At 41.5% G+C, this 72,089-nt stretch overlaps 1 protein-coding gene across 2 annotated transcripts; it reads right to left on the bottom strand.

The window, feature by feature from the left end:
- Positions 1-33,783: 33,783 nt before the first annotated feature.
- Positions 33,784-63,752, bottom strand: ZNF382 (zinc finger protein 382). 2 transcript variants are annotated; one of them, XM_063111865.1, is made up of 5 exons: positions 63,496-63,752; positions 61,585-61,658; positions 59,154-59,280; positions 58,876-58,968; positions 33,784-35,779 (listed from the first exon to the last, which is right to left on the bottom strand). In XM_063111865.1, the coding sequence occupies exons 1-5, from the start codon at positions 63,674-63,676 to the stop codon at positions 34,359-34,361; spliced, it is 1,896 nt and encodes a 631-aa protein (XP_062967935.1). In that variant the 5' UTR covers positions 63,677-63,752; the 3' UTR covers positions 33,784-34,358. The 2 variants fall into 2 exon arrangements, with proteins under 2 accessions (XP_062967935.1, XP_062967937.1); XM_063111867.1 differs by lacking the exon at positions 63,496-63,752 and having other exon boundaries at positions 59,154-59,305; positions 61,585-61,660.
- Between the last annotated feature and the right edge of the window lie 8,337 nt (positions 63,753-72,089).

The raw sequence follows: 72,089 nt of genomic DNA, 5'->3' as shown, positions 1-72,089 counted from the left end.
GTGTCTGCAGGAGGGACAGGCTGCCACCCTCCTCTCTACCCCACCCCCATAAAACCAAACCCCTGGGCTGCAGCCACTCACTTGTTTTGGCAGGAGCTTGGATGTTTTGGGCTTTCTCGCCTGGAGCTTCAAGGCCGCCTTCTCCATTTGCAAGAACCCGAATCTTGCCCTTCAGCTGGGCCTGCTGGTACTTGACGTCTTCATAGTTGTTCCTGTGGCCAGAGGTGGTGGAGAATTTAAAGAAAGGAACAGAAAGGACGACTTTTGTAATCAATGCACTGACTTTGCCACACAGCCAGAGGACTATGGTATGGGAAGGGGACACCTGGAATCGAGAGTCACAAGTGCCAGTCCAAAGAGAGGACATGAATTGCCTGAGGCCACACATGAGTCACTGGCACATGGGACCAGAGCTTGGCTCTGCACATGTCCAAACCTGTGCGCCCACCTCATCGTGCTCACTTGTACCCTCCCACCTCCCACCGCATCACCCATGCTGAGGCCCCAGACCTGCCACCCACCATCCCCCTCCTACTTGCTGTCCTCCAGCTGAAGGAAGAGAACATCTCGCTCACTCTTGAGATTGCGGTAGGACTGCAAATACACAAAGGTGAAGTCAGGATTCAGCAGGGAGAAGATAGAGTTGGGGCACACAAACACCGACACCTACAGCAACCATTCAGCAGTGATCTTTCCTCCCCCTGAATCACACTTGACACCTTTTTCAAGGCATTTCCAAGCCCATGTTCTCAGCTGGTTTTCCTAAGACCTCAGTAAGGGCAGAAGAGGCAGGGAAAGAGATCTGATTTACAGCTGGCTGACAGAGGCCCAGAGACATCGGGTCATGTTGCCATTGTTATGACTGTCATCACCATCATTTGACTCTGTATTGCGTGCATCACCAGGCACCGTGCTAACAATCCATCGAATCCTCACAACCACCATAGGAGGGAGTTGCTATTACTATCTCCATTTTGTAGATGAAATACAAGGTATGAGAGGTTAAGTGCTAAGATCACGTACAGCTGAGATGTGAACATCCAGTTCTATCTAATTCTCTAAGCCCATTTTTCCCCTGGGGGTGGAGGCACAAACGTGAGGGCAGGTGGCTGGACTCACCCTCTCGGCCTCCTTCTCTTGTGTGGAGAAGGTGGTCAGACTCCCCTGCAGCTGTCGAATCTGTCTTTCTCGGGAGTCCAGAAAGCTCACCAGATGTTGACACTCCCCTGCAATGACAGAGGTCAAGATGGAACACAAAGGACTCCCCCGAAGGCCTGCCAAGGCACCAGGTTGAAGGAGGAAGGGTGCCCAGATCCACACCTGCTTTCTGCTGGGCTTCCTTGTGAGCATCGGTCAGGGCTCTGTTTAACTGTGCCTTTTCGTACATTAAGGGTTCAGTGGTCTGAATCTGAGTCTTTGGGAGAAAAGCCAAATAGGTGGTGAGAGACGGACGGGAAGGTTCTCTAAGGGACGTGAGGGATGCCATAGAGTCCACTCACCTGCAGTTGTTCCCACAGGGAGTTCAGCTGCTGACACCTACTCTCCTGCTGTAGGAAGAGGAAAGAAACATCTGTTACCAGGGAGGCAGAGATGCAACAGCAAGGGATGGGCCCTAGGAATGTCACCAATGGCCCAGGACAGACCCACCAGGGAGACCAGATCCTCAGGGACCCTGTGGGGTTGAGGGTGGGATGCAGGGATTGAGCCTTCTCCATGTCAGGAGTGGGCAAGACAAGCCTGCAGCCTCTCCATCTGAGTCTTTCCCCAAACCCATCAGACATAGAAGGAGCAAACAAAGAAATCATGTTCCTCTTTCCAGTTCATCCAGAGTTTCCTGGTGCTGTTTTTTCCATGTGGAGAATCACAGGAAAGTGACTGAGGTTGTCCCCCTCAGCTCCATTCCCCAGACTGGGAAGTGGTGGGGCCAGGAATGGATTTTCAAGGAAAAGCTCTCAGACCCTATGGGGACGCAAATTGACAAACTCTCCTTGAACTCCCAAGGAAAGAGAATTTGGGTCTTTGTTGGTTTTCACTCACAGCTACAGAGCTGAACATCTGAATCCTGATTCTCTTTACATGACAACCACAGAAACCTCTAGAAATGGAGGCTGAGAAAGGAAAGACCACCCTTCTCCCAGCTTGTGATTCACAAGGGTGCATGTATTCACCATGAACCACAAACTACAGGACAGGGACTGATCTTAATAGCAGGGATCCAGGAATGAAAAGGACAGGCAAGATCCCTGTCTCCCTGATGTCTCATTTGTGCCTAGAAATTTTTCACTCTTAGGGCTGAAAGGGACCTTTGACACTCTCTAATTCTATCTCAGGACACTCAAGCCCAGGCAGGAGAGGTCACTTGTCCAAAACCAAAAACAAAGAAAAGCAGGAACTAAGTCAGGGTGGGAACACAGGGCTCCTGACAACAGTCAGCCTAGTGTTTCCAGCAGGGGGACGGCCCAGAGCACATGTGGCAGGGACTCAAGCAGGGGTGTCTGGAGAAAAGAGAGTGGACAGCCAGGTCAGCAACAGAGCCATGCTGCATGGTCTGGGGTCTCTCCTGCTGAGAACTAGGCCCCCGAGCACCCCATTCTCCCTTGGCACAGGAACCCCCCAGCCCCTTTTCTTCAGAGCCCCAAGGGGAAATTGGAGCCCAGGATTGGCAGTGTGGAACCAGGGGACCCCACTGGACTCTACCAACTCCTGGACGACACTCATCAGCTAACTCTTTACTGTGTAGCTGGAGTCCAGGGCTGCCTCCAGAACTAGGCACCGACTCTGTGGCGCATAAAGAGAGGAGGAGTTGGAGGAGGGTTGGGGGAGAGGAAGAGAGAGCGATCATTAGGGGTGGGAGTGGCGGCTGTTTCAGTTGGCTGCGGGGCCCCCACCTCCCAGCATGGGAGGTAGTTGGGGGGCTGGCCTGTAGGGCACTTACCTCCAGCTCCTTAATGTAAGTTGAAGTCATCAAGGCCTCCCCACCGATGGATGATGGGGGCTAGAAGAGATGAGAGCACACGTGGAGACATTCCATCCCCCTCAATGGCTAAGCCCTCTGCTGCCCTTCCTAACCTGGACCAGGCCCTCATCCTGTAGCCCCTCTGTGCCCACTTCTCAAGTCCCACTTCCCCATCGTCCCTCCCCTCCCGAGCAGCTCTTATCCTGCGCTTTTCTTTTCTTTTTTTTTTTTAGGTGGTGGCCGGTACAGGGATTGAGCCCTGGGCCTTGGTGTTATCAAAATCATCCTGTGCTTCCTGCAGCAGGATCCAATGAGACAGCCAAGCTCGTGGCCCATCTTTGTGTGCACAGCTTCAAGGGAGAGCTCAGAGAAGAGTCCTACGTCATATCCCTAGCAGAGGGAGACATAGGATTCAAACCCAGACTTCTTACCCAGTCCCTGACCTTTCTTCCATGATCATTACCATTACCTCCTACTGCTCCTTGAGCCCCCTGTTCCCAGGAGCCTGACCAGCCAAGACTCACCTCCTGAGGTGACTGGCAATCCCCAGAAGTGGTGGGCTGGGGCCTACTGCCAGTTTTCATGGTTTTTTTCTTGTAGAGTACTAGCTGTGCTCTTTTTCCATTGGTACTCTCAACTGTGAAAAGGAAAAGCAGTAATATTCAGGAAATGTGTAAGCCCCTATATTTGTCACCTGTTTTACAGTTTTTACAAAGTCTTCTTACTCGTACCATCTGATTTAATGCCACCAGCAACCCTATAAGGTGTTTTAATGATCACTAAATGGCTGAAGAAATGGACTGATAGCATGATTAGAAAAAGGCAATAATGGAATTTAACTTCAGTCTTCTGGGGCTTTGTCATGAATCAGCAGCTGCCGAGGGGCCAAATACAAATCAGATATTGGGGTGCTCCCTCACAGAGCTTTGAGAGCTGCACCCCAGTACTTCTCAAACATTTATGTCAATGTATCCTAATGGCAGAAGTCATGAGGGCACACCCCTAGGGATCTGGGGACCTAACAAAAAGAGGACAACCCAAGCCTCATTTCAGAGAAGTCCATTATGATCTTACAAATCCAGGCGAATGTCACCCCTAAGTACATTAAGAGGTTTTTTCTCTCTCAAAAGAATCAAGCAAATGTGACACTTCAGAAACAGACCCCCTGTGAGTCCTGTGGCACCCCAGATAGACATGATCTGGGCAAGATTCAAGCTGTGAAGTTCAGTTACCCAGGATTTATCCCACAGAAGATAAGCACATCTCCCTCCAGAGAGTAGTGACTGGACGGCGCTCTGGTCCCAGAATCCTAGGGGATTCTAATGTGAGATACAGACTCAGAAATATATTGTTAAGTGTCTCTAGAGAGTAGAAACCTGGGAGAAAATCAAACCAAACATGTTCTCCCAATTGTCACCCAGAGATATTGTCAACATTTTGAGCTCACTGGTGAAGTGCAGCCTTTTCAGGTAGGCAATGTCTAAGTAAAGGGGGCAAGGGAGCCAGAAACCTCCCAGGCAGTAATGACAGTTCCTGAGGGATTGTGACACTTCCCAGGGGGATTGGGACAGTTTGGAGTGGGATTGTGAGGTGACTACATTCCACTCCTTCCTACCAATGCCAGAGTCACTGCAACACTGTGGGGTAGGGGAGCACAGAGCCAGGACCGAGGTCCTTGGGGACGGGAACCCATGGGACCCAGGGATCCCAGGAAGGTCTGGTTTGGGGCAGCAGGAGGCCAGGGCTGAGCCCAGGTGAGGAGCCCTGGAAGTAACTTTACAGGCCAAAGTCACCCGGGGACAGCTGGCATGGGCAGGGTCTGGGCTGCTGAGGGGCAGGGATGGCTGAGAAGACTTTGGTGGGGGGAGTGAAGAGGCACAGAGGGGCAAGCCCCGTGTGCCTCAGAAGTGACACCGAGTCCTGCCCCTGTCCCACTATAGGAGGGGCCTCGGGCTGGCTCCGGGGCTGCGACCCAGCATGTTCTACCTTCTTCTTGGCCCTAGCCAATTTCTCCTGTCGGATTTCCTCTGACATCTCGAGACAGGGAAAAGGAAAGGGGAAGCGCCGACTCATCACCGTCCAAGCACTAGAGAATCACTCCCTTCAGCTAAGGCCGGATAAGCGACTGAGACAGAGCAGCTGGGAGCTGGCCCGTGCTAGGCAACAGTGAAGTGGGCGTGGCCTCAGTGCTCACAGCCCATTGGTGGATGAGAAAGATGGAAGGAATGGGGGCGTGGCCAGAACACAGGGAAGGGTGGAGTCACAATGAAAGCTGGCCCCGCCCACCCCAGGGAGGGAGACCCCTGGGGAAAAGGGGCGGGGCTCTCACTTGGTCTCCATGCAGCTTCTGTGTGACCCTTCATGGTGGTCGTCACAGAATCTGAGGCACCTGACAGAGCAGAGAGTCTGTTCTCCAGCCCCCGCCCTGGACCCTCCTGTGCCAGTTCACCCCTGACCTGGGGCCTCAGGCCCCAGGGCTCAGGAGGTGGGTGAGGAATGGACAGCAGAGAAAAGTGTGTCACTTCACAGTCCCTTTCCAGACTCCTCACAGTTCTGCCTCAGACATTCTCATCCCAGAAACCACCTCCAAAGACCACCATCCAGTCTTCCAGATGCTTCTCCACTCACCCCCTTCCTCAAGTGTGTCTTCACTGATCCCGGGAGCATAGTTGTCCCCTCCCAGCTGGGTTCCATCAAGGTCACTCCTGCTTGCCAGAAGCTGCTCCTCTCACACCCCACAGCACACCCTTGTACCCAGCATGCGCTCTGGGTCCCATCAGCCTTCTCAAGACCAAACTGGGGGGGCTAAACCTATAAAACTCTCAGAAGAAGACATAACTATAAATCTTCATGATCTTAGATTAGGCAATGGTTTTCTAGGCATGACATCAAAAGCACAAGCAATGAAAGAAAAAATGGATAAACTGAACATCATCAAAATTAAAAAGTTTTGTGGTTCAAGGAATGCCATAAAGTGAAAAGAAACATGAAAGAAAGAAAGTGAAAAGAAAACCACAGAATTGGAGAAAAATTTTACAAATCTTATAGCTTAGAAGGAGCTTTTATCCAGAATATATTAAAAAGTGATTAGAATTTGATAATAAAAAGATAAATATCCCATTTTGCAGGGGGGAGAAAATCTGAATACACAGTTTTCTAAAGAAAATATAGGAATGGCCAATAAGCACATGAAAAGATGTTTGACATCAGTAGACAGCAGAGAAGTGCAAATCAAATCCACAATGAGATATCCCTTCACATCCACTACCACGGCTATAGTCACAAAGATGCATAAATACGGTGTTGTAAGGATATGGAGAAATTAAAACCCTCACACACGGCTGGGAAAACTGTACAATGGTTCAACCACTTTGGAAACAGCCTGAAAGTTCCTCAAATGATTCAGTGCGGAGTTACCATATGATCCAGGCATTCCACTTCTAGGTATATGTCAAGAGAAATGAAAGTATGCATCCACACAAAACCTTGAATGCAAATGGTCATAGCAGCATTAGTCACAATAGTCCAAAGGTAGAACTAGCCAAGTGTCCATGCAGTGATGAATGAATAAACAAAATGTGGGATATATATGGAAATGCACATGATTCAGTCATCAAAAGCATTGGAGTACTGACATGCTACAGCTCTGCATGAACCTTGAAAACATTATGCTAAGTGAAAGAGGCCCGTCACAAAGGACCTCATAATGTATGCTCCCCTTTTTATTAAATATCCAAAATGAGGAGATCTGTAGGAAAGTAAAGCAGATTAATGGTTGCCTAGGGTTGGAGGGTGTTGCTTTGCCTCCCACGGATTTGTCACACCTTTTCCCCTGGGTGACAGAGCCGCCAAAGATTACTCAAAGCCCATCTGTTTTTGAGCAGTAAGAAGCCCCCGGAAAGGGGTTAATATCCCAAAACTTCCTCAAGCACGAGGAGTCATTTCTTCCATTTGGGAAATTAACCACGAATTGGGGTTCTCTTCCTGCATTTATTCTCTAGACCAAGAAGTTACAGGAAGAGACATCGGTGGGGTTTTGCTAAGTACAGTTTAACAAGTTTTACAATAGAAGCTGGTAACATTCAGTAAAAACAAGTCAGATGACATTCTGTTAGGTAATTAAGTGATCCACTAACAGAAGCTTGATTTAGCCGATATTCCTTTTCCCTCTAGCAGCTTTTTAGTAACTTTACATATCAATTAGTAACTTGTCTGTCTTAGAACCAGCAGCCTTGCTATGTTACAATTCTTATCTTGCAACAGAGACTCAATGCCCTGGGGGAAATTTCCTGTCCTTTGCAAGGTCAATATTTGAAACTGCAAGCCTTTGGAAAACCAGGCCGTGAGGTACATTTGCTTTATGAATCGTCTACAGAGGAGTGGAATAATTGGGGATGATGGCTAAGGGCTTTCGTTTTGGAGTCATGAAAGAGTTCTACAATTGCTGCGATGATTGCAAAACTCTGAGTGTGCTCAAATCCATCGAGTCACACACTGTAAGTGGGTGAGTTGTGTGGCATGGACATTATATGTCAATAAAAACTGTTCAAAAAAAAAATAATGTGGGGGCCGGCCTGTGGCTCACTTGGGAGAGTGTGGTGCTGATAACACCAAGGCCATGGGTTCGGATCATTATATAGGGATGACCGGTTAGTTCACTTGGGAGAGCGTGGTGCTGACAACACCAAGTCAAGGGTTAAGATCCCCTTACTGGTCATCTTTAAAAAACAAACCAAAACCAAAAACATATGTGCCATGACTTCAGCTTGTCCTCAGGATATAGATGTTGCAAAAGCCAAATGCTCAACACGTGACCAGGAAAAAGCCAGATAAAGCATAAAAATCCTATTTTGAAGGCATAACTGAGCTGTGGAAACGAGAATTAGATGAACTTGAATTTCACAGCCGGTCGTGTCCCGGGAGGCCCGGCGTTCCGTGTCGCCAGATTCAAACGAAAACGGAGGGAGATTGGAATTCTGGCGCCAAGCCCTGTGATTGGGCGGGAGGCGCGGCGGCGGCCAATGGGAAGGCGCGGGGGGCGGGGCGGGGCCAGGCCGGCGTCTTTCCCGCGCTCCCGCGGTGTTGGCATTTTGAGCCCCGTCGTCAGAAGGCGGCGCCCGCCACGCTCGGGGAAACGCGTGGACCCGAAGGGCAGGCGGGTGGGCACGAGCCCCGAGGTCGTCTCCGCGCCGGCCGCGCCCGCCTGGCTCCGGCCCCTCCCGGCGCCCTGGGCTTCCGCTGCAGTCCCCCGCCCGAGCCCCGTGTGCGGCTCCGACGGCGTCCTGGACCTCTCGCCCTGCCAGGCAGGGTGCCCTGCGATGGCCGAGACGAGCCCGGGTGGCCGGAAGGTGAGTGCGGCCGCTGCCCGCAGCCCCCAGCCCCGCCTGCGCCCTGGGGAGGGGCCTCCGTGTCCCTCCGGTACCCGCGCCGTTGTCGGGCTCCCCCGGTCACCGAAACCGCAGCTGCGTCCCTCAGAACTTTCCCTCTGGTTTTGTTCACGCTTCTGCAGGGACATGTACCTCAGCTTGTCAGAGGAAGCTCCTCCTTCTGGTTTTCCTGTTCGTTGTCATTTTGTTTCCACTCCTCAGCAGCATTCCTGCGCTTTATGGGAAGCCAGGGTTTTGCTTTTGTCTGGAACCTTCTCTTGCTGGAATGGAAGGTGGAGCTCTGCAGATCCCACGCTGGGGTACACTCCGGGCCCCTGCAAAGCCGGCCTGTCTGTCGCTGTGGCAGTAAAGCGCTGTCTCTGGCGTCTGATGAGGGGCTTGCCACCTGGGGAGGTAGTTATGTGACCTGGGGCTTGGCCGGGACCCAGCTGCTGGCGTGCAGGTATGACGTGGCACACAGCCACACTTCCGTGGGCACTGACCCTGTGGTTTTCCACTGCAGGTGTGTCTGTGACCAGCAGAGATCCTTTGTCCTGGGAATCCAGTGGATCGTATTAGAACACTAGGTACAGTGGAGCACGAGGAAATCAGGCACAGTGGTGCGGTGTGTTCACTGCACAAGGGCACCCGGCAGGGGTCTACTCATGGCACCAGTGCACATCTCCGCAGGAGGCTATGCCCATCCGAGGAGAGCACCATTCCCTAACTGTCCCCTAGAGAGACCCACCGTCCTTCACTTGCCCAGAGAGTTGTTCCACAGAAGAACATGGGCTGTGGGTCCCATCAGACCCAGACGCTTTCCCCTCAGACTCCTCTCCAGGACTGAGCCAGGACTTAGCCGAAGCTGCCCGGGGGCTTTCTGATCCCCTGTGAGTATGTCGGTGCCCCGCCCCGCCCTCTACCACGGAAGTCACTGCTGTCCCCAGCTCTTTTCTCCATCCCAACAGCAGCCGACATCACCACCCCGGCCCTCTTCAGGGGCTTCTCCCAGCAGGCCTATTCTGCCGAGAACCTCCAGGTCATTTCTCAATCCCTCCCCTCCCTTTCCTCCTGCCCTACAATCTTCAAAGAAGTGACATCTTGGCTTGTATGAGGTCAACTCTTCTCCCCACCCGTTGTCCCCTCGCTCCCCCAGCCTCCTCAGATGCTTTACCCCTCTACAGCACCAGCCACCTCCAGTGTCACATGCACATTCCCAGCAGCAGAAAGGAGGAAGGCCAGTGACAGGCACGCCCTATCCCTGGAAGGACAATTTTCACATCTGCACACACCGTTTCTGACTAAGTTCTTACTCAGAGGACCACACCCAGTTCCAAGGGAAGCTGGGAAATAGCATCTTATTCTGTGGGGGTGAGGGGGGGGGCTATGACCAAGCAGAGCAGGGAGTGCCAACTGGGGGACAACAGGTAGGCTCTGAATTGCGGCTAGCTGGTCAGTCCAGCAGATGCCTTTTTCTGCCACTCAGCGGCCATCTCCCAATTCTGGCCAGGGTGATGGGACCAGCGAGTAGTCTCTGCACCTCAACATTCAGAAGCGGAAGGAGCAGAGGGACATGCTGGACAGGGAGATCTCTCGATTCATAGCTGAGGAAGTTCCCTTGGGTTCTTCGGTGTGGTTAACATTTACCTAGTGCCCAGTGACTGAAACCCAGTCGCGCTACCTTTGCGTCAAAACAGGACTGTGCCGTCAGATTCAGGTGCCACAGCAGCCTCTCTGGTCAGCCTTGGGTGGGCCTAGAACTTAGGAACTGGGAAGCTGTTGGGAAGGGAGGCTGTCGCTGTCCCCATCTCTCTCCGGAGCCATGCTCTGCCTCTGCTCTCATCTGCACACAGACTCCGTTCTCTCTGCAGATGGGGAATCTGGCTTTTCCACAGCTCCTGGGGTTCCCCATGCCCCTCGTTCCCACAACACAGCCAAGATTGTGCAGCCTTTGAATGTGCATTTCAAACTTGTATTAGTCTGTTTCTGTTGCTTTTGACAAAATACACGGAACTGGGTAATTTATAAGAAAAATGAAATTTGTTGCTTATGGTTTCTGAGACTGGGAAGTCCAAAGTCCAAGGAACACATATGGTGCTGGTGACAGTGACCCCTCACATTGCAAGATGGCAGAAGCAGAGAGAGCAGAGAGACTCTCCATGTTCCCCTTTTAAAGCCCTTAAAACCACACCCCTGACCACCATTATTCATCCATTCACTATGGCACAGTCCTACAATCTAATCACCTCTTCAAGGCCGCACCTTTCAATTACCATAATTGGATTTCCCACCCTCAGAAGTTACAGTGGGGATTAAGTTTTGGGGGACATTCAGCCCAAGAAAACACTTGAGGGACTCTGCCTGGCTGCTTGGATCATGTGCCCATCCCTGAGTCCCTTAGCTGTGGCCAGGGTCACATAGAACCAATGTGGCTGTGGACCTCTCCCTAAGGGGACAGGGTGCATTTGCCAGGAGCAAGGAGCTGGGCAGATCCCCTGCCCTGCTGGGATCTTCATGAGGACTGGGTCTATTTTTCCATCGCTATATCCCCAGTGCCTGGCACCTAGTAGGCCCTTACTGAACGTTTGTTGAACAGATGCATCATTACTGGGTTTTTTCTTTGTTTGTTTGCGGCTGGCCGGTACAGGGATCTGAACCCTTGACCTTGAAGTTGTAAGCACCATGCTCTTATCAAGTGAGCTAACTGGCCAACCCAAGATACCTAATTACTATCTTAGCCTGGGGTCCTCATCAGCTTTCTTAACAGTCTGTGTTTCCCTCTCTCTCCATCCCTCACCCCAGGAGCTACAGTGTGGATGAACTGGGGGACCACATTTCCCAGCTCCATGAGTATAATGACATCAAGGGCATGAGGCAGATGCTGATGGGCAAACTAGGTGAGCAGCAGGACTCCAGAGGAGCAGCCAGGCCTTGGAGAGTGTCCTCTGCCCTAGGAGTGTTGGATTTTGTTCCTGGGCCTCCTAACTTGTCAACCCTGCTGCCCTTCTCAGCTGCCTGCTCCTGGAATGCCCCAGCCCCTCTGCTCACAGCAAAGTGGCTGTACAGCTCTTATCTGAGTTCCTGGGGTTTCTCCTCAGGTACTGAGCCTGCTTTGAAGCTGCAGGTGGGTTTAAGCAGGGCTCACCCACCTGCTCAGCTGAGAACTAAATGTCCCCTGTCTTCTGGGGCCACTCAGAGTGATTGTGATATCATCCTTGCCTCAAGTGGCTGACTTGCTAAAGAATCAGAAAGTGGAAGGGTGACCCTTTGTAACTTAAAGGGGTACTTGTTCCTCCTTGAACAAAATCTCACTATCCGGACAGCTTTAGCCAAAGTACAGACACCTGTGTGTCTGGGCTGGGCCCACCTGGGAAGTAGGGAAATGTGTGGATGGCTTCGTTCCATCTTCAGTCCACCAGCTGGCTTGGAGTGGTGGGCACTCTGAGGTCCTGCAGCCAAGGGCCACTGGGACACTGTGCAGAGCTGTGGCTGTCTGCATTACTGCTGCCTGAGTTTCAGCACATGTTGCAGAGGTGCCTGTCAGCATCCAGGATTCCACAGCAGTGAGGGCGTCTCTGTGTTTCATTAGAAAATGGGACCCATGGGCCGGCCCGTGGCTCACTCAGGAGAGTGTGGTGCTGATAACACCAAGGCCACGGGTTCAGATCCCATATAGGGATGGCTGTGTATCTCACTTCGGAGAGCGTGGTGCTGACAGCACCAAGTCAAGGGTTAAGATCCCCTTACTGGTCATCTTTTTAAAATAAAAAAAGAAAGATAAAAAAAAAAAAAAAGAAAATGGGACCAAGAGGAGGGGAAGGAGAAAAATGGGAGAGAAATACAGACAGATGAAGAGACGAGGGTGATGAGGGTTCAACAAGAAAGGAATGCGAGGGAAGTGTAGCCTAGTGGTTAGGAGCATAGGCCCTTGTTAGCTGGCTTGAGACCCAGAACAGCTGCCTATCCTTTCTTGTTTACTCAGTGAATCCTTACTGATCACCTACTCTGTGCCGGGTTCTCTCCAGGGTACTGAGGACGCTTTGGCGAACCAGACAGTTGAAGGTCTCTGTTCTCCTGTGGCTTATGCTTTGGTGTTGGGGGCGGGGGGGAATGAGCAATAAATAAATGAACACAATAAATTAGGTATAAAATGTGTGAAGTGCTATGGGAAGAGGGTGTGTCACAGGCATCTGGAGAGGAGACACCAGGAATACTGGTAGACATCCTACAGTAAGCAGAATAGGCCCCGGAACAAAGAATTATCTTTCTTTCTTTCTTTTTTTTTTTTCTTGCAGCTGGCAGGTATGAGGATCCAGACCCTTGACCTTGGTATTGTAACACTGCGCTTAAAACTTCAGTTTCCAATGTCATTAGGGTGATGTCAGCAAGAACAAGTCCAACGGGGCTCCATTGTGATGTGGCGGCTTAGTGCAGGGGTTTTAACCTGGGGTCCAGGAGCTGGCTTCAGGGGGACTTCACAGGCTGAGAACGCTGTAGAACAAGGGCCACAGACCAAGAGAGCTGGTTGATATCAATAAAAAAGTCATGTTAATAGGTACTGGTGCACCTGACACCTGTTACGATGGCTGATATTAAAGAAAGAAAGAAAGAAAGAAAGTCAGAAAGCCTGGCTGGTTAGCTCAGTTGGTTGGAGTGCGGTATTATAACACCAAGGTCAGGGGTCTGGGTCCCCGTACCAGCCAGCTGCCAAAAATAAAAAATAAAAATAAAGGCAGAAAGTAACAGACATTGGTGACGATGTGGAGCAACTGGAACCCCAGTGCATTGCTGGTGGGATTGCTGCGTGGTGTAGCTGTTGTGGAAAGCAGCATGGCGGTTCCAGAGAAAATTAAAAATAGAATTACCATATGCCCCAGCAATTTCACTGCTGGGTGTGTACCCAAAAGAATTGAAAGCAGGGACTCGAACAGAGCACACCCATGTTCACAGCAGCACGATTCACAACAGCCAGAAAGTGGGAACAACCCAAGTGTCTACGGAGGGATGAATGGACAAACACAGCGTGGTCCATCCACACGCCGGACATTCCTCAGCCTTAACAATTAAGGAAATTCAGACACGCTACAATGTGGATGAATCTTGAGGGAGGACATTGGTCTCAGTGAAGTAAGTCAGACACAAAAGGGCAAACACCGTGTGATTCCACTCATAGGAGGTCCCTAGCTCATCAGATCCACAGAGACAGAAAGTAGAATGGGGGTGCCGGGGCCTGGGGAGGGGGGTGGGGAGTGATTGTTTAATGGGGACAGAGTTCCAGTTTGGGAAGATGAGAAAGTTCTGGAGAGGACCGTGGTGATGGTTGCACAGCAATGTGAATGTGCTTAATGCCACTGAGCTGTGCACTTAAACATGGTTAAGATGGTAAATTTTGTTGTGTATTTTATCACAATTTTAGAAGAAAAAAAAAAAATACGAGTAGTGCAGGCTCCCAAAGATCTGGCAAAATACACAAAGGTGAAAAACATCAGCTTCATCCTGAGAACTTCTGGGTGCCTGGATGTGCCCCTCTGAGAAACGGAGACAACAGCAGCCCCGCCGTGTGTACCTGATAGCGCCCAGCAAGTGGCAAGTGGTCTACCGTTGCCACCATTTACCCAGCCAGCACAGGGGTCTGGGATGCCCCGCAAGGCACGGACAGCGTGGCAACTGCTGGCATGTGTTTGAGGCCAGGGAGCCTAGCTGCTTTCAGAAGCTCTTGGTTGTCTTGGGCACAAAATTGAAAAGAATAAACCCAGACTGTGTTGGCTTCTGTTTTAGTCAGTTTTCTGTTGCTATAACAGAAATACCTGACACTGGGTAATTTATAAAGAACAGAGATGTATTTGGCTTATGATTCTTGGACACCTACATCTGGCACTGGCCTCAGGCTGCTTCTACTCATGGCAGGAGGTGGCAGGTACAAGCAGATCACATGGCAAGAGGAAGCAAGAGAGAGAGAGAGAGAGAGAGAGAGAGAGAGGAGGTGCCAGCGTCTATTAAACAACCAGCTTTTTTGGGAACTAATAGAGTGAGAACTCACCCATTAATCCTCCCTCCCCCAGGGAGAGCATTAATCCATTCATGAGGGATCCGCACCCATGACTCAATCAATTTCCAGCACTGCCACATTGGGGAACAGCTTCCTGCATGAGTTTTGGAGGGGACAACACATCCCAACTCCATCAGCTTTGATGCGCGAATTCTCCATCTGATGGTCGTTGACTGCTAAATTGGCCCTGTTTCCTTTCTTGCTCTTAAGTTTTAGACTTTCTTGATTCTAAAGTGATTCACGATTGTTGTGGGAAGAGGAAAAAAGTCCAAAGAAGAAAGAAAACTTTAAAGAGAAGGAAAAACACAAAGGCTTGCCAGTCATTTTTTTTTTTTTTTAGGGGTTCTAAACCGTTGACATTGGTGTTACCAGCACTACGCTCTCCCAAGCGAGCTAGTTGCCAGGCCCTTTTAGCCGTTGACGTTCATGTACTGCCAACAGATGTTTGTTGAGCAGGTGCTGGGTGCTGTCCTGGGCTGGACAGGCAGATGCCGTGGGGAGTGAGCCGGTTCCAGCCCCTGCCCTGGCCGCCCTCCTGGGCAAAGCCGAGGCTACAGGCCATGGACGTCGGGGCGGGTAGACACATAGGAACTGTAGGAACCACAAGGAGTTACCTGGCCCAGGCTGGCACATCAAGGAAGACTTCCTGGAGGAGGCAATGCCTCAGGTGAGTCCTGGAGGTGGAGCTGGGAGAGTAAAGAAAAATGACAGGATAACCAGGTAGAGGTGACCAGCATGGGGACAGGTGTCGTTGAGATGGGCAAGTAGGGAGGGTGTGGATACCTGCGGGAAGGGCATTGTAGGACACTGAGTCTCAAGCAGGGGTGATTTTCTACCCCAGTGACATTTGGTGATGTCTGGGGACATTTCTGGTTGTCAAGACTGGGGGGTGCTCCTGGCATGGAGTAGGTGGGGGCCAGGGACACTGCTCAGCACCTGCAGTGCCCAGGACAACCCCACCACAGAGTGACCCAGCCCCAAATGCCCACAGTGCTGAGGCTGAGAAACTGTGGTCTAGATACATCCATTCTCATTAGAAACCCTAGAGATGCAGACCCAGCAAGTGCAAAGGTCCTGGGGCAGGTTTCTGAAGACACAGAAGCCAGAGAGCCAATGAATTGCCGGAAGCCTCCAGCCCCTAACGCCTCCGATGGGCCCTGCTCCCACCCTGTTCATTTCTTCGTGAACAGCCCCTGTCCTGGGCCTCCTGCAGGTGTACCAGTTGTGACCCAACTTCCTCCAGCTGATAATCAAACAGAGTCATGGCTTAGCAGGCTCCGAAGGCTTCAAGATGCACAGCTTCATGCTTCTGTCCCCCAACTCATCCCCTGATGTGGCTGAGGTATGCCAGCTGTGTCAGGGAGTAGATTCCAGGGACCTGTTCTTTCTTTAGTCCCACCAGGCAAATAAGGGAACTGGGGCTCAGCTACCAGAAGCGTGGAGAAGATGGTATAGGATTGTGGGAGGTGTGTGGGCATCCGAGTCAGCGGATCGAACCCTGGACCGTGGTGTAAACAGCACCACCTCAAACCAACTGGGCTAACCGGCCAGCCCTAGATTCCACCATTCTTGCTGTGTGACCCTGTGTGAGTGACTTGACCTCTCTGGGCCTCAATTTCCCCGTCGGTAAAATGCATTAATGCCAAGCATGCTCCTATTGAATAGTTTCCTGGCCATAAGCCACAGGCTTTAGGGTGAACTATTGATGCATGAGTGGGTGCTTTTATCACAGCATGATTGCTTTGGAACATTTTGTTTTTTATTTTTCTATAGAGATGAAATAAAAATTGTTTTGATTAAAAGATAAATCATCATGTAAAAGGTTAAGTAAAAAATATAAATAAAGCAAGATTCTTGTGATTGTTGTCCACACTTGCACTAGACATCTGTGGTCTGTCTCTTCCTTTTCACCGAATCCACACCACCTATTCAGGTCCAACGATCCTGATCCTGCTGGTCTCCGGTACTTGCTCACTCGCTCAGTGGCCCTGGCAGCTGCAGGGTTAATTTGCTGCAGGAGCAGTCACTATCTGCCTCGCTCACTCCTTCTGGAACTTTGGCATCTGCAGGGTTAATTTATGGTGAGATCAGCAGTGCTAGGGTCTGCCACTTCCGTGATCACTCCCTCAGCCCCAGCCAGTTCTACTGGTGTGATGGCTGTGGTGGCAGCAGCCGCACTGCACATAACTATGGGACCCACAAGAAGATGAGCTGGCTGTTGGGGCTGCTTGGGCAGGGGTCCTGTGCATGGTTGGTCTGGTTGGTGTGGGGGTGTTGACGGCTGCTAGCAAAGTCTGCTGCACTTCAGGTGGCTATGGCAGGGGATCCACACACGGCCAGGCTGACTGGCGTAGCAGTGTGGGCAGGGATCCCGTGCATATTTGGCCTGGTCAGAGCTGTAGCACCAGTTTGCATGGCTTCTGGCAACAGCAGTGCTGCCACGCTGCAAGCAACAGCAGCATGGAATGGGGTGAAATTCACAGTGGGAAGGTCGGTGATGGTCCTGGTTCCTGATGATGTCACTGGTGAGTACAGTGCTGGTAGAGAAGGGCCTGTTCTGGTCTTCTGTGGGAGAAACATGTCCTAGGTTTTCTAGTCTGCCATCTTCCCACAATCCTCTGATGTTGAGTTTTAAGAGTTCTTTATGTTTTGGATAAAAGTTCCTTATCAGATATGAGGTACTTCAGAAAGTTCATGGAAAGGTTTTATGGTTTCTTTTAATTCTATTTTTCCATGAACTTTAAAAAATACCCTCATATATGATTTGCAAGAATTTTCTCTTATTTCGTGTGTTTCTATTTCACTTTCTTCATGGTATCCTTTGACGCACAAAGCTTTACATTTTAATGATGTTGTAGTAGATTGAATTGTGTCTCCCCAAAGTTTAAGGTATTGGAAACTTGGCCTCTACTGTGACAGTGTTGAGAGGGTAGAAATCCTATTACAATAATTGAAAGGTGGGGCCTCAAAGAGGTGACTAGATTGAAGGACCATGCCTCAGTGATTGGATTCATAATGGTCAGGGGCGTGGCTCTGAGATCTTTAAAAGAAGAGCACATAAGGGTCTCTCTTTCTGCTCCATTTTCTGCCATGTGAGACCCCTGCATTGCTGTAAAGCCACCACCAAAGAAGACTCTCACCAGATGTGTACCCTGGACTTTGAATTTCTCAGCCTCTGAAACTGTAAGCAATAAATTTCATTTTCTTATAAATTATCCAGTTCCAGGTCTTTTGTTATAAGCAACAGAAATGGACCAATACAGATGTCCAATTTATCTGGATTTTTTTTTTCCTTTTGTTGCTTGTGCTTTTGGTGTCATATCTAGGAAATCACTGCCTAACCCAAGGTCATGAAGATTTTCTTCTGTTTTCTTCTAGGAATTTTATATAGTTTTAGCTCAGATATTTAAGTCTCTCCTACATTTTATTCTTTATTTTTAGTTGAAAGTAAAAAATTATATTTATGGTGTACAACATGATGTTTTGATGAATGTATCTTTTGAACTTATTCCTCCTGTTTAACTGAAATTTTGTGTCCTTTGATCAAAATCTCCTGAATCCTCCCATCCCCAGTCTCTGGTAAGCACCATTTTACTGTTTCTATGAATCTGATTTTTTTAGATCCCACATATAAGTGGGATCATGAGGTATTTGTGCTTCTGTGCCTGACTTGTTTCACTTAACATAATGTTCTCCGGGTTCATTCATGTTGTCACAAATGATGGGATTTCTTTCTTTAAGGCTGAATAGTATTCTATTGTGTACATATATACCACATTTTCTTTATTCATTTAACCACTGATGGACACTTAGGTTAATTCCATATTAGGTTACTATGAATAGTGCTACAATGAACATGTGGAGTGCAGTTATCTCTTTAACATACTGCTTTCATATTCTTATGCATTCTTTGCTAAGTTTTGTAAATGATGTGATTTAAAGTTCCAAATTCATTTTTTTTCACATATGTATATCCAGTTTTGCCAGCATTATTTGTTGAAAATGCTATTATTTCCTATTGAATTGTCTTTGCACCCTTGTAAAAAATCATGACCATAAATGTGATTTTATTTTTGAATTCTCAATCCTGCTCCATTGATCTATATCAGTGTATTTCAAAAACTTCATGGAAAGATTTGTATTAACTTTTGATTCTATTTTTTCCGTGAACTTTTGGATTACCCTCGTATGTCTATCCTTATGCCAGTATTACACTGTTTTGATTATAGTAGCTTTGTAATAAATTTTGAAATTGGAACTGAGAGTTCTATAACTTCATTCTTCTTTTTCAAGATTGTTTTGGCTGTTCTGGTCCCTTTAAGTTTCCATTTGAATTTTGGGATCAACTTGTCAATTTCTACAGAGAAGCCAGCTTGAATTTTGGCAGGGATTTTATTGAATCTGTAGATCAATTTTTGAGAAATTGTTATCTTAACACTGTTAATTTTTCCAGTGCATGAGCAGGGTTGTTTTCAATTATTTACATCTTCTTTGAATTTTCTCAACACTGTTTTGTAGTTTTCAGAGTATAAACTTTGTACTAAATTTACTCCAATATATTTTATTCTTTTGATTCTATGATATATGGAATTGTTTTCTTAATTTCCTTTTCTGTTTATTGCTACCATATAGAAATATAACAATTTTTTGTACACCGATCTCATATCCTGCAACCATATTGAACTTGTTTTTTAGTTCTAATTTTTGTGTGTGCATTCCTTATCATTTTTAATATACCAGATCATGTCTTCTACAAGTAGAGATCAGTTTTACTTCTTCTTTTTCAATCTGGATGCCTTTTATTTCATTTTCTTGCCTAATTGCCCCATCTAGTACCTACAGTACAATGTTGGATAGATATGGTTGGAGTGGACATTCTTGTCTTATTCCTGATCTTAGGTCAAAAGCATTCAGTTTTTCACCAATAAGTATGATGTAGGTATAAGTTTTCCATAGATTTACTTTTTTGTCATGTTGAGGATGGCCTTCTATTCCTAGTTCGTTGAGTATTTTTATCATGAAGTGGTGTTGGGTTTTTTAAAATGCTTTTTCTGTGTCTATTGAGGTGATTATATGGCTTTTGTCCTTTACTGGTACGGTGTATTGCATTAATTGATTTTCAGATGATAACACAATCATTTGGTCATGGTGCACAATCCTGTTTATATGTTGCTGGATTTGACTTGCTAGTATTTTGATGAGGATTTTTTCATGTTTTCATTAGGAATATTGGTCTGTGGTTTTCTTGTGATGTTTTTGATTTTGGTGTTAGTGTAAAACTGGCCTCATGGAATAAGTTGGGAAGTATTCTCTTATGTTCTATTTTTTGGGAGCATTTTTGAAGAATTCAGTATTAGTTTTCTTGAAATGATTAGTAGAATTCACCAGTAAAGCCATCTGGCTTGGCCTTTTCTTTTTTGGACAGTTTTAAGTTACTAATTCAATATCTTTATGTGTTCAACTTTTTCCTTCAAATTGTCTATTTCTTGTAAAGTTAGTTTTGATCATTCTAGAAATTTGCCCATTTCATCTAAGTTATCTGGTTGGCATACGGTGGTTCATAGTATTCCATTATGATATTTTATTTAAAAATTTGTGGTAAAACATACATAATATTTCCCATTTTATCCATTTATAAGTGTACAATTCAATGGCATTAATGTTAACACTACCCAAAACTCTGTATCACTGAACAATAATGTTCCCAGAGTTCCGGTCAAGGTGGTGGAATAGACGGTCCCCAGTGTCACTCTCTCCCACAAATCAACGAATTTACAACTATAAAAATGTAACATCAGCCAAGCTGGGGCCGTGGAGGCTCAGGTGAAGAGGAGGAGAGTCCTCTGGAACTCATGAAAGTGGGAGAAACCACAATGAGGGAAAGAAAAAACTGCTCTCAGCTTTTTGGGCCATGGCCGCTTTAATGCTGGAGCACATGGAGCAGGAGCTGGCAGAAGCCACGGCTATGCCCTTTAGATGGAGTTACTTGGAGGCAGAAGGGGAGAAGAGGGCTTTGGTGGCCCCCAGGACAGCAAGACCACTAATAGGATTCCCATGGACCCACGCAGGAGCAAGGAGCCAGAACAGCTGAAAAAGGGGAGCCATTCAGAGGCCGATGAGTCATTGCAAGGGACTAGCACAGGGCCCATCCCATGGGAAGTGGTTGGAGCACAGGTGGCAGGGGAGATGGGGAGAACACTGGGACACAGCAAGGACAGCCAATCTGCCCCCCCAATGAATGCAGGACCACTCAGAAGAGACTGGTCGGGAATGCAGAATTGCATGGGGTGCAGTTCGATGAAAAAACTCAGGCCCAGATCAGAGTTTCTACACAACCCAGGTACACCAAGTATCTAGAGAGCTGGAAGTACCTATAAGATCAACCATTAAACCCTGAGCTGCACAAAAAGTCTTCCCTAGGGAAACAGCAGCAAAGCAGCAATTTATCTCAACCACACAGCTCAAGTACTGGTTCCCACAGGAAGTTCCCCGTGTTAGAAGTAAGCAAAGGACAAAAACTTAGTTCCGGCCCAGGCACACTAGCAATGCCATGGGGCCCACCAAGGGACATGAGGCATGGAGCCAGGGGCAGGACCCCCACCCACAACCACTCATACCACCAGCACCTCGGGGCCCCACCCAGGAACCAGAGGATTGGAGCTGGGGACTGGACACCCCTACCACAGCCAAGCACACAGCACCAGTGCCTTGGGGACCACCCGGGGACCCGAGGCATGGAGAATGGGACCGGACCCCCCCTCCCACAACCAGGAATACTGTGCCAGTGTCTTGGGGCCCACCAGGGGACCTGGGGCATGGAGGAAAGGACTGGACACGCCTCCCACAATGAAGCTCACCACACCAGCACCTCAGGGCCTACCCAGGGACCTGGGGTAAGAGCTGGGAGCTAACCCACCCTCCCACAACCAGATACACCATGACAACACATAAGGGCCCTGCCCAGGGTCCTGAGGCATGAAGAAGGGGATCGGACCTCCCTCCCCGATCCAGGCACACCTTGCCAGCACCTTGGGGCCCACCCGGGGGCCTGGGGCATGGATAAGGGGACCAGACCCCCCTCCCACAACCAGGTACACTGTGCCAGTGCCTCAGGGCCCACCTGGGGACCCAGGGTAAGGAGCTGGGGACTGGATCTCCCTCACACAATGAGGCACGCCAGGACAGCCCATCAGGGCCTGCCCAGGAGCCCGAGGCATGGAGAAGGGGACCAAACCTCCCTCCCACAACAAGGCACACCTTGCCAGCACCTCAGGTCCCATCTAGGGACCCAGGGAATGGAGAAGGGGATCGGACTCCCCTCCCACAACCAGGCACACCATGCCAGTGCTTCAGGGCCCACCCTGGGACCCTGGGTGTGGAGTGGGGACCAGATCCCCTTCCCAATACCAAGCACCCTGCGCCAGTGCCCTGGGGCCTGCCCAGGCACCCAGGGTAGGAGTAGGGGACCGGACTCACCTCCCACAAGAAGGCACACCACGCCAGTGCCTTGGGGCCCACACAGGCACCTAGGGTGTGGAGAAGTGTACCAGATCCCTCTCCCACAACTAAGCATACCATGCCAGCACATTAGGGCACCAGGGCTCTCCCCAGGGGCCTGAGGCATGGAGAAGGGGACTGGACCACCCTCCCACAACCAGGCACCCTGTGCCAGTGCATTGGGCCTGCCCTGGGACCTAGGGCATGGAGAAGGGACCGGACCCCCCTCACACAACCAGGCACACCATGCCAGCACCTTGGGGCCCATGGTGGGACCTGGGGCATGGAGAAGGGGACCAGACCCCCCTCCCACAACTAGGCACAACGTGCCAGCACATCAGGGCCCTGTGGAGTTTAAGTGCTATAGATAGCTAATCATCCAACACAGAACTGAAGAAAAAAACGAAACTCCCACAGATAAGAGACAAAGTTGTGATATTAAGCAGTAAAGGTCTACCACCACCAAAGAACACCTATAAAACTTAGAAGAGTTGGAAGCCCCCAAGACTTCTGGGCCAGGGTGAGGGGAGCTCAAGGGCCTCAGCTATGCCCCCCCCACAGCATACCTGCATCTATCCCAGTGAGGACTGAGCCTCCACAGAAGGCCCCTGGGCTCCCGAGCTGGAGGGGTGAGGGCCTCAACTATACCCCCCTGATGTCCGTATCAGCCTGGAGACAACCGCATCACTGCTGAAAGCTCCCCAGGCTCCCGAGCCATTGTGGGAGGGAGCCCAAGGGCCTCAGCCACTGCCCACCCTCCCAACATCCACATCCAGCCTACTGCTGTGTAACAAACTACCACACATTAGCACTTTAGGGCAACAACAGTTATCTCACCATTTCTGAGGTTTGGGAGCCCGAGTACAGCCTTGCTGGGTCCTCTACTTCAAAGTATCTCTTAAGGCTGAATTCAAGGTGGGGTCAGGGCTTACCTGAAGACATGACTGGGGAAGGACACACTTCCAATATCATATGGTCATTTTTAGGACATCGTGCCCTGCAGGTTATTAGACTGAGGACCTCATTTTCTTCCTGGCAGTTGGCCAGGAGCCAACCTCAGTTCATTTCCATGTGGATTTCTCCAATATGGAGTCTTGATTCATCAAAGCTAGCAAGGGAGAGAGTCAATAGTATCTCCTATCAAGAAGAAAGTTATAAGCTTTTGTAACTTAATAGTGGAAGTGACTTTTCATAACCTTTGCCATATTCTATTGGTTAGAAGCAAGTTGTTAAGTCAGTTCACATTCACAGGGAAGAGATTACATAAGAGCATGAATGCCAGAAGTCAGAGATCACTGAGGGACATATTAAGTGTTCCTGCCACAGGGAACTATGACCATTTAATTTAGCAACTGTACAGTGGGAAGAGGAGAATACCCATATATCTTGGGGGCTACTATACAAAGGGTCTGAGTTGACTTTGATACCCAGAGACCTAAAGCATCATCATGGCCCATATGTTAGAACAGAGATTGTGGGAGTCAGGAAATAAATGAGTTACTGACCAAAGGCAAGCTTACAGTGGTTCTGCTTGGGTTTACACACTATATGGTTGTCATTTTATGGATAATTGAGAGTTGGAGTAACTCCACATATTGGGTCATTGGCCTATAGCATAAGAACTATCATAGTGGAAAAGGCCAGCTGGAAGTCTCTGAGCTTATCCCTTGTTCCTTCCCTCAAGAATGGGACCCTGAAGATCTAAAAGATGTAAGTTGGTGGTTGGTATTATATCTTACTGTCATCTGTCTATTTTATATACCACTCTGGAGAAAGGTTGTGGACCACTGAAAGCTCTACCAAGTAGTAGCCTCTGAAAGTTGTATTTTTGCTACAGCAGATTAGTATGGGCTTAGGTATATGGCATACATTTATTGATTTAAATGACTATGTTCTTTTCTATTCCAATCAGGAAAGGCAATGAGAAATAGTCTGTAAGGAAGAGGCGAAATATTTATGATTTCACCACCTCTGTCAAAATGTAGCATGAAGAGTTCTGGACCATCTAAACATCCTGCAGACCATCACAGTAATCAATTACATTGATTGCATCAATTTGATGGGACAGCAAGGGTAAATGATGTCATGCACATTAGAAGCCTTGTTAAGTCACATGTTCTCCAGAAAGTGAGAGAAAAACCTCACAAATATGCAGAAACCTGTCACTTCAGTAAAGTTTTTAAGGCCCAGTTTTCCCGGGTGTGCTGAGAGATCCTCTCCAAAGTAAAAAATAAGCTGCTGTATTATGTATCATCTACTATAAAGAAGAAGGCACAATTTCAGGTAGAACTTCATTGTGATCTGAAAGCAACACATTCAGCACCTTAGAATACCCATAGGCAGAGTGACAAAGAAAGATTTGAGTGGAACCTAGAACAGAAAAGGGCTCTGTAGCAGGTCCTGGCTGAGGTACAAACAGCCCTTCTACTTGAGCCATCTGATCTGGAATACTGTGTAACGTTGGAGATATGATTGATGGAATATGATGGAGTGTGGAGTTCATGGTAAGTCACAGTAAGAGAAACAAAATGCAGAATCCCGGGGTTCTGGAGCAAGGATATGCTATCTACAGCTGATGATTACACACTTTTTGAAATTAAGCTCCTGGCATGCTCCTGGGTCCTGTAGGGACAGATTGCTTGGCCATGTGACACCAAATCACCATGCATCCTGAATTGCCCACTATGAGCTAGGTCCTATCAGAACCACAAAGTAATAAAGTTGGATGAGTTCAGCAGCAATCTTTGAAAACTGGAGATGGTACATTCAGAATTGAGCATGAGAAGAAGTAGAGGGCACACACAGCTACATGAGTATGTCACCCATCACAGTATCACCAGTGTCCCTCTCTCGGGTCATTCCTAGAGACATATGGGAGAGCCCCATACAACCAGCTATGGAAGGAAGCAAAAGGCTAAGCTTGGTTTAGAGTTTGTTGGTGCCATATGTAAGTGCAAACTGAAATAGAAAGCAGCAACATTACATAGCAGCTTCACACAGGGGTGGCCTTGAAAGGCACTGGTGAGGGAAAATCTTCTCGATGGGTGGAACTTCAGGTATTGCATTTGGTTATTCACTTTGTGTGGAAGCAGAAGTGGCCCAAGAGAAGAATAACTATACTCCTGGGTAGGGGCAAATGGTCTAGTCAGGAGCCTGGAAGGAGAAAAGTTGGAAGATTGTTATATCAGTCTATGTTTAACCAGAGACACAGGAATATATATTATGTACTGTTAATATAATATGTGATAATTATAATAATTAATAATTAATTAATAATACTATTATAGTAATATATTATTATTTACTATATATAATATATACAAATATTTATTGCAAAGAATTGGCTTACATGATTATGGGGGTTGGCTAGACAAGTGCAAAATCTGTAGAGCAGGGCATTAGGAAGGACAGGCTGGAATTCTCAGGCATGAACTGAAGCTTCTATCTACAAGCAGAATTTCTTCTTCAGGAAAGCCTCAGTTCTGCTCTTAAGGCTATTCAACTGATTTAATGAGACCCACCCATATCATCTAGGAAAATCCCTTTCTTAAAGTTAACTAATTATGGACTTTAGTCACATCTACAAAATATCTTCACAATAATACCTAGATTAGTGTTTGATGGAATAGTTATAGTCTAACCATGTTGCCATATAAAACTGACCATAACAGTCTGCCCTTTATCAACTTGGCACCCGTACACATCTCTATTACTCTTCAAATAAAGACAATAATAAAATCATACTTCCACCTAATATGAAACTTTATCCTTTATACAAATGAAAGCTAACTTTTTCCCCAGGAGGAGACGAAAGTCCTTGGGTAATATTCACCCTTCTTCTTTTATATTCTATAACTTAAATACTGTGATGTAAAGTTAATTATGTTCGATGGTAAACGGATAAGAGAGGGAAAAAACAAAAATACTTGATTAATTATATACAAACATATATGAGGGTATTTCAAAAGGTTCATGGAAAAACAGAAATAAAAGATAATAATCTTTCCACGAACTTTTTGAAGACCTCTTGTATAAAATTACTATATTTTATATATAAAGAAAATTACTCATACTATTACAGTCCTTGTTTCTGCAACTGTTCATGTGGTCATAGCTGATGTTTCTAACTACCTTCTTTCATTAGCCATTCCACATCCTCTTTGCCCTCAGGAAGCACCTCAGCTAATTGTGGTTTTTTGCCTGGTGGGATGATCCAAATATTCATGAAGTGTCAGGACCATTAGCAGTCCTACCTGAATTGTGTTATAGTTTTCCATTAACATTAATCACAGGACATGACAGTATTGAGAGAACCTAAGGGATCTCTTGTATTCCAGATATAATCTTCCTTACATTCATTGTGTGGTAGCAACCCAATTTCTCCTTGGTATTCAAGACCAATCACTCATTCAGTGAAAAAGTAATCTCCTTCTTTGCCTATCAGTTCATAGGCACGAAGAGTCCAAAGTGTCCAGGTAGCAGTTTCAACTTCCAATTTAATGAAATTACTGTAGTGTCTCCTGGTAGAAGAATTCCTCCCTTTGGAACTAAGGCCTCTAGACCAGTAGAACTTAAGGTTGCAGAAATTTTGCTAGTGGACTATACTAGGGGTAATAATGAGTGAAACCACTCCCATTTCCACTACTTGATTCCCGACCTAGGAGAAACAGCACCACATATTGGATGCTGAGTTAGAGCATATACAGCATCCTGGCAGACACTGCCTCAGCCCCACAAGATATTGCTACCTGACTGGCACTGTAACTGAGCCTTCAAAAGGCCATTCCAATGTTCTGTCAAGACAGCTCTTTCAGGATAATGGAGGACATGGTAAGACCATGAACATGGGCTCAACGCCAGAACTCATTTACTATGAAGTGAGTCCTCTGATAAAAAGCAAATGCTATATGGAATACCACAATGGTGCATAAGGCATTCTGTAAGTCCATAGATGGTAATTTTGGCAAAAGCATTTCATGCAGAGAATTCAAAGCTATATCACCCCAGGGAATGGTGCCATACTGGGGAATCAGTGTTAGTGCTGCTGGCAGACAAGGCCCTTGGCAGTGGCTGTAGTCAAGGTGGCCTTGGTAAGTGTAAGTCCATGTTGTTGAGCCTGTGCATAACCTTTATCCCTGTCACCATGGCCACTTTTTCATGAGCCCACTGGTCAATTATAGTAGTGGCTGGGGAAAGAGGCAGACTGGTATCCACTGAACTGAGGTCACCCCTTGGTGAGCATTCACATGGGACACAAACCTCTTCACATTTTTGCCCATTCAGAGAGGCCTGTCCACATACCTCTTCCTCAGACTTCCTTATCCCTAAATTTTTAATTATGTTTCTACTAAATCCCTAAACATCCAGCCAAACCATTGGGCACAGCCTGTGGATCTATATAGACTCTCACCTCTAGCCATTTTTCCTTTCAGGCAAAATAAACAATCAGGTGCACTTCTCAAAGTTCTTCCTACTGGGAGGATTTCAATTCACAATTGTCATTCAGGGATGTCCCAAAAAGATAGCCACAGTAGTGCTGTTGCTGTCCCTATTTGGGTGTGCTTGTATATTGTGAAGAAGCATCTGTAAACCAGGCCTACATTTTCTCTCCCTCAGTCAGCTGATGTGTAGGATGGGAGAGAGAAAGCAATGTAGTAGGAGTAGGGGCCATGTGCACTTTCTCATGCAACCTGTGCCTTCAGGGCCTGCTTGAGCCAGATCTCCTATATACCACTTCTATTTGAGAATGGAGTACTGCCATACACAACTAACTTTCTGGTCTTGTGGGTCAGACAACATTCAGTTCATGATAAGCAGCTCAAGTCTCCTAACTTGATGGTTGATAGAGTTTAGATGTGTTGTCCCTTCCAGAACTCATGTGGAAATTTGATCTCCATGTGGCAGTATTGAAAACTGATTGAGTCATGGGGGCAGATCACTTATGAATGGATTAATGCTCTCCCTGGGGGGCGAGGGGAGTAATGAGTGAGTTCTCGCTCTATTAGTTCCTGCGAGAGCTTATTGTTTAAAGGACCCTGGCACCTCCTCTCTCTCTTGCTTCCTCTCTCTTGCTTCCTGTCGTCATGTGATCTGCTTGTACCCGCTGGCTGCCTGCCACTTTCCGCCATGAGTAGAAGCAGCCTGAGGCCCATGCCAGATGCAGCTGTCCCAGAATCATAAGCCAAATAAACCTTTCTTCTTTATAAATTACCCAGTCTCAGGTAATTCTGTTATAGCAACACAAAATGGACTAAAACAATGGTATTCATGGTTAAGTATTGAGTCTCTACTAAAGCCCAGAAGCAAGCCAAGTGCTATTTCTCAAAAGGAGAGTAATCTGCAGAGTATGGCAGGGCTTTGCTCCAAAATCTGAAGGGTTTGCACTGTGATTCACTTATAGGGGCCAGCCAAAGGCTTCAAACAGCATTCCTATCTGCCACTCATTATTTTGAGCACCATCTGATATGCTGGATCATATGGACCAAGTGGCAGAGATAGCTTGCACACAGCCTGGACTTGTTGAAGAGGCCTCTCAGTTCTGGGACCCACTCAAAACTAGCAGCTTTTCAGTTCACTAGGTAAATGGGCCAGAATAGCACACCCAAATGAGAAATATTTCATCTCTGAAATCCAAAGAGGCCCACTAGGTACTGTGGCTCTATTTTGGTCATAGGAGGGGCCAGATGCAACAACTTACTGTTTGCCTTAGAAAGGATATCTCAACATGCACTGACCCTGCAGAAATTTCACTGAGGTTGAAAGACCCTACATTTTTGCCAGACTAATTTCCCACCCTCTGACATACAAATGTCTTGCCAATATGTCTAGAACAGTTGCTACTTCCTGCTCACCTGGAATCATCATAATGACATCAATGTAATGGAACTGTGTGGTGTATGGTAGAAGAGAAAGGTGATCAAAACCCCTGTGGACTAAATTATGACATAGGGCCGGAGATTTGATACAACCTTGTGATAATTTTTATGGGTTAATTTGGCTAGGCCACAGTGCCCAGATATTTCATCAAACATTATTCTAGATGTTTCTGTGATGATTCTTCTAAGATTAACATTTAAATCAGATTTTGAGTAAAGCAGATTTTGAGTAAAGCAGATAATGTGGGTTGCCCTCATCCAACCAGCTGAAGGTCTTAATAGAAAAAGACTGACCTCTCTGGTAGAGGAGAAAATTCTACCTTCAAACTGCCTTTGGGCTCGAATGGTACTATCACTTCTTCCCTTAGTTTCCAGACTGCTAGGCTACCCTGCAGATTTTGGACTTGCCACCCTGCACAACCGCATGAGCCAATTCCTTTAAATAAATCTCTCTCGCTTTGAGAGTCCATATATACTTGCACCAACTGATTATGAACTTTATTCACATATACAAAATACCTTCATAGCAATACCAGATTAGCGTTTGAATAACTAGAGACTGTAACCTCGCCATGCTGACACATAAGACTATCATAATAATAAGACTAGGAGGTATGCAGTAGAGGCATGTATGTAGATGGACATATGAGTGGGCATGATGTATTAAGATATTTGTGTCATATTAATGTCCCAAAGACGGCATCGACCATAAAAGAGTCATTAAACATCCAAGCAGGTAAAACGACATGTTGTTGTTATTAACCAGCCTTAATCTCCTGCTCTCCAGTGCAGGTATTATGGGAACATATATAAATTGGTCACAGTTGCAAAGATGGAGAGTATGGATGACCTCAATATCATGGACTCCCACTTACCAATGTGGTCTAGCTACTGCTGCCTCTGAATATCCAACCTTTCTGCAACAGTGACCAAAGCTGAACCTTCAGTGTGCACTAGTCTTTGAGAAGACCAACTATCCACTTAGTGTCAAGTTGGGTTGGTCAAATTGGACCTTTTCCATCCTGCAAGAGCCAACAGTTTGTTCTCAGGATCAGAAAACTGTTATGGGTATGGGTTTGCCTTTTCTGCCTATACGTCCTCAGCCAGCACCACCATGTGGTGTTTATAGAATGCCTGATACAAAGGCATGGTAATCTCACACAACATATCATCTTACTAGGAAATTCACTTTACAGCAATTATGTGCAGGAGTTGGCCCATAACAGGATGAACTAGTCATATCATATGCTGCACCATCCAGAAATTCCTCTTATAAAGCACTAGAATGGCTTTCTGAAAGTACAGCCAATATGAAGCCTCAAAGGACATATTCTGCAAGGATGGAGCACTATCCTCCAGAATGCAGTATACACATGCAGACCTTTATATGGCACTCTGTTGCAAATAAGAATACTGCTGAGAACCAATGGCTAGAAGCAGGATTGTCCCCACTTAGTATCATTCCCAATGTTTGCTTGTGCACTGATGGGTATGGATTGGCTAGTTGGTCAGCCATTGTCATCTCTATTGGGGAATGCCCCACAGAACACATAGTCTATTATATCTTTCACAGGTGTGCTCTCCAACCCTCCCACCCCAGACATGAAGCCTGTCACTCCTGGGAGGCTGATCATCTGAATGGAGTTTAATGAACATGGGCCAAATGCAGTGTGTTCCTTGTGTGGTGGGTGAGTTGACTTGGGGAACAAGTATTATGAGACCATGCAGGCAAGGCCTGGGGGCGGGGGGTGGGGTGACTACTGGACATATAATTCAGAAGTCAGTCTAAAGACTTTTTTGGGGAGCACAAAATAGGAGGTCCTGCTGATGATGAAGCTGAAGAACAGATCTGGAGGTTCTCATTTATTTTTTAAAAATTTACAAACAGTACAATTCACTTTTTCTGCATGTGTACTTCTGATTTTTTACACATACGTAGTTTTGTATCTATGACCACAAACATGATATAAAACAATTCTAACACCTCAAAGAATTCCCTCATGTACCCCCTTTGTATTTAGACTTCCACCCCCTCATCCCAAACATTCGGCAACCACTACATTCTCTGTTCTTTTTTTTTTTTTTTTTTTGCCTTTCCCAGAATGTTATTTGGACTGAGTTCTTTTAGCATGATGCATTTGAGGTTCATCCATGTTGTTGCACGTATTAGTAGTTCATTATTTTTATTGAGTAGTATTCCATTGTGTGGACGTACCACAATGTATCCATTTACCCACCAAAGAACACCTGAGTAGTTTCCAGTTTAGGGTGATTATAAATGATACAAGAAACACTCATGTACAGGGTTTTTTTGTTGGTTTTTTGTTTTGTTTTGGTGAACATAAGTTTTCTTTTCTCTAGAATAAATACTTATAAGAGAGATTGCTGGGCCATATGGGAAGTGTACGTTTAACTTTTTAAGAAACTATATTCCAGTGTGGCTTTATCACTTTTCACTCCCATTAGCAATGGATGAGAGTTCCAGTTGTTCTACATCCTTGTCAGTACTTGTGTTGTCACAGACCTAGGGTTTTGAAAAGCCCAAGATTATAAACTAATGAATATCTCAAATGGTAGAATATCCCAGGTGAATGTTGGAGACCAGTGTTGAGGCCTGTGTTTTTTGCTGCTGTATATTACTTGTGTTACAAGGCATGGCAAGCCTGGCTCTAGAAAATACATAGTAGAATATGATACATGGGTAGAATAGAGTCAATTTACAGCTGGACTGCAAAGTTATAATGTTACCTTCATGAGACCTGGATGTCTGGCTTTGACTCTTGGTTGAAAAAAGGGCAGTGAGATATATGAGGTGCTGTTTAAAGTCTGATCCTCCCCAGAATATCTCCAAAGCCAATTTATTTATGATGGTTTTTAACTCACATAACTGGTTAGACAGCCTGGCTTGATTATGTAACCAATAAACAGAGGGGCATAAAAAACCCTGGCAGAGAATTTCTGCCTTGAAATCTCCCAAAGCCAAGTTTTATACAGACCTTAGTGGTTCAATTCAGAGATGGTGTGCAGTCTGTGTGAATAAGGATACTGGGGAGCTCGCACCTGGATGAATCTCAGACCCCCAATGCTTACCTACCCTTTCATTCTCTTGTGGAGCCACACCCTTTGCCTTTAAATAAAAGCATTATTACATGGGTATGCTCTGTGGAGTCTTGTTAGTCTTTTGATCTGGCAAAATCTTATGACTTTGCAGTTAGGTCAACAAAATATGAATTTGCAAAATGATTCCTATTCCATTGTATATATTTAGGAGTAAGTAGACTTGGATTCTAAAATCATGTTTGCTCACCAGAGCTACCCAAACTCCATTGAACAATAGATTAGTTAGATAGAAAGTCTTCATTTCATATATTTATCACCTTATAAGGTGAAGACTCCTAATTACTTCAGAAGAAATCTTCAAGCAGGATTCTGGAATATAGAACACTCCTGTTTCATGCCAAAATATGTTATTGGACCAAATTTTCCCAAGAAGCAACAGCATATATGTAAACAGCTGTTAGAAAAAAAAAATTCATTTAGAATTTCTTTAAAGCATTGAAAAGTACCACCTACTAGGATAAGGTTGTACTTACCTCCACTGGATTACATATCTTGATTTCTCTCTGTACTTTAGACCAGGAAATAACTCCTAACCAAGTTGATAAATATAATTTACTGCCAGAAAATGAGAAAGAAAAGATTGAGTCATGCAATTGTAAGCCAAAAATACAGCCAAATCTTCAACTGTACTTTGGAGCCATTTTTTGTTCACATCTAAATCACCTAGTAATCACCACACCTTTGCTCATTGACTCTGGAATTCAAATATTTATACCTTTACTTTTGTTATATAAATAATAAATTACTTTTCTCTTTCTTTTAATCAATCAACCAAATTTAATAGAAAATGTAACTATTTTGTGAGCCAGATATTTGAGAAGGCCTCAGCTGAGCAGTTCTGGCTTAAGGTCTCTTCTGTGGTTCTAGTGAGATGTCAGCAGAGGCTACAGTCATCTGAAGACTTGACTGTATAGAAGAACTCACTCAAATGGCTGGCAGTTGGTGCTGGCTGACAGCTTGGAGCTCAGCTGGGGCTGCTCACCAGGGTGCCTATACATAGATGCTCTAGCATTACAGTCTCAGTACGGCTGGACTTCTTTCATGGAAGCTACCTTTCCCAAGTTAAGAGTCCCAAGGTGCACTTGTTTCCTTTTTAATCTTCCTTTCTTTAGCATGAATTCTTTGATGTTGTATAAGGAGTGAGCTATGGCTAAAGTCATTCTTATAATCATTTCATTTGAAAATTTCACATCCAACATGAACTCCCTGATGTGTAAGATTTGAACTATGGGCTACAAGCTTTTTCACATTCATCATTTGTATATGACCAGTAAGGTATAGTCCATGGGTAATGGCCATATTCCATTCCCGCGCCATCCCTCCTCCCGCCTACCCACCCCATGCCTCTAATAGACTCATAGGATTTTTCTCCAGTTAACATTCTCTGATGTTGAGCAAGGGAAATGGTGGATGCCTCTCTTTCTCTAGTGACTTTTAAATTTCAAATAAGGCATTAACTGTGGCTAAAGGCAACCCCACATTCATTACATTTGTCTGTTATTATATTAAAATTGGGCTGTGGCTGAAAGCCTTTCTACATGCATTATATTCACATTCCTAGTTTTTACAATAACATTGATAGAGTCCCTCCAGCATGAATTCTCTGGTTTGAACCACCACCATACTGATAATTCTCATAGTTGTTTCTCTTCAGAGTGAATTCGCTCGTGTTGTGGACATTGAGTTGTTTGTATCTACTGAAGTTGACTGAACCATTCATATGCTTTAAGACCCAGCAATTCCACTCCTAAGTATATACATAAGAGAAATACATATATGTACACCAAAAGACAAATATGTTCTCATAAGTATTATTTATTATGACCCTAAGTGTAAACAATGTAAAAGTCTATCGACAGTAGAATGGATAAATTGTGATATAATGGAATTCTATATAAAATGAAATTGAACTTCTGCCACATGCACTAATGATTAGACTTAGAGACATAATGTTGAAAACAAGCTGTATATGTAAAAATACACAATACTCATATAGTCCAATTTATATAAAGATTTATAATATGCAAAAACTAATTTATAGTTTTAGAAGTCAGAACTGTCGTTAACTTTGAGGAGGTAACAAATAATTTTTATTTCATATTTGCAATGAGAAATATAGTTCACATCTCCTTTCTTTTAAAGCAGTTCTATTCACAGTGTTGTCTATGGACCACTGCCAGTTGGCCAACTGTTTATTACTGGTTCACAAAAAGTTACATATTGAAATTGAAAACAAGCAATTTAAAATGTTTACAGCAATTTGACAGTAGAAGTTTTTGTCTATTGAATCTAATAATAAAAAAATTGGGGGTTTTATTTTCAATGATTTTTGTCATTTAATCTGTCTAATATATTTTGTGTGTGTTGTTTTATAGGCTGGCAAACAGGAGATAAATAGTACTTTAAACTGTTGAATAGTATTACACTCGTAAGCAACGTCAAGTACAGGGTTTACTATGACGTAAAAAGATTTTACAAAAAAAAAGTCACATCATTTACTGAATTCCCATGGTTTCTACCTTGTGAGTTTTCTGATGGACCATGAGGTTTGACTTACAACTAAAGAACTTCCCACATGCTTTACATTCATATGGTTTCTCTCCTGTGTGAGTTTTCTGATGGCGAATGAGGTTTGATTTCCTACTAAAGGCTTTCCCACATTGAGGGCATCCATTGGATTTCTCTCCTGTATGTATTCTCTGATGAACAGTGAGGATTGCCTTCTGGCGGAAAGACTTCCCACATTCATTACAAATATATGGTTTTTCCCCTGTGTGAATTCTCTGATGGAGAGTGAGGGTTGTCTTTTGGCAGAAGGACTTCCCACATTCATTACAAATGTAGGGTTTCTCTCCGGTGTGAGTCCTCTTATGTACAGTGAGGGTTGTCTTCTGGATAAATGCCTTCCCACACTCATTACACTGATATGGTTTCTCTCCTGTGTGAGTCCTCTGATGATCAGTGAGGTATGACTTCTTCCTAAAGGCACTTCCACACTGAGTACATTCATAGGCTTTCTCCCCTGTATGTGTCTTGTGATGTCTAGTGAGGGTTGCCTTCTGGCGGAAAGACTTCCCACAATCCATACAAATATAGGGTTTCCCCTCTATATGTGTTTTTTCATGAAGAGTGAGGGCTGTCTTCTGACGGAAGGCCTTTCCACACTGATTGCAAATATAAGGTTTCTCACCTGTGTGAATTCGTTGATGTTCAATGAGGTATGATTTCCTTCTAAAGCCATTCCCACAGTAAAGACATCGAAAAGGTTTCTCTTCCATTTGAGCTCTCTGATGCATAATAAAAACAGGCTTTCTGTACAGGAATTTCCCATATTTGTTATATACAGAGGGCTTCTTTTCCATAAGATTATGTGGAGGGACACTGAGATTTGCCTTTTCTATGAAGGTAATTCCATTTTTATTGTATTCAAAGGTTCCTTCTCCTCTGTGAGCTCTAGCATGTGTAAATAACATTCCTTTCATAAGGAAGGATTTTTCGCAATCATTATGTTCAAATGGCTTCTCTGGAGTTTGAACCTTCTGATGTTGAATAAGCTCCTGTTTACCACTGAGATCCCTTTCTGTTTGTTTATGGAGACTCACTGCAGGATGAATTTTCTCACGCTTCGTACTGAGGAGTGATTTTTCCCATCCATTAGTCTCATCAAACTTCTGTTTTACAGGGCTTATATTTCTAATTGCTAATTCTGAAATATTTTTCAATATCTTTCTATTAGGTTTATATTCACATAGTGTTGTTTTGGAAATAGTATGGTTCTTGCCTAGAGTAAATGTTTTCCCATAAATATTACTTCTCTCCTTAATCAGTTTTTTGTGGTTGATGAATATGATGGATCTAGAATGCTTGTCTTGGTATTCTCTGAACTTCACTAAAACATCTTCAGCATTCCAATTTTCTAGAAAAGAATACAATTAACAGCACCGTAAGTCTTCACATAAATGCTATATATAAACAACCCATGATGGGACTATTTCTCTTGCTACTGTGGTCTACAAGAAGCCCATAATAAATTACCTCTTGGTGGGGAAAACATACAAAACATAAACACAAATCCTGCCTGTAGGGTACATGCTGGACACAGCCCTCTTCCCCCTCCCCGTGCATACCAGAGATCCTCCTTCCCCCTGGGAGACTACCCCTGGCCAAGGTAGTTACCCAAGGAAAGGCACATCCCCTTTAAGACAAACAGAAGGCTGGAGGGAGCAGGGACCCTAAGTAAATGAACAAGCACTCTGGCGCCAGGAGAACAGTGAGTAGATTAACTTATCGACTCAGCCAGATCTCCTACATGCTCTGAGTTATGTGAGCGGGGTGAGGGTCTGCAGGTAAGCCTGAAAATGATTTATACCCCGACTCTGATCTGTTCACTATACAACTCTTATATGCACCCCATGGCAATGTGGATTTTCTGACTGACTGGCCACCGTCAGTGACTCTTGTAAGTCTAATAAACCAATGTCTCTACCCATTTGGCCACAGGATGAGTCTTTGGAATAGGCAAATACTATGCGAGTGCCCTTGCAGATTTGGGGCTCCCACATTACATGCTGCACTTTAAAATGAGGAAAAATCGGCATAAGCAAAGAACACTTGTATCTTTGGCATGTTATAAATACAAACTGCATTGAGAAGGTATAATAAAAACAAGGATAAGTTAGCAGAAGACAAAGAATGGTGAAAGGGCGATTGTTCATAGAATGGGAAGATTCAGAGATAATGAAGTGAGCCTATCAAGGATACAAAACAGCAAGCAGTGAGATGAAAATCTACACATTGATCTCCTCAGGCTTAAATAAGTGTTGTGAAGTGCTTCCACTCATTTCTTCCTCACTTTCATTTAGCCCCACCATGGCAAATCAACTTTCTCAAGCTCATTTCCTAGTGTTTACAAAAACACTAGTCTGCAGTCTAGGCCCTAATTCCCCATATAACTGAGATTTATTTTCTCTTGAAAGCAGAGAATCAGGAAAACACATTGCCATTTGTAATTATAAAATAAACTAGAAGATAAAGTATGCAACTTGAATGTAATCACTGTTGTATTTTGTTTGCTGTTACCATCAGTTTATTCTTACAGAGATGGTCAATAATGAAATTCTCCTGACCATCAATTCTAACTTTTCCACCTTTCAATTTCCTGAATTCTTTTTTTTTTTTTTTTTTTTTTTTTCAGTTTTAGGGAAAGAGGAGCTTACTTTTCTTCCCAATGCAGTAACATAACGCTACTATTCCCTATTGGGGTTGTGAAGGATTGGATTCTTCAATGTATGTGTAGGTCACTGATTGACCTTAGCTATGATTTTTCTACAAATTCTTGACTATATCTTACTATGGTTACCTTACTACTACCTATATTTGGTGGGGCAATTAAAAAAATTGATTCATCTTACCCATGGCATACATTTTTATTTATAATAGCCCCATACTGGAAACAGCCTAAATATCCATCAAGATATAAACAGGTAATACGGTATCATGTATTTATACAATGGAATACTACCTCAGCAATAAAAAGGAAAACAAACTACTGATACAAAATGACAACAGGGATGAATCTCAAGTAAGCTTTATGCAAAAGAGTACATATTGTACAATTCCACTTATGTCCAGTTCTAGAACAGCGAAACAAATCTGTTTTGGTAACTGGAGTTACATTGCCTTCCTAAGAACCTCAAACACCTCCAGGGACATGCTACTCTCCAGTTTTTCCTAAAGGTTTCACATAGTCTTTCTACCTTCAGTCTTATTTTCTGAAACTGGAATAAAATTATGGTCTGGACAATCTATTTCAAGAATTTTCCAACAACCTGGTATTTTAACATGACTATTCTATGTAAAATGCTCAACTTGATAATATTGCTTTCCCAACTAAAACTTATGCTTTTGGAAGTCAATATTTTATTGACTATCTACTTTGAAACTTATGAGTATACATTAACATGTATCTGAGGTGACAGGATGTGATCTCAGAACTTATATCTAAAAAGAACTTACCAGTAAATGATATCTGAATGAATGAGAAATATGTTTTCCTTGCATGGTATCACAGACAATCAATGAGGTAACTTTTGAATACCTAGCTTCTATTACAAGCTACAGTAAGGAAAGGTAAAAGGGAGGACCTTGTTTTGGGGAAATTATTAACCAAATGAAGAAGCCTAAGATAAAACAATGTTGAATCAGGTATCAGATTATTAGATCATATCCAAGAATGTGTCTGTTCACATACATTAACTAGAATGGGAATGCAGAAAAAAGGAATAGACATTGTGTATAGCAGTTAAGAAATATTTCATGGAGAAAGTAAAACTTGTTCTTTCATTCAAAGGACATATAGTATTGTGTAGTAAAGATTTAACCTTGTCCAAAGAGAGGTTTGACCTTTGCCTTTGGCTTCTGGGAGGCAATCTCCAAAGTAATCCTTGGAATGTCATGGCTAATAGGAATATTGTTTTCCTGGGAGCCTTTGGCCAGCCAGATAGTAATGATGTGATTTAGTGTGGGGGCTTTCAGTCATGCAGTATCACCTCGACCTCCTAAGGAGCTGGAAACTGAGATCAGCTATGGGGGCAGTCAATCATGCCTGTGTGTTGGAGCCCCAATAAAAACTTTGGAGACTGAGTCTTGGGTGCACTTTCCTGGTTGACAATACTCTATACATATTGTCACACATTGTTGCCAGGAAAGTAATGTTGTCTATGACTCCATAGAGAAAGGATGACCAGAAGCTGCAAGTTTGGTGCTTTCCTGGACTCTGCTCTATGTGTTTCCTCCCTTGCCTGATTTTAATCTTTCCCTGTAACAAACTGTAACTGTGAGTATAACAGCTTTCAGTAAGTTCTGAGAGTCCTTTAGCAAATTATTGAAACTAAGGGTGGTCTTGGGGTGTGGGCTTATAGATGGTGTCAGACGCAAGGTTGGTCATGTGTACTACAGTACACACTAACTTCACAGATGGCTAACTTCACAAGTATCTACGTGAAACATATAGTATCTATCATATAATGAAAGGTCCAGCTATAAGGAATAAAATCAATTATATGGAGTATATTTAGGAGACTCAAACAAATAAAGATTAGCAAGAGTTCTCAGTCAGAGAGAGAAATGCATTTGGAATGACCAAATAGGGTACTGTTCTGTTAGCCCTTGAAAAAGTCAGGATGTAAATTTCATATAACAAGAGCTTAGTATATGGGCAGTATAAACTGAAAAAACTGGAAGAATCATGACAAATTTGAAGAGTAATTACAGCAGTCCACTCCTAAAATAATATGGCTCTCATGTTTTGAAGATGTCAGTGGCAAATGAGAATATGAGAGGATGAAAGATATTTTACAGAGTGAGATGATATAACACAAATTGTGGAGAGACCATTAAAAAGTATAGCAGAGATGATGAAATCAATATGAAACTACTGGGGCTGATTATGGGAACAAAATAAGGATAAATAAACATAAGATTATGGTAACAAACCCAGAGGTGACCACCAAGGCACTGCATGAAGCACCCTGGGCTCTCCTGAGCAGGGGCAGTGGGGGGCCTTGGGCCTTGGCCATGCCCCCCCTGACATGCACAACCAGCCCAGTAATGACCACCAAGCTGCAGAAGGAAGGGCCCTGGGTTCCTGAGCTGTGGTGGTGGGGAGCAAGGGCTTTTGCCACACACCCCTGACATCTGCACCCAGCCCGGCAATGACCAAGCCACCGCTGGAAGCCCCCCAGTCTCTCCTGTGGGAATGAGGGGGGTGCCACAGGACTCAATCCTACCCCACCTCCTTCCTCCTTCCATCACATTTCCTTCCCCTTTCCCCTCTCCCCCTCCCTTCCAACTTCTCTGCAACAACATCCTAGAATGTAAAAAAAATTAATAAAATTACAATTTCTTTAAAAAAAAAAGTATCTCCTTGAAGAAAAAAAAGATTATAGTAACAAAAGAACAGGTAAGAATAAATATAATGACAGTTATTTCTGATATACTGATAGCCAAAAGGAAAAGACAACTGATAGTCATATTCCTGTAGGCAGATTAAATATACCACAAAAGATCAAGTGGGAGAAATGAACTTAAGTGCCTATTTGAAAGCCTTTCACATAAAACAAGGAAATTGCAATTTGAGAATGGGTCACATTATTATAACTTGCAGGACTTTCATAAAGACATAAACTGAGGGGGAAGAAAGATACTTTAAGAAAGACACCGATGAGAGCCTAATGAAACAAGATTCATTTACTCAACAAATATATACTGTCCTAGCCAATATAGATAAAGGAAAGAAGAGCAACCAAGACATAGAAAGGCACTCAAGGAAATAAGTTGAGAATGAGTGTTTTTCACCTAAATCGATGTGGGTAGCTATCAGGAATGATGCTCTCAGCACTATGACATAAAGCACAAAGGTTTGCTGGAAAGAAATTGTGATCCTGAATTTATCGCTTTGGCCCGAGGCATATGGATTTTGAAATCTGGTGGTAGGTCTCAGGGTAAGAATGGGACATGAGGCTGGGTGCAGGAAACAAGTATATGGCATTGCACAGGAAAAGGAAAGAAAATGAGAACTAAGAGGAAGAAAAATATTAGAAAATGATTTCCTTTTTATTTTTTGGATAGATTTAAGAATGCTTATAAATAGGAGACTATAACAAAAGAAGGAAGATAGAGGACTGAAATGCTAAAGAAAGACGAAAACAAGAAACATCTAAACCAGCAGTTCCCAAGGTGATTCACGAGCATGTGGTACTTGAGACCCTTTTGTTGGGGGTGAGGGGGAGTATCTGCAAGTCAAAACTATTTTCATCAACAAGACTTCATTTGTGTTTTTTACTGTGTTTATATTTGTACTAATGGGGCAAAAGCAATGATGGGCATCTCATTTGTACCAATGGGATTTTAATTTATGGAGGTAGCTAAGTGACAACATGGGGCAGATAGTGCCATTGGAAGATTATAATTATTTACTTTTCCTGAGAGGAGGGGTCATGCCATGCTATACAGGACCACATGGGGAAGCACCAAGTTTGGTCAGGTGGCAGAAGGAGCAAGGGGAAGCCTAGGCCAGAACCTTTACTGGGGTTTCTGGGGGAAAGGCAAGGCAGGGCAGAGGAAATAATTTAGGATTGTCTAATTTAAATGGTGTCAGCACGCTATGGGTTATTCGGGTGGTCCCTACTCATCTGGTACCTGACCCTGGGTAAGTTAGGGCAGAGAAAATAATGGCTTGGTATGTGAGAATTGGACAAAGCAGGTGGTTGGGGTATGGACTAAGGACTGGTTGGTTTATATATGAAAGGTGGGCTCACAAACAAGTTGTTTACTATCTGTAGGAATTAGCTAGCTCTCAGAGGGACAGTCTCTCCCCAAGTAGCAAGGCCCCCCAAAGATGTCAAAAAATTATAGAGATATTATAGGATATTATAAAATATAGGAAATCAAATATATGATTAATACAGTGGGTAAAATTCTAGCATATTAGCATAAATCAAAGTGCTGGCACTAATCTGTAATAGTAATCACTGCATGTCTAACTGCTATGTACTCAGAAAGTTTCACTTAATATTTTTGATAGAGCAGAAAAAAATGATTTATTAGATCTCCATCCTTGAGTACACATCTTTTCAATATTCTGTGTGACAGTTAAAGAAGTATGCATAAAGCATTTCTGTTGTGTATCAGAGTGTAATATATTCTGTAAGGAAAAGTACTGGTGCAATTATTTGAATTGAGAAATGAAGATCCATTTTGGGGGGGAACAGCATTTTTACTCAGTAGTAAACAACTGAATATTATTCAGACATAGGTATCTGACAGACATTTTCTTGAAAATGAACAAAGTGAGCCTGTCACTTCAAAGAAAATATCTGCCAATAATTTTTGTCACTGATAAAATTCAATCTTTCAAATAAAGATCATCATGTTGGAAGCCTGCTTTGAGTTTGTCAGCTTCTCAATACTTAATGACTTTTCTGATGAGATCGCTGATGAAATTAACAAATGTGGGTTTTGTTTTTTTATACTGAATATGACAATGTATCAAAGTTTAGAAGATCTGTATAAGTAATTGAGCAGATACTTTCCAAGTGACCAATGCGTAATATTACTGTATTAGTCCGTTTTGTTGCTTATCACAAAGTACAGTGAACTGGGTGATTTATAAATAAAATGAAATTTATTGCTTACAGTTTCTGAGGCTGGGAAGTACAAAGTCCATCTGGTGGTGGTGACAGTAACCCAGGGGTCTCACATTGCAAGATGGTGGAAGCAGAGAGAGCAGAGAGAAAGGCAGACTCTTCTCTTCTTTTAAAGCTCTCAGAACCATGCCCCTGACCACCACTTTTAATCCGTTCACTGCTGCATGGTCCTACAATTTAATCACCTCTTCAAGGCTCCACTTTTCAATTAACATAACAGGATTTCCCACCCTCTTAACAGTCACAGTGGGGGCTAAGTTTCTAATACATAAAACTTTGGAGACAATTCAAGCCTCAGTGAGTTTTGAGAGGACATAATTCAATCCACTACAATTACCAAAAAAAGCATGGGTAAAACATCTATTTAAAGTGCAAGATGGACCATTGGGTTTTTATAAAATAGTGTATAAAAAGTTCATTGTTATGGTTTCAGATTATATATTGCAACTAACTATGGAACCAAGGAACTACAAATTGTTAAATTTGGGTATAGTGTCAATGAAGAATATCCATAACAATCTAAAAAGGCTTTTAAAATTTCTCTTTCCAAACTACACATACATGAGGGCAGATTTTCTTCACAAATTTCAATTAAAACAACATATTTCAACAGATTAAATGCAGAAGCAGATTTGAAAATCAGCTATGTTCGATTAAGCCAGATATTAGATAAATTTCAATAATGTAAAACAATGCCACTTTTCTATTTTTTCTTTTCAGAAATATAGTTACTTTTTGTAAAAATATGATTTTGTGTCAACATGTAATGAATTTATTTTTTATACTGTAATATTCAAATTAATTAATAAGTGACTATGTTTAAAATTTCTCTTTTAATTTCTAATAGGCTACACACAGACAGACATGCAGTTCTTTTAAGTCCTTAATAATTTAAGAATATAAATAAGTCCCAAGACTAAAAAGTTGGGGAACTGCAGGTCTTGACATCTAGATTCTGGTAATGATAAAGAAGTCTGTATCAAAATAATCTTCCAGACTATAAAAAATAACTTGTTTGAAGGCACTAAAGGGTGACCAAAAGCAGGCAGAAACTGAAGTGGATACAATCTTTGAAAGAAAGAAATCACATTGCATAAGATCTATGTTTATCCAAGTTTACCACTGTGTGTTCCTGTTTGTTCATGCAGCACATAAGGGATAGATCTCAAGGAGAAAGCATGAGTCTTGCTGTACAGAAGAATCAGAGGTCAGAGTTCAGAGCTACTATAATTTTGGACAACGTCTACGAACGGAGAAGTCATAGAAGGACAGCCCTAAAGTTGGCATAAACTCCCCTCAAAACCTTGGTTAACAGCATTTCCGCAGGGCAAGACTGCAAGGAGCCCAAAGGGAAAAGAAAGCTGGAACACTGAAAGAATTGTGCAAAGATTTCAGCAGCTGCTTTGCTCTGGAGTTTTTCATTACAGTCCTGTGCCAAGTTAGAGGAACCTGGCTAAAACCTAGGTCTTTCCACTGAAACCCCCAAAGGACCATGTCTTAGAAGAAAGACTGCATCCAAGGACTCAGGAAAAAATGTCAGACTTAGGCATGTCCTCTAAGAGCCCAGTTTTAGCAAGAATTCTGTCAAGTCAATTTAGCAAGAATTCTGTCAAGTTGGTTTAGCCAAAATCTCTCACCCACAATATCTGATCACTGTCCTCATCCCACCTGATATCTGATCACCCTGGCTTGCTTTCATCAAGAATCCCGTTAGGTCAGTTTAGCAAAAAGATGACCCTACCCACTTAGTAATTTTCCACCCACCCTCCCCTATAATAAATTCCCACTTTTCCTTATTGTATTCTGAATTGAGCCCAATCTCTCCCCACTACTGCATAACCCCATTGTAGAAGTGCCTCTGAATAGAGCCTGCCTTACTGTTCTTTAACAAGTGTCAGAATAATTTTTTTCTTTAACAGTTATGGTGCCATGACTCAGATAGGAACAGATTCATCACTGGACCCCTGGACCTCTCATTCAGGACCCCAAATGCACACCTTTGAAGCCTTCGTCTTCACTGTTGACTGATTGATCAGAGATCCATTGGTGAGTCAGACAAATGTCTGTTGAAACTGGTAAGGACAGATTTCGATTCTTAAGATTCTATGTATACTCTAGGGGCTGGGTTGGAGTCCCAGGTTTTCCTGTATATAAGAAGTTGGGTAAGAGTCCCAGGCAAGCAGCAGCTGGGTAAGAGTCCCAGGCAAGCAGCAGCTGGGTAAGAGTCCCAGGCAAGCAGCAGCTGGATTAGAGGCGCAGGCAAGCAGCAGCTGCTTAAGAGTCCCAGGCAAGCAGCAGCTGGGTAAGAGTCCCAGGCAAGCAGCAGCTGGGTAAGAGTCCCAGGCAAGCAGCAGCTGGGTAAGAGTCCCAGGCAAGCAGCAGCTGGGTGAGAGTCCCAGGCAAGCAGCAGCTGGGTGAGAGGTGCAGGCTTCTTTGTTTAAAAGGTACCTGCTAGGCTAGAAGTCTTTCTTCCTGTCTCTCTGTCTTGAGTGGGGATTACTATCTGACTCCCTGGACTGGAAGTATTTCTTCCTGGCTCTTTCTTTTAAGTGGGAGTTTATTTCCTGACTCCCTGGGTAGGCCTCTCTATTCGCTCTATTTGATCCAGTTTCTTTCATGGGAAATTCTCAGTTGATGGTATATGGTCCCTGCTGGTATAAGCTCTGCCAACATCCTTTCTTGTTGGCTTGATTTTACTAAGGATAACGTAGAGCTTCTGCAGCCTCTTTGGAAACTTAAAATCTCCCAAACTGGCTCCTATAAGACCTCTCCCTTCCCTTTGCTTCTGCTCCTCCTTCTTCCACTTACCACCTTCAGTCGTCCCTTCCATTTTCTTGAATCCTTTGATATGTCCCCCTTCATATCTCTACCTCCTCCATACCCCTGTCTACCCATGTCAGACCCTTCACTTCCTATTCCAGCCCCTTCAGTCACTTGAACTTTAGGTCCCCTGACCAACATTGGGGGTTCTCAAGGGACTCAGGGACCTCCAAAAGCAACTATTTGTGGCTGAGAAACAAACTGGACATTTTATCCACTCATTTGGGCTTTGGAGACACCCAGACAGCCACTACATGTCTCCTCAGTCATTCACCTAAAATTTAGTCCACAGCTTCCATAAGGTTAAATAACAGGGCAAATAAAAATCTTAAAAATCTCCTTCACAAATATTGGTAAACAGCATTAGCCCTCATATTGAACAGGTAACTTTAACTTTTTCCATCTGTCAGAGACACAGTTCAGATAAAAATATAGAGTGGAGCAAAGATGACAGTGTATTACAGTATTTTACTGACCTCTGGCTAACATTTTAGAATGAAAGCTATAAGATCCCTGTTTGTGTCTGTCTGTATGTTTACGTATGTCTGCGTATGTATGTTATATATATGTGATATTTTCTTACATCCAGATGGTACTGCCAAATTAATTTATAAAGTCCCTTCAAGGAATTCTACTCAAATTGTTTGAGATAAATGAGTGCCTGTATAAATTAAATATTCCTAAAATCCCCGGAAATATAGGAACTAACCCAAATGCCTTTCAAGTTCATGTGACTTAGCTAAAACTTTGGTAAATAAGATTAGCTTAATGTTGTTGGTTTAATAAAAAGAGGTGTGTCTTTTGAGTTATCAGCATTAAGTATAATAGGAGCATACATTTTTATACTATTTGGCTTTACTAGTCATATAAGCTAATATTGTATTTACTGGATATTTAAGATTGTAAAAACTGTAAATTCAACCTAAAGACAAATGTACAAGTATACATGCAATAAAAATAAATTGTTTGATATCCATTATTTCATGTATATCAAGCATAGCAATTTAAAAAAAACCCATGTATTTAACTTTCTAGGTTTTCTTTTTTTGCTTTTACTTGCCTTACATGCATGTTTTGTAAAAATAGTTAACAGGGAAATAACTTGAGATGATCACTAGCTCTGTTTAATGTCTTATGAAATTTTCATGAACAATCCAAGCATAATTAAGACAACATGTGTTAGGTTGATGTAAGCGGAAGAAAAGTTTTATGAACGGACTCTTCAACAAAAAACATGCATGTTTTTACAGAACGTAAATGTAATTGTTTTATAATATCTGCCTAAAAACAGTTTCCAAGATCTTCTTGGTAATCTGCAACTTTAGAGTCAAGCTAAGTAATAAATATTTATTTATAATTTCTAAGTAAGATAAACTACTGAAACATTCATTACCGAACATAAGTTAAGTTATATAGTTTTGGCTTCTTATTTCATATAGTATAGAAAGGCTAAATATATTTGAAAAACCATAATATGTAGTATTGAAAAATTGTATTACGAGGAAACATAACTATAAAGTTGTGAGGTGATGTGTTCATAACATTTGCTAGCCTGCTACTGAATTCTGGTATGTAGCAGATAATTAACAACTGTCTACATCCTAGTTTTCTCTATTAAAAGAAGGGTTACTAATGGTTAAAAATTATAATCACTCTACACAGTAAAACTACTAGAAATACTAAGGGTGAAGAGAAAAAACTCTGTATGCAAAGTATGCACGGCAAGTAAGATGCTGGTATGGGGATCCAAACCCCTGACTCTGGTGTTGTAAGGCTGCGCTCTACACAACTGAGCTGAACCAGCCAGCCCCTAAGATGTGTTTTTGGTAAAGAAGAGTATATACAATGCCATGATTTAAATGTAGCTCATCCCCACCAAAACTTATTTTGAAATTTAATTGCCAATGTAGTGGTGTTGGGAGGTGATGCATTTAAGAGGTTGTTAAGGTTGTTAAGATGGATTTCTGGCCAGACTGGGTTAGTTCTTGTGAGCACAGATGGTTATAAAGCAGGGCAGCCTCCTTTTGTCTCCTCCATCTTTCCACACACTCACTTCCCCTTCCACTTTCTGTCCAGAGTTGAAGCAGCATGAGACCCTTACCAGATGAGCTGCTGATCTTGGACTTCCCAGCCTCCAGAATCATGAGCCAATTAAATGTATTTTCTTTATAAATTACCTAGTCTCGGGTATTCTGTTATAGCAACATGAGATGGACTAAGATAAAGGGTATCAAGTATGCATTTTTGTTAAGGAAAATGGAGAATAATTTTGTCCTAACGTTGTATAAAAAGAAAGTTGTTGAGTTTTTTTTTTTTTTTTTTTACGGGTGGGATGCACACATATGCGTCCCAGCCGTAAAAATAAAGGTGTAAAGTCTATGTGAAAGAAAAGAGAGAATCTTATTTTGTGTGGCTTAGCTGGCTAACATAGAATAGATTTATGATGAGGATTAAAAATGAGCTTCAATAACAACAGTGTACCAATGTAAAACTAGAGTTTGGTTAAAATGACAAAGTTTGGGCCGGCTCCGTGGCTCACTCGGGAGAGTGCGGTGCTGGTAGCGCCGAGGCCGCGGGTTCAGACCCTATACAGGGATGGCTGGTGCACTCACTGGCTGAGCGTGGTGCAGACCACACCAAGCCAAGGGTTGCGATCCCCTTACCGTCACAAAAAAAAAAAAAAAAAAGTTTTTTAGATTACTGATCTACTCTTAATAGAAGATTGTAAAAGGTTTTTCTTTACCTTTTAAGTAATCCACCTAGGAAACAAAGATTCTGTGTCTTTCCTGTGTTTTATGTTTAGTATTATCATGTCCTTGATCACTTAAGAGAACTGAGATTTCTCACTTTTAAAAGAGCTAAGGTCTTTAATATTTTTGCAATTTTGCCTTCCCCAAATTAAATTCTAAATGAAATCTTGTTCTCAAACCGACTTTGATATTTCCCAGAGGGCCCCTGGAAAATCTCAAATAATTTGTTCTTTCACCTTTGAAAGAAATGTTTAAAATAACTTGGTTAATTTGATATACTGGATTGCATGAAAAGGTGTTGTCAAATAAGCAAAGATGCTTAACCTTCCCTAGGTTATATTTGTATGGACAGAATGTTGTTATTTCTAAAATTGTATGAAGTTCCTGGAAAATTGTCAATACCTTTGCTGTCCATGATATGTCCTGTATAATGTTATCAGTTATAAATCTGGTTATTATGTTAAAATGTTGTATGCCACAGAAATAACCAAATTTCCTTGTTAAATGAGCTCTCATCAGATCTTTTAACCATAGCCAATTTAAGTCTTTTGTCATTCACAGATAGCTACTGTTTTTATTTTGATTCTTCTTTGAAAATGTTTGCAATCGACTACAGGCCAAAATGCTTTGTGATGGCATTGCTTAAATAACTTTGAGACCATACCACTGGATTAAGTAAGGACTGTCAGAACTTTATGGGTTCAAAAAACTGCTAAACCAAGATAAAGCAGAACAAGAATTAATTACATGCTACTGAATGAACTAATAAAGGATGATTACAGTGTTGTTTTTAAATATTGCTAGTTCTTTACTGTTCTATTTTCCAGATATAAGGAACACCTTTCCCTTTTATCTACAGTTCATAACAATTTAGTAGATTAAGCTTTTGTAAATAGAAATGAAACATTTTTTTCTCCCTATCTGAACCCTCCAGAATTGAGAAACTTTTGTTGAGCATTTTTATGTTCATGACAATTATTTAATATATATATTCAAATATAATTATTGGAATAAGTTCAATAAGAATTTGCTCTTCTTGTAGTAGGACAAAATTGGAAATACTGTTTATATTACCAAGGCTTTGACTGAAAGGTCATATTTGAGAATGACATGCACAGAATCTGATTTAAGGAACGAAGGTTGACTTTATAGAGCCAATGCTTTCAAAGCTCCCTTGAAAAACTGGTCTGGTACTTGGCTTATAGTGTACTCAGCCTACAGGTAAGTGAGGAAGATGACTTCCTGATGGGCCCAGGAAACTTAGGATATCTTGGGGACTTCATGAAAAGAGAAACTCACCCAAATTCATAGGTACTATGGAAAAACCTGGTGGTGAGTCTTGGCTTGGCTTCCTAGCCTCGAGAGGCTTTTAAAAGTTTAGTCTGAGATTCTGTAAGGAAAGTTCCAGCAAAGCAAATTCAAAAAAAGCGTATGTGGTCAATTACCATTCTTGCTGCACTTATGTAAATAATCAGGCCAAATCTAATGAGACAGACTTATTTTGTAAATAAGAATCAAAATGGACTGTAGAAAAAAATTTTATGTTTCAGTAGAAAACTACAGTTACCTGTGGGTTCTCAATTCTATTTTCCTCCAATATCTTGCTACAACTTTCTTAACTAACATTTCCAATTTTTCTCCTACCCTCCTGACCTGGCATTACTGAGAACTAAAACTGTTCTTTTCTTGAAGACTTTCAACCTGAAGCTGTATGACTTCAGAGAAATCACCTCAATAGATCATGTGTGGGAAACCTTTGGGCCTGCTCCTGTGTGAGCCACTCAGAAATGCAATCTCCAAAGATATTCAAACTGTAAACCAGGAAATCCATCAGATTGCCAGGCTGCCCTATGCTTTGAGCCCAACACTCTAGAAATCTTCTCAACTGGCTGCCCTGTAGATTCAGAAACTGGATTTCCAACTATTAACCTTATTTTTCTTTTAATTATATAAACATTGCCCTCATGAATTGACTGATTGCTCACACCATCCAGCAAATACCTTCCACTGCCAAGTCCATACAGGTGCTTTAGCTGGTCCTTACTGAACAAAAGACAACAAATGACAAATAGACTTACATTGTTTAAAAGGAAAGAATAATGTCTCTTCTTTCCTTGAGCAAGAGAAAGGACAAATAAAGATTCTCTCCTTGGTCAAACTTCAGTCAGACTCCTGTGAGCCCAACTAGGACCCATTCTTGAGCATGTCCTCCAACAGCCCAGTTTTAGCAAGAATCTTGTCAATGTGGTTTAGCCAGAATCCCCCACCCTCAATATCTGATCACTCTCTTCATCCCCCAGGTGATACATGATCACCCTGGCCTGCCTTCAGCAAGAATTCTGTCAAGTTAGTTTAGCAAGAATTACCCTACCCTCTTCATAATTTTCCATCAACCAAACCTCCACTCTGCTCCTTGGCTATAAATTCCCACTCTTCCTTGTTGTATTTGGAGTTGAACCCAATCTTTCTCTCCTGCAGCAAAACCCCATTGCAGTAGTCCCTATACCTACTGCAATAGTCCTGAATAAAGTCTGCCTTATTGTCTGTAACAGTGTTGTGAATCATTTTTCCTTTAACAGTTCCTTTTTTTGCTGGGGGTGGGGGGAGATCCTTTAGGATTTACTATGTACACATTCATGTCACCTTCATCTAAAGACGGTTTCCTTTCTAATATTTATCCTTTTACTACTTTTTTTTTTTTTAAAGATGACCGGTAAGGGAATCTTAACCCTTGACTTGGTGTTGTCAGCACCACGCTCAGCCAGTGAGCCAACCGGCCATCCCTATATGGGATCCAAACCCGTGGCCTTGGTGTTATCAGCACCACACTCTCCCGAGTGAGCCACGGGCTGGCCCATCCTTTTACTACTATTTCTTGCCTTATTGTACTGCCTATTGTATTGACTTGAGTCTAGTACAATGTTGAACAGAAGTGGTGAAGGGGGAAGGGAGAAACAGGGAGGTATTAAAGAGTACAAAGTTTTGGTTATAAAAGATGAATACATTATAGAGATCTATTGTACAGCATAGTGCTTATAATTAACAATACTATATTGTATACTTAAAAATTCGCTGAGAGGGTAGGTCTTATTTGTTAAGTGTTCTTATCACAAAAAAAGAATAATAAAGAGAGTGGAAGAAAACTTTGATGGATAGGTTTATGGCAGATTGTGGTGATGGTTTCACAGGAGTATACTCATCTCTGAACTCATCAAGTTGTAAATATTAAATATGTCCAGCTCGGGGTGGGGGGAAGAAGATATAACAACCACAACTACTTGAAGTTGATACGACAAGCAAACAGAAAGGACATTGTTGGGGGGGAGGGGGGAGGGAGAAGGGAGGGAGGTTTTGGTGATGGGGAGCAATAATCAGCCACAATGTATATCGACAAAATAAAACTTAAAAAAAAAAAAAAAGTAAACCAGTATTTTATATACAGATGTCCATGACATATGATGACTCAACTTTTGATTTTTTTGATTTTGATGATGCAAATTAACAAGCATTTAGTAGAAACTATGCTTCAAATTTTGAACTTTGATCTTTTCCTGGGCTAGCAATCACGATGTGATACTCTCTTGTGGTGCTGGGCAGCAGCAGCAAGCTGCAGCTCTCAGCCACATGATCACAAGGGTAAACAACTGATACTCTACAGTGTACTGTGTTACCAGCGTTTTTTGAATACTGTATTTTATGTTTTTGCATCTCCTCATGTCTACAAAATGCCGATCTATGTACAATATTCAACACTTGATTATAAAATAGGCTTTGTGTTAAAAAATAATAATAATAATAATAAATAAATAAATAAATATGTCCAGCTTTTTGTATGTTAATCATACCTCCACAAAGCGGTGTTTTAAAAAAAGACCACAAAGTGGTGTTTTAAAAAAAGAAAGTCCAAGGGGGAAAAAAAACAGTGGTGATAGTGGGCATCCTTTCCATGTTCTTGAACTTAGAGAAAAAGCATTAAGTTTTTTGACCATTGAGTATAATAACGGTAGCTGTAAGTTTTTCAAAGATATCTTTTACGAAGCTGAGGAAATTTTCTTGGATTGCTAATTCTTCCTAAAGGTCTGTAATAAATAGGAATTGAATTTGTTTTAATTATATTCCTGTATCAACTGAGATGATTACATAGGTTTTCTCCTATTTTTCCATTAGCTACTCATTGTAGCAGCTTAGATCCTTAATTTTAGACCCTTTTTCACCTTTATATGGCAAATTACATAGATTGACTTGAATACCAAACCAATTTTGCTTTCCTGGGATAAACTTTTTTTGGTCATGATATACTAACCTTTTTAAATGTTACTGGTTTCAGTTTTCTAATCTTTTATTAAGGATTTGTATACCTAGTTTCATGAGGGATATGGTATGCATGTAATTTTCTATTCTTACAGTGTTTTTGTCTGGTTATGGTATCAGGATAATGCTGGCCTTATAAAATAGTTGGGAGTGTTCTCTCCTACAGTAGTTGTTGGCATAAAATTGTTTGTGTATTCCCTGATTATCCTTTAAATGTCTGCAGGGTCTGTAGTGATGAAGCCTCTTTAATTTTTGATATGGGTAATTTGTATCTTCTCTCTTTTTTTCTTGATTAGTCTATAATAGCTATGGTTTATTAATTTTAATGAATCAGCTTATAGCTTCACTCATTTTCTATACTGTTCTTCCATTATGTATTTCACTAATTTCTGCCTTAGTCCTTATTAATATTTTTCCTTTTACTAACTTTGAATTTAATTTGCTTTTCTTTCTCTAGCTACTTAGGGTGACAGCTTAGATTCTTGATTTTAGATCTTAATTTAAAGAGATAAACAATTTTTAAATGCTTCTTTAGCGGCATTCCACATGAAAACACAGCACATCATTATCATTCAATTCAAAATATCTTCCATTTTAGGATTTTTTCTTTGATCCACAGGTTATTTGGAAATGTGGTGATTTATATTCCCTAAGTATTTGAAAATTGAGATATCTTTATATTTTTGATTTCTAAATTAATTTTACTGTGGTAAAATTATGATCTCATTTCTTTTAAATTGGTTAATCTTTGTTTTATGGCCCAGCATATAGGGTCTATGTTGGTGAATATTACATGTAGAATATTTATAAAGATTAACTAAGTACAATTGATTGACTGCTTTTCAAGCTTTCTATAGCCTCTTCATCTCTCAATTACTGAGGGAGAGGTGTTTACATCTCAAGTTAAAATTATATTGTTTCTTTTAGGTTTGTCAGTTTTGCTTCACATAGTTCATGCATTCTCCACGGGAGTGATACTGCTCCCAAAGGAGCAAAAATTGGATATGGAGAGAATGAAGAAAAAAAAAATAGCAACTTAGATATTACAATGATCTGTGGCCATCTAAAGAGGAACAGAACATAAACAGATTATGGTATTGAAATTTCATGGGGTAGGTAAGTGGAAAAAAATCTCTAAAAAGTCTCCTTAGGAGGTTAATAATGATAAAAGTGAGAAACACTGACATATTTTGAAGCTCTGTTAAGGGCTGTTATAACTTTTGATGATGTGTCCCTCTTAAATTGCTATAATATTCCGTGTTCTGAAATCTACTTGTGATATACAGCCACTCCTATTTGTTCTGTTTAGTGTTTGCATGTGTAATAGAGTCTGACTCCATTTTTGATGTCTTACTGCTGACAACTATCGAGATCTGCCCCCTTTTTAAACTCTCCTACCCCACACCTGGGCAAGCCAGTAATAAAACCCACAGGCTCTCTTTGTTGGTGCTGACTGGAGGTTAAACCACACAAACTGTAGCCCACAAGTAGGAGAACCCCTACCTGATCCACCTCTTAACCACAATAAACAGTAAAGACAGACCACAATAAAAACCAGAGCAAGATAACCCTCCTTGCTCTATCAAGTCATTTAAAGACCAGAGTGGGTATGTTCCCAGCTCTCCCCAGAAAGGCTTATTACATCAGATCTCAGTCTAGACATCTGAACCAAATTCTGGGGGTGGAGGGTTTGATCCCATCCTCACATGGGGCAACCAAAAGGCAGCATGGTATATTTTTTTCATCTTTTTATGTTCAACCTATCTGTGCCTTTATATTTAATGTGCACTTTATAAATATACAGCATATACTTGGTTCTTCTTTTTTATTTCAGATATTGAATTGTCATTAGATATTTCATTTGATTCTTATCTCCATATTTGCTATCTTGCCTCACTGAGTTCATTTTTGCTTTACATTCTTGATGATATTGAAGACATTTATAATAGCTGTTTTTAACATCATTGTCTACAAATCCTACCGCCTCTACCTTTTTAGTCTTGTTTTTGTTAACTGATTTTTTTTTTCAATTGATTGATTTTTCTCCTGTTTTGGGTCATATTTTCCTGTTTCTTCATATGTCTAATTTTTGATTGGATGTCAGACATTATCAATTTAATGCTGTTGAGTTCAAGATATGGCTGCATTCTCATGAAGATTATTGTGGGGATTTTTTGTTGTTTTTTCTGGCATTCTATGGCAGCCATAGTTGAACCAATAGGACCTCCCTTCAAAAAAGAACTTGTCATTCATGTGCAAGAACGGCACTGATAGCCTCCAACTGTTAGCATTTTCAGGATGCTCTTCAGATTCTGAACCAAGCCAGGGTCTTCCCAGAAAGTACCCATGCAATGACTGAACACTAAGGGGTACTAGAGGTTGGCCATTTCTGCTCATGAGGGATCCCTCTAATGGACAATCTTTGCTTCAGACTTCCCTGCTAGGTTGGTTGAGTCTCTGTCAGATCTGTATAACAGTCTGGGGCTCTCCCTGCCAAATCCTGTTTGCCCCCCCCTTTCATTGTATAGGTGTCAGATCTGTTATCATGGTCTGATGGCTTTCTATATCTAGCCTTGCTTTCTTCTTTTATCTTTCATAGATGCCATCTCTGAGAAACCCATTACACTTGTAACTCCACCTCAGTGTCCCCATCCTAGAGGAACGAAAAGACACACAGCAGACTTATAGACTGATTTAATCCTTTTAATGCTTTTGTTTAAGCTCTTTTTGTGACAAATCTTGCACAGTCTTTAATCTATGGATAATCTAGCCCCATTTATTGGGTATGACCTTTCTAGGGTATCTATCTAATGTCCTATGTATTACCAAGTTCTCTCCACTCTAGTTTGAAGGAAGGAAAATTATTCCTGATGCAATAGCCTATGGGAATTGTTTGTCTTACGACACCATGGTAATAGCATTTTCCTTAGAACACATTCTTACCTAGTCTCAAGGGGTTTCACATATACATGTGTAGGCTTGTATTTAGCCAAAGACTCAAGGGGAACACTTCCCAGATTTAAGAAACTCTTTCTCTGCATAACTCCCTCTTCTTGGGAAATGTATCCTGCAAATTCTAGCCACCTCAACCTTCTTGAACTCCAGTATCTGTTCCCTCAAGTCAGTAAAATTGCCAGGGCCTTTTTGGATTTCTCTCTCTGCACTGCAGTCTGAATGATACCTTTAGATAAAAGCCCGGAATAAAGTGGGATCATCTCATTTATTTCTCTTCTCTCAGAAACCCAGGCATGTGCTTCCTATTGTTAAATATGTAAAAATATATATTTTTTCTTTTTTTCAGGTTCTGCTTCTCTGGTTGATAATATGGGAAAATAATTTTGTCCAGTTTTCTAGTTGTTTCTCATAGATGTATAATTCCAGACTCCGTTACTTCCTCAGGGCTAGAAGCAAAAGTCTTGAATTATTAATAAAATGCAAGCCCAGATGGCTTAATAATGATTTTTATCAAACATTTAAGGGAGCAGTAATACCAATCTTATATAATTTCTATAAGAAAATAACGAAGAAGAAGCGCCCCCAGTTTGTTTGATATAGCTAACACAACTCTGATACAAAAATTTTTCAAGGATATTACAAGAAAACTACAGACCAATATTCCTTGTAAAATCATACATAAAAGCTTATCAAAATATTATCAAACTGATTTCAGCAATCTTTAAGAAGGATAATGCATCTTGTCCAAGTGGGGTTCATCTCAGGAGTCCAAGACTGGTTTAAAACTCAAATTAATCAATGTAATACAGTATAGTAACAGATTGAAGAAGAAAAATAATATGATAATCTCAACAGATGCAGAAAGAGCATATGTTAAAATCAGTATCCACCCACAATTACAACAGTTAGAAAACTATGCAAAGAAGAGAACTTTCAGAATCTGATAAAGAGCATTAATGAAAAACCTACAGTTAATATTAGGCTTAAGAATAAAATACTAAATGTTTTCCTTCCAAATTTAGTGAAGTGCTAAGAATATTCACTCTCACCACTTCTTTTCAACATTGTACTGTATAGGTCCTAGCCAGTAAACAGGGTAAGAAAAAGAAATGAAAGGCATAAAGTTTGCAAATACAGAAGTGAAATGTCTTTATTTCAAGAGGACATGTTTTATGTGTAGAAAATCTAAAGAACAATGACAAAAACAATAATACCTAATACAAGCAGTAGAAATATGCAAAGTCTATATATAAAAACCAATTATGATTATATATATTAACAACAAACTGGAAAAAGAAAATTTAAAAATCCTACTATTGTTACAATAGCATCAAAAATATTAAAAGCTTAGAGATAAATTTCCTGAATGTGTAAGACCTCTATGTTAAAAATAACAAAACATTGCTTACAGGAATTAGAAAAGCTAACTAAAATGGAAAGCTATAGCATGGTCATGGACCAGAAGACTCAATATTGCTATGATGTCAGTTCTCACCAATAAAAATCCCAGTACCTTTATTTTAAAAAATTAAGAAGTCGATTGTAAAATGTATTTGAAAAGAAAATGACTTAGAACAGCCAAAACAATTAAAAAAAAAAAAAGTTGGAGGAGTTACTCTAACTGACTTCAAGACTTATTATAATGTTTCAGTAATCAAAGACCAGATGGTATTGGCAATGTTATTTAAAATATATCAAAAGAAAGAATAGAGAATCCAAAAATAGATTGACACAAATATGATCAAACAATTTTCTATATGATTATCAGAGCAATTCAATTCTAAAAGTGATAATGGAACAAATTAGTATCCTTATGGAAGAAACAGATCCTTGAACCTATCTCTCATCATAAATAAAACATGAAGTAAACTATAAAACTAATCATAAATGGAAAATATATATAACATTCTTAGAAGAAAATACAGGGAAGTATCATCAAAACCTAAAATAGACAAATATTTATTTGAGAGGTTAAAGAACTAATTATAAAAGGAAAAAAATAATACACTGACTTCATCAAAGTTAAAAACTTCTCATCAAAAGACATCAAAATCATTAAAATGAATAGGCAAGCCACAGACTAGGGGAAATATCTGCAATACATATATTGAACAAAAGATTTCTATACAAAATAGATAAAGAATTCCTACTACTCAAAGAAAAATACATACTACCGAATAAAAAACTGGTTAAAACACTTGAACAGACACCTCTGATATAAAAGGTATCTGAAAAAGTTTTCAACCTCATTAATCGTTAGTCATAAGAGAAATCTAATTTAAAAGATATACTACTGGAATGGCTAAAATGAAAAAATTGATAACATCAAAGGTAGATGAGAATGTGGGGCAATCCAAATCCTCATTGCTAGTAAAAGTCTAAAATGATACAGTAACTTTTAAAAACTGGCAGTTTCTAAAAAAGTAAAACATACACCGGGCCTTATGAATCAGCAATATAACTGTTAGGTGTTTACTGAGGAGAAATAAACCCATATGAGTATGTCCACAAAAAGATGTTTTTTGGGAAGTACACAAGTTTACACTTCTGTCAGAACTTAAAGAACTCTGCACTTAAGATCTCTATGTACATTATACCTACAAAGCATGGAATGGATTCTTGGTAAGGTAATAGTAGCAAATATCTCTATAAACATAAGGCAAACAAGGAAAAGATTTACATGGGAAGTGATATTCAAATCTATAATCTAGATTTTAAAGGCATAAAAGTCAGCCATGTATAAGCTCTTCACAGATCTCAGGCCTTTAAAAATAGATCCCTAATTAGGATGGCTACTATGAAGAAAAAAAAACAAACAAAAAACCCAGAAAACAACAAGTGTTGGTGAAGATGTGCAGAAATTGAAAACTTGTACACTGTTGGTAGGAATGTAAAATGGTGGAGATGCTATGAAAAACAGTATGGTGATTCCTCAAAAATTAAACATAGAATTACTATATGACCCAGCAATTCTACTTATGGGAGTATACTCAAAAGAACTGAAAGCAGTTACTCAAACTGCTATTTGTACACCCATGTTCACAGCAGCATTATTTGTAATAGCCAAAAGATACAAGCAACCCCACACTGCCTCTAGAAGCACCCCAGGCTCCTGAGCAGGGGTGGTGGGGGGCTGAGGGCCTTAGCCATGCCCCCCTCACCACCACCACCCCACCCCCGGCCGCCGACATCTGCATCCAGCCCAGCTACGACCACCAGGCCGCTGCTGGAAGCCCCCTGGGCTCCTCTGCTGGAATGAGGGGATTGGTACGGGCCTTGACCATGCCCCCTCCCCCTTCCTTGTCCTCCCAACCTTTTCCCCCTCCCTCTTCCTCTTTCCCCCTCCACCCCAATTGCTCTGCAACAATATCTTAGAATGTAAAAAAAATAATAATAATAAATAAGTAAATTTTTTAAAGAATTTACCAGCAACCCAAGTGCCCATGGATGGATAAATAGAGAAGCAAAATGTGGAATTTGGTATATACTCACAATGGACTATTAATCATCCTTATAAATGAAAAAAGTTCTGAGACATGCTACAACAAGGATGAACCTTGAGGATATTATGTTAAGTAAAATAAGCCAGTCACAAAAAGGACAAATACTACAGTATTCCACTTTTAAGAGGTGTCTAGAGTAGTCAAATTCACAGAGACAGAAAGTAGAATGATAATTACCTGGGGCCAGAGAGTGTGTGTGTGTGGAGCGGTTGGTAATGTGAAGTTACTGTCTGAGTACAGAGTTTCCGTTTTGCAAGATGAGGAGTTCTGGAGATGGGTGGTGGTGATGGCTGCATGTCAATGTGCATGCACCTAATGCCACTGTACTATATGCTGAAAAATGTTTAAGATGGCAAATTCTATATTATGTATATTCTACCACAATTAAAAAAATAGATCCCTAAAAACACTCAAAGGTGTCAGCTGCCTGAGATTTAATGTCTACTGGACTTGATGTGACAAACTCACCTAGGAAGCTCTGACTTGGAAAAATTCTTTCTGTCCATAGCTCTTCTCCTTGTTCCAACTTGCGGATCATGTCAGGCTTAGTCATGTGAAACCCTGATAATGAAAAATGAGACTTGGTCTAAACTGTATGGACTTCAAAACTGTTGAAAGAAGAGAAAGGCACAGCTTCAAGGCGGTAGATGAGGTACATCACCTCTGATCCCTGAAAGTTCCATATGTTTCAGGAATTCTTGAAAGGAGATAATACAACACTGAAAGATTCAAGGAGTGTTCCTTACCCACAGAGATGAAGTGGCAGTAGTTTTCCAACATCACGTCCCTGTAAAGGGCCTTCTGAGCAGGGTCCAGTTGCTGCCACTCCTCCTGGGTGAAGTCCACAGTCACATCCTTGAATGACACTGATCCCTGTAAGGGCATACTCTAGTTCATCCTGAAGTGATTGGAAATGGGTGAGAACTACATACTGGAGACCTACTTCTGACAATATTCAGTGGTCAGACTAGTTTTCTCACTTTGTGTTTTATGTTGTAGAAAATGCTCTCTGAAAATACATTCACCTGTATTTACTTATTATCTCATACTAAAAATATATACTGAGCTCACACTATTTGTCCTGAATGTGACTGGCTGCCTGGCAGACCAAAATGAATAAAACTCTGACCCTGCTCATGAGAAGTTACAGGCTAAGAGAGAGGCATACATGTAAATACATGCACTCAATCAGTATTACAGGTACAATGACAGAAATACATACATGGGAAAGTATCAGAAAGCAAAGAAAAATTTCATTTTGTACTCCAAGGCTTCATTGAGGACATAAAAATTTTGTACTCACAATGAATTTGTTTGGTAGGAATACAGGGCATCAGCTTTTAAAAATTCATGGGGAGAAGAAAACCAGTTAGTAAATTCAGAAAACAGCAAAAGGCACAGTATGTTATGAAACAGTGGTTGAGCTCTAAAAAGGAAAAGGTAATATGGAGTGGGCATATTATAGAATACTACTGGATTTTGTTCCTACAGAGCAGTGGTATTAAAAATATGCTGAGCACATTCCCAACATATTGTAGTTATTTATAAATCATTAGTAAGCAATAACAACAATCCAAATTGTTAATGATTACTGCTCTTGAGTGTGAACTGTTACTATTCTCTTTCCTTCCAATATGTTGTCTTCCACTGTGATGCATGCCCCACTTTGGGTATGCTGCTTTAAGGATTTAAAATAACATGAAGAAACATAATACACATTATATGATAAAACTTGTACTTTAGAGGCAATACTCTTGAAGACTGGAGAAGGCTTAAGGTGTCTTAAATGAGAATGACAATTAAGTAACCACTGTAAGACATGCTGCCTAGATGAGGTGATATTAATGGGCTGACAGAGGACAACTGGTTCCTACATGATAAGTACAACAGAATTGGTCATAAACGTTGTAGGGTAGAAAAATGAGATGCATAGCTCTTGGGATATCTGCACAGGCACGTGTGTGAGTGTTGGGACTAGAAAATAGAAATGAGAAATGGCAGAAAGAATAGGCTGAACCAAAGGAGGTAAAGAGATAAATCTTGGAAATGTACTTGAAGTGTCTATGGAACATACAAGTAGTGATAGCTACTGGAGGTTGAACATGTGGTTCTGACACTCTCGACAGAGATCTAGAATAAAGAGAAGTTTCTGAAAGACACTAGAATCAATAAGTGTAGCCTTGAGAGTGAATCTGATTTGTGCATACAGAAAAAAAGACTGAAGAGAATAGGACCAATTAGCATCTGGGGAAAACCAGTATTTTAAAGGATGGTAGATGAAGAGAAACTTTCTGAAAGAAAGATATAAAAAACAGGACAGAGCACCTTTGATTCAAAAGTAGAATATTTCAAGAGTAGACTAGCCTATGTATTTTCTTCTCTTGCACCCACATATTAAAAGTTAGAAGAAACTAAAAAGAATAAATCTTATTTTATAGCATTGGAATACCGGAAAGGTTTTCTGGAAAGTTTTTCACTGGAAGGCCACAATTCCAGTGAATTGTTAGCAATTCCAGTATAGGAATTCCTGACAGACATGGATAAAATAGGAAGATCAGAGAGGACGAACACAAAACCTGGTTTCTATACAAGTCTGCAATCAAATCTACATCCTGAAAACCTCACAAAACAGGACATCTTCCCACAAACTATTAATGTGATCTACCAATTCTACATCCCATCACATCACTGCAAAAACTAGGTTCACAACTTAGATCTCAAATCAGTGTCAAGACAAGGTAGATTCATTCAAGTTATGTATTTCCATTTAAATCAAGCAGTACTTTTCTTTCTGTTCTAGCAGTACTTTTGTGAGAAGACTGAAAAAGGAGATGATGTATGATACACCCAATCGACATATGAACACTGGCTACAACTAGAAGGTGCACTTGGGGAAAGCTTAAGTTTATCTAGTTGGAATGGAGAGACTGGGAACACAGCTGGGAATAGGGCGAGGCAGGTGAGGCAGCTAGGGAGCAAAATTTAGGAAGGCACATCCCTGACAGTACTCCTTAAATATTGCACCCCATGCCGCTTGCTTGCCTCACTCTCATATGGGAGTGAGATCCGTTTCACGGAAGCAAATCCCAATATCCAGGAAGTTTAAGGATAGAGAAGCAAATGTTCATATACCCTGAAAAAAAGTTATTTCAAAAATAGAGGAAAAAATCATCTCACCTGAGACATGATTTTGAGATTTGTAAGAGATGAACCTTCTCTTTTGAGCTCTTCTTTTGGAAAAATGAAGAATCCTGAGAAAACAAAGATGGAGGGATACAGGAGCCATGTGAGATCACACTTGACTTACATATCCCAGAATAACTCAGTTATATCTGCATTACTTCTCCCTGTTTCAGCACTTGCCCACTCTGTGTACCTTTCAGAAAACTAGATGGACAAATCCTGTTCTCTCCCTAACACCAGAAACCTAGTCTCTTGGTGAGGTGCAATGGATTCTGGGAAACCTGTTGTAGCTTAGAGAGAGGGAACATGATGTTTCTCCCTCTGCAGCTCTACCTTCCATCTCCCACAGAGCACAGGTTTACCGAATATTTCCAAATTGTTCTTTATGGATTTTCTGCCAATTTATGCTGTTAGCAGCAGTACATGAGAGTATCTTCCCATGCCCTGATGAATACAGTTGACAACTTTTTAATCTTTGGCTATCAGGTATATATTGTAGTTCTAATGTATACATTTCTTTTATGAGTGAGAATAAGCTTCTTTTAATAAGTTTAAAGACATTCTTAATTTCTTTTTTGTATTGACATCTCCTTATAGTATGCCTACTTTTCTTGTTTGCTTTTATTTCCTAATTAGGTGACATTATCTTCTAGGTTTTTTGTTTGTTTTGTTTTTTTAATTTAAGAAATTAACCCTTTATTTTAAGTTACAAATAATTATTCTTAGTTTCTAATATGACTATTAAAGTATCTTTGTGAAAAATTTTCCATGTTTTGCTGTTTAGCAATACCACATATTGTATAATCCATATTTTTTCAATTGATGTGAAATGTCATCTTTATCATATATCACATTTCCCTATATGCTTGAGAATATCTGGACTTTCTGTTTAATTTCTCTACTTGATCTCTTTGTTGTTTCACCTGTATCACACAACTTAAGCATAGTTAATAAAATTAAGCATTATTAATTTACTAAGAGTTAATTAAAGGATTAACTATGAAACAATACTTCTTAGTAATACAGTTATGGAAATAGAAAAAAAAACTGACCAGGTACTCTGCACTCTGTAGGCTTTGAGGCCGAGAGGATAATTATTTTGCTAAATGGAGTCTGAAGCATTGACTGCTACAGTGAATATTTTAGTTAGCAAAATAACTATATTAATTACTAAAATGAGACTGGCCTTGTGATTAAAAGTGTACCAAATACTTATTTTCTTAGAATGCCTTCAGAAGGTATTTGATCTTGCGACTGATCTCATCTAGGAGCAAGAAACATCACTCACGTAGAAGTGTTGAAAACTGTAGTTATGGGTAAAAATTGTTTATTTTTTTCCTGCATGCTCCCCATGGAATGTTATTCATTTCAACATATTGGTTTTAGTCAATATGGTGTTTCCAGGTAATACATTTTACTATCTAGGAATTATGAAAATCTTACCTCTTCCTTTCCAATATTTATACTTCTATTTTATTTGCTAAGTTGCTACTTACAATTTTGGAGGCAGGCTTAACGCTTACTATTCAGATAATTACATAACCAACGACACACGGTACTACAGAGTTCCTCAATCATTCAAATAATTAGGTTACCATGGTCACAAAGCCATGAGAAATAACAGTAGGTTACAAACACATGCATAATCATATTTAATCAAAAATCCTTCAGAAAAACCAACAACCCATACCCCCCACATCCCAATCACAACCTCAGACAGCACATTACGAAATTCCAGGCAAAGCCACAGTTACGTTCACAAATCACTTTCAATTCTCCACAGTCACATGCAATCTCAAAAATGACTTACACACAGTCTAAAAATAGACACATGCACCAACACGACTCTACTTTTCAACACAATCCGCCGCAACACCCAAAGGATGGCGCGCACCCGCAACGCACCAGGTTGAGCACAGGAGGCCACCCCGCTTCGGAGAGAACGCGCGCACGCACCCCCCAACACCCGTACAAACGCAGCGACCGCTATGTGCGGGGACCGGCTCCCTGCGATGGAGGGTCCTCGGGGCCACGACCGGCGAAATTCCCCCCTGCGGAGCTCGCTCCAGGTCACACTCGCGGTCATCCTCAGGGTTACGCCCACGGACCACGCCCGAGGCCCCGCTCGTACTGATCTGAGCGTCTGGATACCGCGGTCCCGGTTTCCTCTCAGAATTACCAGGCCCGGGTCGGACTCCCGGTGTCCTCTCTGGCCTCGCCACCCCGTTCCGCTTCCTTAGCCTGATTTCGCGGACCCGAGCTCCCGGTTCCCTCCCGGGCCTCCTCCGAGCCCCTCGGATCCGCCAGCCTCACCGCTGGCCACGGCTCGGTGGGCTGCGCCTGCGCACTCGCGCGTGGGCGTGCGCTCCCAGGAGTCTCCGGGGCGGCCCGTTAGGAGCTGCGGGTTGCTCGCTGCCGGCGCTCCGCTCCGTTTGTGTCAGCGTCGGCTCTGTTCTGGCTGGGACTACATTTCTTCCAGGCCCCTAATGAACTCAGACCTCTGGTTCACTTTCCGCGGGCCTGTGGTCATCGTTTTCTGTGTGGTGAGTTAAGGTGTCCCGGGTCCGGGTGCCAGAGGAGCTCACCACAGGAGGCCCCGAGTTCCTGGGATGCAGATGGGGCAGATGAAGGGAGAAGCCTCAGGCGTGTGTGTAAATCACCTGCTGAGGAGGGTGACTGGTCGTCTGTGCGATTATGTGACTGCATCAGTGTGGGGTGAGATTGTGAATGTGTGAGTGCACGTGTGACGGGGCTGGGGGTGTTTGCAGCGAGGAGGCCTTTACTGGTCCTGGTTGGGTTCCTGGGACTGACTGAGTGGGGTCGGGGTTATTTGTATGACCATGGTTCGCGATGACTGCGATCTAAATTGGCCCAATGTAGCTTTTTTTTTTTTTTTTTTCTTTCAGGATAGAATTTCATTTTTGCAGTTCTGGGGCTGAGGAATATGTGGACAAGATCCCCTCCCCCCGTGACTTGATATATGCCTGTGGAAGACTCCGAGGTCTCCCGTTTTGAAACATGGCCTCTGTTGCTTTCTCGGTGCACCCTGTATCCACTATCTAACCTAATGCATAATACACAGTAGGCCTGCAATGTAGCCTACCCCTGGAATCAATTTTAAGTTCCATGGTTTCTTGGAATTCGTTACACTGGGTTTTCTTTCAAAGCCTCTGTCATTTCACCTTATAGACACTGCGCAGTGTGCAGTCAAATGGCAGTCAAATGGGAAGTTGGATATTTGAGACCTGAAATGAAGGTTCTAACTAAAAATGCACAGCCTTGTGTTTGTATGGAGATTTTAGAACTGGAATTGCTCCCAAGGCATGGTCCTGGGAAGAAATGATATTGAGGCCCCAAGAGTAGGATACCTTCCTTCAAAGATCCCTCTTGGAAGCTCTTTGGGGAGATGTTGCATATTGCAGATCCACAGCATTTTCATAGCTCTGTCTACAAGAAACTGCTATGAACATAGAAACAGATTCCAGTCCCAGGCTTCAGTCAACCTGACTTTTTCTTTATGATACAGGGAAGGATCACCAGTATTCATGTCTTTCTCATACTTTCGTTTGGATATGTTTAATGTGTGTGATGCGGGGCTTGCTAGTGGTGAAGAATGTGCTCTTATTTAGCCTGTCTGGGATCCAAGAAAGGCTGGGTATGTCGCGATTCCCTTTTCTTTCCACTGTTTGCTGTATTCCAAGAAAAGAGCCCTGAGAGGAGAACAGCATTGCAGTTGCACATCTTAAAGCCAAGCTAGAGGTCATTTTGAGTTTTTTCTTTGTTTTATGAAGTGCATTTTTGTTTTTCAGGATGTGGAATAACTTCATCTGAAATGCCCTGCCAAACAGCAACTTATCCATTTACGTGGTCTCTAGGTCTTCTCTTCCCAGTTAATGATGGCACCAAGAGGACAGATCTTCTTTCCCAGTATCTCATCAAATGCCCTTCCTGGAATTAATTTTCGTATAACCACTTGGCAGTACATTCAGTTCCCCCATGTGCTCTTTTTGTAAAAGCATTCTCTTAACATAGAAATAGTCCTCCTTTACTTTACATGGTGATTTGTTAAAGGAGGAGAACAGTGCTTAGATAGAATTACACATTAGATACTTTGTGAGTGCAAAAATAGCAAGGTAGGAGACGGTTTGATTGGTTGTAGTAAGTCAGTAACAGTCTTCTGTTTTGGAGGCCTTTAGGAGTAAGGGTATTATCAGGGGATGTGCAGAGAGATCTGTGAAGAAGTGCAGTAGTTTTTTCTGAGGGACTCTATTAGGAGATTTATATGGTACCAGCCAGTTCTTGTGTGAGGTTTGGCAGCATCAAGTTTTTTTTTTTCCAAGTCATATAATTGTGTAGACTGTGAGACAGTAGGGTATAATCTGCTCTGGGTCTAGAGTAGAGTCTGCAAACTGTGGCTCTATGGGCCAAATCCAACTCGTAGCCTATTTTTGTATGGCCTGTGAACTAACACAGTTTTTAACATTTTTCAAGAGTTGACAACAAAAAGAGAATGATATTTCATGAAGTGTGAAATTAAATGAAATTCAGATTTCAGTGTCCGTGCATAATGTTTTGGATTTTGTCAATAAAATATGTGTGGAAATTTGTTCTCTTTCTTGTTATATAAACTTCTATGTAATATCCTTCTTTTTGCCTCTTGGCTCACAAAGCCTAAAATATTTACTATCTAGTCCTTTACAGAAAACTTTGCCAACCCCTAATCTAGAGTATCTGAATTAAAATTTAGGTTTAGCCACTTACTATGTATGTTTGGGTGTTAGGCCTTAAAAACTAACGCCACCTTAAGTGACATTACAAGCGGCGCCATTATGGGCCCACAAGGGCATATTAATGTGGCAGCCTAAGACGGCGCCAGGAGGAAGTAGGGTGGGGGTGTCTGCGGGAACCTTGCCTTAGCCCTTATTGGCCAAATACGCACTTCCGCACTCGAGGTTGCAATAGCTAGGCATTGAGACAGGATGCATGCTTTCTTGACCTTTAAGCTGATAAGATTATGTAAAAAACCTCCCTTCCCCATTTGCCTTTAAAAGCAAGTGCTTGTGTGGTAATAAACGGAACTGCTCGACAGAACCCGCCGCCGTGTCTGAGTGTCCTTTAACTGGGCTGTTTTTGGGGGGCCAGCGGCTGTGCTTACCTCTTTTCACGGCTCTCTTCCCCCGTCTCCTTCCAAAGGGGACAGGAGGGAAAGAGGAATCTCGGGCCGTTTGCTCGCCCACCAAAAGGAACAAGGCTAGGGCTGTTCGGGTCAGCCGGCGGACCCGACATTTGGGCAATTTGCTCAATATTTTTCTGTTCTATAGCTTATTATTTGTAAAATGTGAAAAATAATAGCACCAATTTCAAAGGCTTTTTATGAGGATTAGAAGAGTTAATATTAATAGAGCACTAGAATAATGGCTGACAATAATAAGCACTTCAATTAAAAACCTACTGTTATGTGGAAATTCTAACATTCTGTATTCCACATTCATAGGTAAGCGGCACTGAAAATATGAAATTAATTGTAATGGACACTTGTAAGTAAGACAGTGAGCCATATGCTCAGATTGTCTAGAACAGAAATCCTTCACCTGAAATAGTTTAATTGCCTTGGAATTGCATACCAAATTATTATATATTTATTAATGCGTATTTTTTTCTGACAGATAAGTCTAATTTTATGAGTGCATTAAAGGTGTACACAACTCAAAAATGTTTTGAATCACTGACCTATCGATAACTTACACCTGGAAATGAACTTAAGCAGGAGTTTGTCCAAAAACAATTTCTATACTATATTCATATTATGTTAATCACTTTACATCCAAGTGATGTAAAACTATATAGATAATAAAAATTAGGAAGAGTTACTAATATAAAAATATAAGATGTAATATTATGCAATATTCATATTTATGAACACAAGTACTCAAGAAATTGCTAAATTATAAATCAGTTTAACTATGATAGGCATATTAACAGTTCTTCAAGAATTAAATCCAATATGATACATTAATTGGTCATTCAGTGGACTGCATTTATTAAGCCTCTACTGTGAACCGAGCACTATTTATTCAGTCTGAAAGTGTCACTTTCCTCACTTGTGTTCATTCAAATGAAAGTTAATATTGAAAATATCTCATTATATTGATGAAATATGGTAAAAGAATGTACAAGACTTGGTAGGCTTATTTATTTCAGTCAGTCTTGTTTTAGTGCTGTTCCCTGTCACTTTGCCAGATTGTTTGTTCACAGTTTTCACGATAGGGAGAAGATAGCTTTCCCTTCCAACTCTTTAGAAAAATGCTTTAAGTGGATATTGTATAGGGTTTGTTATGTATTCCTAATGATGGAATTAACAGAGCTTGTTGGAAAAAATTCAGTAACCTAAGCTGACTTATAAAATAAAAGGTTACAGGTACTCATAGTTTCAGCATCCAGAAATACTCACTATATTTTGGTGTACATTCTTGAAAATTTTTCTTTGTGCATGTTTTTTGGGCTTTTTTCCCAGAAAAACAAACATAAAATAGTCATTTAAATGAGAAAAGACCTCTCTAACTCTTAGTTTGAAAAAGGGATTTTACCCAGGCACTTGTTTTGTTGTACTTTCATGCATGTAGGAATAAAAAGGGAGTGCCGATGATACCCAACTAATTTGACCAACCTTCTGAGTATTTACATCTTTAGAATTATATACGTATCAATTTATGCATAATTACTAGGAGAACAGGTAGGCAGCTAAGTAAGCCCATTTATGTATTTAAATTATTTTTTTTTTTACAGATTTAGTAACTTTCACAAGACAGCATTAGTCCCTGAAGACCGGATATCTTAGGAGACTCCATTACAGTCTATAAACCATGCTGCCAAGGATGGGTTTATAATTTCTGGTAAGAGAATTAGATGTTAGTAGTTATAAATATGCATAAAAATCTGCACTGGACAGGGAACAAGATCAATCTTTTGGTAATATTTTCAGTTTGTTCCCGGATTGGGTCAGATTCTCTGAGCTATGTTTAAGAGCAGAATGGTCTCTCTCTCTCTCTCTCTCTCTCTCTCTCTCTCTCTCTCTCTCTGTAGTTGCTGTCCTTTTCTTTCAGAAAAGACTTTGTGGGTGATGTTAATGAAGACTCTATTTGTGGGCTGTGCTCTATAATATACGAGCTTTACAAGAAAGAGCAGGCCTGAGAAGCTCACGTTTACTCTCAGAAAAATATGGTAAGGACAAAAGAAAAATTCCTGTAATAGTAATGGACTACGAGACATGAAATAGGCCCCTCATCGTCAGTATAAATAGATAATATTTATTAGGTGCTTCTTTAGGTCCCTATTATGTGTCATGGAAGTGATTTGCTGCTGTCAGTTTTTCTTTTTCCCCCATTTAATCCTGACAACAACTCTTTGAGGTACAAGGTACTATTGTTTTTTCATCTTATTGATGAGGAAATCTACGTAATGAAGATAAATACTTGCCAAGGCACAGAATTAGTAAGATTAATATAGCAAAACTTTCATCTCATGTCTTGTTCTTATTTACAACTCCCAACGATTCTTTTAACCTGCTTGTCTTACTCAGTAATTCACCGCACACGTTATTCTTTAACGTTTAACATGAATTAAGGTCATTAACTAACATACATATTAATAATAGCTACCCATAATTTATTTAACCTCTTCCCTACTGTTAGATATTTGTGGTTACCAAAAACTACTCTCAGATGAATATTCTTGAGATTTATTTTTGTCTACTTTTATATCTGTTTCCTGTCCACAATATGCCAGAATTTATTCTAGTACTTGACGGGACACCAGCATTAAAAAGAGATGCTCAACATTAAGCAAAAAAAGATCAAATACATATGTGAATAAATGTAAGGTAGAGTGTGATAAAAAGCTCTTAGAGAAGTCGGATAACATTGGGAATTCGTAGGGAAGAGACATTCTGATGACAGCAAGCATTCTCAGGTTATGACCAAATTATACGGAAGATGTAAGAGCTCTTTGGCAGTAAATAGGTTTTATGCAATAACCTTTATGCCTTATAGTTTTTACTTTAGCAATATTAAATATAAAGTGAGACTAATAATGAGGGTACTTTAAAAAGTCGGAGGAAAAATAGAATTAAAATATGAATATTTGCATGAACTTTTGGAAGTACTCTAGTAGAAGAAGAGATTAAATAGCTATTTGGAGGACATCAGGACTAAAAGGGATGAATTAGAAGTAAATTAAATCCATGTGTCAGGAAGACACAAGAGCAGAATTTAGAACATCATCAATACCTGTGAGACATTTCTCAGGGACTTTTAACCGTTCCTCTAAGCAGAACCCCAAACTTCATTGGTCATAGGTAAAATTCAAAGTGTGAAATCAGGTGTTGGAAGCCAAAGGAAAGCCATTCAGGTGGCACTTATTTATAGAATTTCCTTGACATTTTTTCAAAGTTCAAAGGAAGTCTGTTTAAGGCTACTTCTTAATTTAACATCATAGAGAACACAGAGAAGCAGTGCTAACATAAGGATTTGTAATTTTCCAGACATTTTTCTTTTTCTCTGTATTTATATATACACACATTTTATAAACCTAATTATACTGTATTTTACACCATAAATTTGTTTACTGTTGAATATGTTTTGAATATTTTTGATGTTTTTAACTATAAATATTTTTAATCATTTTGCATTTAATGACTACATTAGTAGTCATGAATGGATGTTCTATAATTTATTTTAATCAATCAGCTATGGCTAGATCAAAAGCTGAATCTTACCCAAACAGTTCCTTCTACTTATTGTGCAGCTCCCATGTCTTGTCCAACTTTATACCCCCTTCCAAGACCCTCTCGGAACATGTGTCTTTGTCATTTCAAGGGTAGATACATTCAGGAATGTGGCATTGACTTCTGCTGGGGGGAACACAACCTGCTCAAATATATTTGCTCAGGGGCATAATGTAGGACCGGGATAGTTTACACAACCACCTCGGTCTCACTGAATAAAAATATCTCCTCCACATACCTCCCTATATAAAATCTACCTGCTTGAACTTTACAGAAGTAAAATCTTCTTTTACCCAATATCTTTGTGAAATTTATTCATGTTGTTTCATGAATCAGGGACTTGTTCTTTCCTTTGGCTGTGTATATATAGTATTCCATAGCAGGATGTAGCACACATTGTTTATCCATGTTCTGTTGTTGGAAATTTGGCTTGTTTCTAATTTTTCTATAGAAATACTGCTGCTATGACCATAATTATACATGTCTTTTGTGGACATAAGCATTCATTTTTTGCTGTAGAGATACACAGGGTTGGAATTGCTGGGTCATATATGTGTGTTTAGTTTTTGTAGACAGTGCTGACCAGATTTCCAGAGTGGTTGTTCTTATGCTCTCACAAGCACTGCATGAGAGTCTTAGTTGTAATAAGTTAATCTTAATATTGTGATCTTTATGGTAATCACTAAAAGAATAATGCAAATGGTATAAACTAATGAGGAAAACAATAAAATTATTTGACTATAAAACAGAAGGTAAGAATGGTGGAATAAAAGAACAACAAAAACAAAAAAACAGAGACAAATAGGAACAAATATTGATGAACTTACACCCAACATTATTAGTAATTAAATTTAAGGAAAGTATACTAAACACTCCAATAAAAAGGCAACTATTGTCAGACTGGATGAAAAGAACAAAATCAACCATATGCTTTTAGCAGCTGACACAGAAAACTTGAAAGTATGAAGGAGATATAATGCAAACACAAACCAAAAAAAGCTGGTGTCTCTATATTAATATCAGGAAAAAATAGAGGCAAGAATATATGGCAAGAAATATGAGATAACATAGAGAAATTTTATAATGATAAAACTTTAAACCCAAAAAGAAGATATAGTAATCACAATATCACTCGATAACAGCTTCAAGACATAAAAACCAAAGGTCAACAAAAGTGAAAGGATGAGTGGACAAACCCACAATTGTTGGAGATTAGCACACCTTTCAATAAGTGTTGGTATAGGGAGACTAGAAATCATTAGTGGTCGAGGTGAGCAAATTGACATATATAGAATACTATATCCAGCTAGATATTGTATATACGGGTATATATATAATAGGTATATCCTATATCCAAATATAGATAGTAATATAATGTATATATCATAGATACATACTACATCCAACTAGAGAATATAAATCTGCCACTTACTGAGATTTAAGTAAGAAATTATTTCATTTCTTTACCTTTTGTATTCTGATCTGTTGAATGGAGAGACTAAATTAAACTATACAGCAGCAATGAGGATTAAATGACAAGGTTTATAAAGCACCTGTCATGTACAATTCTCTGTAAATATTTGTTGTCAGGCTGCAGGAGTCATGATTTCTGTCTTTTACAACTTGGATCATGAGAAAAGAGGTGGTGAATGATGCTACTGAAGAAAGCAGTGTAGTTGAGTTGTGATTGAGAAATAGGTACTGCTGAGCTAGAGGT

The sequence above is a fragment of the Cynocephalus volans genome, chromosome 10 (assembly GCF_027409185.1).
Source record: "Cynocephalus volans isolate mCynVol1 chromosome 10, mCynVol1.pri, whole genome shotgun sequence".
Classification (NCBI taxonomy): domain Eukaryota; kingdom Metazoa; phylum Chordata; class Mammalia; order Dermoptera; family Cynocephalidae; genus Cynocephalus; species Cynocephalus volans.
This window is presented reverse-complemented; position numbering and strand designations above follow the sequence as displayed.

Bases quoted from the DNA above. Each gene is read 5' to 3' on its own strand.
- ZNF382 (XM_063111865.1), bottom strand. From the start codon at position 63,676: ATGACCGCGAGTGTGACCTGGAGCGAGCTCCGCAGGGGGGAATTTCGC. The intron at 61,659-63,495 runs GTGCGTTGCGGG...TTGTTTTCTCAG, and splicing joins GGCCTCCTGTGCTCAACCTG to GATTCTTCATTTTTCCAAAA. The intron at 58,969-59,153 runs GTAAGGAACACT...TTTCATTATCAG, and splicing joins CTGCCACTTCATCTCTGTGG to GGTTTCACATGACTAAGCCT.